Below are 72,089 nucleotides of genomic sequence, written 5' to 3'. Positions count from 1 at the left end.
TCAAGGTCAAGGTCACAGCTAAAATCAAAGGTTTACCCTTTCACTAGCCATAGCAGTGGCGGGGGATTTAGCTGTCTTTCAGACTGCCTTGTTACTTGATGGATTTAATTAAAACTTAAAATATTGTTCTTCATCATTACCCACATTATACGGCACAAGGGTCATAACTTTAGCACCAATATTTCATGAATTATTATGGCTTTTTACTTAGAATCCCAGGTTAAAGTTTTAGTGCACTTTCACTTTATCTCAGTTATTACTAAATGGAATTGATTCAAGCTTAAAATGGTTGTTCAAGATCATCACCCACATCATATTGCACACAGGTCATAACTCTGGCACCAATATTTCATGAATTATTCCCCTTTTTACTAGGAATTCAGGTTAAAGGTTTGGTGCACTTTCACTTTATCTCAGTTATAACTGAATGAATTTGATTCAAACATAAAATAGTTGTTCCACACCATCGCCCACATCATATGACACAAGGGTCATTACTCTTGCACTAGTATTTTATGAATTATTCCACCTTTTTACTTAGAATTTCTAGTTAGTTTTGGAGCACTTTCACTCTATCTCAGTTAATATTAAATGGATTTGATTCAAACTTAAAATAGTTGTTCCACCTTACCACCCACATCATATGACACAAGGTCAATAACTCTGGCACCAAAAGTTTATGAATTATGCTCCTTTTACTTGGAATTAAAGGTTAATTTTGATGCATAATTTTGATGCATTTTCACTATATCTCAGGTTATTACTAAATCGATTTGATACAACATGACACAAGGGGCATCACTCTTGCTCCAATATTTCATGAATTTTGTCCTCTTTTTATACTTAATATTTAATGTTTTGATACACTTGATCCTTATCTCTCTCATTACTTAAAACTTTTGACACAAACTCAAGCTATTATTCAATATTTCCTCCATGTTAGAGTCACTGAACACTCCAGTGACAACTCCAGCATTCTAGCTTTGTCAAATGTGCCCAGTTTCACTATCCAGCATCGAAATAGTTGAGCGCGCTGTCTCTTGTGACAGCTGTTGTTATACAAATTTTAATCAAAGTGTTTTGTTATAACATATAGTATATACAGTACAATATTGTTTATACATCATTGACAGATATCAGTTCATCATGTTATACTGCAGCAGAGGAAATTAAGTGCCTACCAGTCGGGGACTTTGTATTGCCTCCATTCACTTGTTTACTCAGTAAAACCAGGGTGGTGACATTTGTTAGTCAAAGTATGCATAAAGGGCCTAAAAATTCGTGTCGCATGTAAATCAAAAGTATTTGGCCTGCAGTCATGAAACTAAATACCTAGTATTTGACCTAGAATCATGAAACGGTAGAGATTCGTTACCCTACATGTAAAGCTGTTCTCCTGAAGTTTGTCTGGGATTTCACCTTACAAGAGTTATGGCCCTTGACGTCGTAAAGATATGCATAAAGTTTGTGTGGTATATATTAAAAAATATATGACCTGCAGTCATGAAACCATATAGGAATATTATTCAGCGTGTGAAGTTGTGCACCCGGGGTTTACTTTGGGATGTTTTTTCTGCAAGACCAAAGTTATGGTCATCGATTTAGACAAAAATTTGCATTAAAGACCTATAAGTTTGTCTCGCATGTATCTCGAAAAGTAGCAGACTGAGTCGGTTCAGAGATTTACACCCCCACTCTACTCCACTCCTCCTCCGCTCCCTCGACAAAAATACTCTTTCAGGTCCTTTTAAGCTTGTGTTTATTGATGATATTCGGAGTATTTATAACTCCCCCACCCCCTCACCCATGGAGGACTTGCATCCTCAACCTAAAGTAATATGAAAGTTAATCAACCATTGCATTGTCAGAAACATATAACCGTATAGAGACACCACTGCCTAATGGACATAAATTGAGTTGTTTTTAAGCTGGTCACTCATTTAGCGTCATATGAAGTGAAAGTCTTATGGCTTTAACTTACTTTGAAGCAAAATTTACACGTCCCCCTTTGTACATATGTATAGTGTGTATCCATTCATGTATCTTTTGTGTGACAAGGCTTTTGAATAGGTGAGCGTTGCTGTCCTTCGACAGCTCTTGTTTACAAAAAGAAGTTTTGAAGTATGAAATTTATTTTTTGCTCTAAAGCTGGACTATTCGAAGAATAAGTAGATACATCCTACTCACCACGGTGCCAGCGTTGGCGTCGGCGTCACACCTTAGTTATGTTTTAGCTCACCCGTCACAAAGCGACAAGGTGAGCTTTTGTAATCGCGCAGCGTCCGTCGTCCGTTCATCCGCCCCGTGCGTCCGTCCGTACTTTTGCTTGTGACAACTCTAGAGGTAAAATTTTTCATGGGATCTTTATGAAAGTTAGTCAGAATGTTCATCTAGGTCAAGTTCGAAACTGGGTCACATGCGGTCCAAAACTAGGTCAGTAGGTCTAAAAATAGAAAAAACCTTGTGACCTCTCTAGAGGCCATACATTTCAATGGATATCCATGAAAAGTGGTCAGAATTTTTATCTTGATGATATCTAGTTTGAAACTGGCTCACGTCAAAAACTAGGTCAGTAGATTAAATAATGAAAAAAACCTTGTGACCTCTTAAGAGGCCATATTTTTTATTGGGTCTATACGAAAATTATTCTGAATGTTCATCTGTCTATGTCAAGTATGAAACTTAGTCAATTGCGGTCAAACACTAGGTCAGTAGGTCTAAAATTAGAAAATCCTTGTAACCTCTCTAGAGGCCATACATGAATCTTCATGAAAAAAAATATTCAGATGATATCTAGGTCAAGTTTGAAACTGGGTTAAGTGCCTTGTGACCTCTCCAGAGGCCATATTTTTCATGGGATCTGTATGTAAATTGGTCTGAATGTTCATCTTGATGATATTTAGGTCCAGTTCAAAACTGGGTCAACTACGAAGAATGTTTACCTTGATCATATCTAGGTCAAGTTTAAAAGAAGGTTAACTGCGGTCAAAAACTAGGTCATTAGGTCAAATAATAGAAAAATCTCTTGGCCTCTCTAGAGGCCATATTTTTCTGTGGATCTGCATGAAAATTGGTCAGATTTTTATCTTGATGATATCTAGGTTCAAAACTGGATTACATGAGCTCAAAACTAGGTCACTATGTCAATTAATAGAAAAAACGACATCATACTCAGTCCAAAACTGGGTCACGTGGGGCACAGGTGAGCGATTCAGGACCATCATGGTCCTCTTGTTCGTATCAGTCAACATTTTGAGAAAACCTCTGAGATAAAGCTTTTAAACTTTCAAGACTTATGTACTCTAAAACTAGATATGATGATGGAACATAACTTTATAAAAGATGTTGTCTGAATTATGACTCCTTTTAACGTACAAATCTTTGTTAAGTTTTTAAGGATTTTCATGAAACTTGGGTCAAATGATCACTCGATCAAGACAATTAATACGCAGAACACAGGAGTCACACACGTTGGCTCAAGGTCTTTCAACTCACAATTTTTAGCTCGACTATTCATAGAATAGTGAGCTATTGCACTCGCCCATGCGTCGGCGTCCGCGTTGGCGTCGGCGTCCGCGTCCCGATTTTGGTTAAGGTTTTGTATGTAAGCTTGTATCTCAGTAACCACTTGTGGGAATGGATTGAAACTTCACACACTTATTCACTGTGACAAACTGACTTACATTGCGCAGGTTCCATAACTCTATTTTGCTTTTTTACAAAATTATGCCCCTTTTTCGACTTAGAAATTTTTGGTTAAGGTTTTGTATGTAAGCTGGTAACTCAGTAACCACTTGTGGGAATGGATGAAACTTACACACTTATTTACTGTGATGAACTGATCTACATTGCACAGGTTCCATAACTCTATTTTGCTTTTTTACAAAATTATGCCCCTTTTTCGACTTAGAAATTTTGGTTAAGGTTTTGTATGTAAGCGGTATCTCAGTACTTACTTATGGGAATGGATTGAAACTTCACATACTTGTTCACTATCATGACTGACATGCACTAAGCAAGTCCCATAACTCTGCTCTCTTTTTTTTCAAAATTATGCCCTTTTTCGACTTAGCAGTTTTTGGTTAAATTTTGTATGTAATCTGATAACTCAGTATCCACTAATTGGAATGGATTGAAACTTCACACACTTGTTCACTGTCATGATCTAACATGCACTGTGAAGGTCCCATACTCTACTTGGCATTTTTACAAAATTATGCCCCTTTGACTTAGCAGTTTTTTGTTTAAGTTTTGTATGTAAAGCTGGTAATCTCAGTATCCACAAATTGAAGATTGAAACTTCACACACTTGTCACTGTCATGATATGACATGCAGTACAGAGGTTCAATACCTCTACTTTGCATTTACAAAATTATGCCCTTTTCACTTTTGTATTCATTCAATTGACAAGGCTGTTGAATAGTCGAGCGTTGCTGTCCTCCGACAGCTCTTGTTAACCTTCCATTTCATGTCCACTCTGTATCTCCTAAACCCCTTTAAGGAATTTAAAAACCTGGGTCAAATGATCACCTCATCAAGAGAATGTGCAGAACTTATGAGTCAGCTATGTCGGCTCAAGGTCAAGGTCACAACTCTAGGTCAAAAGTCCGCTCTGTTTTTTTCTTAACCCCTTGAAGGAATTATGTAAAACTTTCTTCAAATACCATCTCATCAAACTTTTACGTCGGCTCAAGGTCAAGGTCACATGATACTTTGGTCAAATGATCACCTCGATAAGACAATATGCAGAATTTGTGAGTCACACATGTTGGCTCAAGGTCAAGGTCACAACTCTAGGTCAAAAGTCCGCTCTGTTTTTTTTTATAAACCCCTTGAAGGAATTATGTAAAACTTGGGTCAAATATCATTTCATCAAATTTTTACGTAGGCTCAAGGTCAAGGTCACATGATACTTTGGTCAAATGATCACCTCGATAAGACAATATGCAGAATTTGTGAGTAACACATGTTGGCTCAAGGTCAAGGTCAACAACTTAAGGGGGTGAGTCCGCTCTGTATATCACCTAAAAGACCCGGGTCAAATGATCACCTCATCAAGACGATATGCCGGCTCAAGGTCACAAAGGTTTCCACTCTGTATGTCTTAAACACCTTGAACGATTTTTTATTAAAAGGGTCAAAGGTCACAATGACAAGGACTTGGGAACGCTAAGGCCGAAGATCATGAAAAGAAGGTTGATCATGACCAACTAAGGTCAGTAGGTCAAGCAAGTTTGGCTTTGGCATTAGCTTACTTTTGTGGGGGTATGATTCGTCATTTTGATTTTAAAACGCCACATGACGCTCAAATATGACACATACTATTCAAACTGAAAATAGTCGAGCGCATTGTTTATGTTATCAAATAAACAGATAAAAAATATGTGTTTTTAAATTTTGAATTAAGTTTAGATGCGAAAATTAGGATATAAATAGGTGTAAAAAATAGATATAAGTAAGTGCGAAAATTAGGTATAGGTTTAAGTAGGTGCGAAAATTAGGTTATGGATAAGTTTAGGTAGGTGTGAAAATTAGGTTATGGGTATATTTAAGTAGCTGTGAAAATAAGGCTATGGGTAAGCTTGAGCAGGTGTGAAAATTAGGTTATGGATCAGTTTAAGTAGATGAAAAAATTAGGTTATAGGTAAGTTTAAGTAGGTGTCAAAATTAGGTTATGGGTAAGTTTAAGTAGGTGTGAAATTAGGTTATGGGTAATAGGTTTAAGTAGGTGTGACAATAAGGTTATGAGAAAATTAGGTTATGGGTAAGTTTAAGTAGGTGTGAAAATTTAGTTTAGGTAAGTGTGAAAATTAGGTTATGGGTAATAGGTTTAAGTACGTGTGAAAATTAGGTTATGGGTAATAGGTTTAAGTACGTGTGAAAAATAGGTTATGAGAAAATTAGGTTATGGGTAAGTTTAAGTAGGTGTGAAAATTAGGTTATGGGTAAGCAGGTGTGAAAATTAGGTTATGGGTAAGCCGGCGTGAAAATTAGGTTATGGGTAAGTTTAAGTAGGTGTGAAAATTAGGTTATGGGTAATAGGTATACCTAATTTTCACACCTACTTAAACTTACCCATAAGCTAATTTTCACACCTACTTAAACCTATACCTAATTTTCACACCTACTTAAACTTACCCATAACCTAATTTTCACACCTGCTTAAACCCACACCTAATTTTCACACCTACTTAAGCTTACCCATAACCTAATTTTCACACCTACTTAAACTTGAGCCTAATTTTTGCACCTGCTTTAACTTACGTTTACTTAGTTACTTACGTAGGTGTGAAAATTAGGTATAAGCTGAAGTAGAAATTCAAAAATGCTACAGTCCAAGTTTGGTAATGTTCCTGAAAAGATGGCCCCTAAATGGCGGAACTATTTTTGTTTGGTAACATCTAACGGACAACAGACACTTTTTATATTACAGACATTTAACAAAAAAAAATTCCACAAAACTTTCAAAATTAAAGAGATTAAATATTTTTAAATTGTCGGCTAATTAGCTCATAACATTTTTATTTTTTCTTTATCTGGTGTGTTGTGGGTGTGGGGAGGTCATTCATTCAGGTTGCTGCCAAACTTGCTGCCAAACCCATTTTTGTTTGTATTATTTGCGCAGTGTGTATGTTTTATTTCATAATTATTGATAGTGTAAAGCTGTGTCGGGTTTAGCGTTGTTTTCAACATTGTTTTAATGCTCCTAGATTCTGCACCAGTATTAACATGTTCCCCGCAAGTAACTCAACATCCTCCATCCAGCTTGCTTACGGGAGGCCGGTGGTTCTTCCCAACTGCCCACTCGTTATGAAATATTGCACGGAGGGGTCACCCGAGGTCTTCCTCCATTAAAGCTAGAAAGTCGCCACATGACCTATCATGTATCGGTGCGACGTTAAATGGACAAATGGTTTCAGACGCAACTTCTTATAGAACTGTCACGGATAACATTACCTTGACCCAAATGAAAGACCCCGCGGTCCGAAGATATGCATTTTCCCTATTGAGTTTAGCACCAATGCTGCGAGTTGTGAAAGGAGGCGATGTCACAAATGTCAAACATGAGCTGTCGGATGACAGCGCGCTCGACTATTTGAAGAACTGATTTAAGAATGGGGTCAAAATATTACAGTCAACTGATATTCAGACAAAAACAATTTAGACGAACCATGTTCCTTTATTTGTGGATTTCAATTAGTCTTGTACTTAATGGCAATGTTTTGGATGATGGTTATGAAATGTTTAAAGTTTCAAAGTCAAAAAGTTTAAACAAAATATGGAATGGTATGGAAAATTTAACTGATTTCCAAGATGTTTTCCAAAAATTCAATTTTTTTTTGTTTGTTTTGGGTTCAACGCCATTTTTCAACAGTATTTCAGTCATGTAACGGCAGGCAGTTAACCTAACCAGTGTTCCTGGATTCTGTACCAGTACAAAACCTGTTCTCCGCAAGTAACTGCCAACTTCCCCACATGAATTATCAGAGGTGGAGGACTAATGATTTCAGACACAATGTCGTTTATCAAATAGTCACGGAGTACATACGCCCCGCCCGAGGATCGAACTCGCGACCCCACGATCCGTAGACCAACGCTCTTACCTACTGAGCTAAGTTCAAAAAGGTCCATAAATCAGCCAAAATAGTAGTCAGAATTACGTACTCTTGCCTACAGATGGAAATCATGATGATAAACAAGTGTTTAAAAGTTTGGAAGCCATATGTCAAATAATATTGACAAAACATGGACTAGTATGAAAACAAAACAAATTTTCAAGTCCAAAAAGGGCCAAAATTCAGCCAAAATTGATGACAGAGTTATGTACTCTTGCCTGCAGATACAAGTTTCAAAGCCATATGTTAAATACTAAATACAAAATATGAACTAGTACGAAAAACTTAACCAAGATTTCTAAGTCAAAAGGGGCAACAATTCAGCCCAAATCCTTGATGGAGTTATGTACTCTTGCCTATAACTTGACATGGTCAGCCTATAACTTGACATGGTGATTGTAAACAAGTGTTGAAAGTTTCAATGCTTTACCTCAAAAGACTTTGTCAAAATATGAACTGATACGAAAAATTTAACCATGATTTCTAAGTCAGAAGGGACCATAATTTAGCCAAACTCCTTCATTGAGTTGACTGTGATTGTAAACAAGTGTTGAAAGTTTCAATGCTTTATCTCAAAAGACTTTGTCAAAATATGAACTGATACGAAAAACTTAACCATGATTTCTAAGTCAAAAGGGACCATAATTTAGCCAAACTCCTTCATTGAGTTATGTGCTCTTGTCTATAGCTGGACATGGTGATGGTAAACAAGAGTTGAAAGTTTCAAAGCTTTATCTCAAAAGTCGAAAAGTCGAGCTAAAAACAAGTCGATATTGTAAATCAGTGGGTGATTGCCGTTGATAAATGCAAAATGCTCATGGTACGACATCAAATGTGTGTTATGCAAAATCAAATACCAATGAAGTTTTGCTATTCGTTTCACCATTCAGTTACCATTGTGTTAAAAGTCATGTCAATATTATTAATTCCAAAATTACTTTAAACAAGATGTGATATGCAAACTTCTAGGCTAACATGATCAAGTCTATTTAAATGCCAAAAAAGCAAAGACAAAATGTAGCCCGGCAACTAAACTGACAAATTATAAAACTTAAATTCATGCTTACGGGAGGCCGTTGGAGAATTTTCAGAAACCGAAGAACGTCATGAACTTAACCTAATAACGACTAGTTTCGTCGAATTATTATGAAAGTTATTTAGAATAATGCACCGCACCAGGACGATTGAACAATGGATAGCAAAACCTCGAGAATAATTCTTAATGATTTATCGCAATTAAAGGTATTGACCTACAGATTTGGCTAAAATAATCTGTTTTTTTCAATTCAAATTCAAGTTTGGGCATATCATGAACATTAGAATATGAGTTTTTGTTTCTAAAATAATTAAGAAAAAAATGGCCACATTGGGAATCGAATCTTGGACAACCGCGGAAATAAACCGTCGTCGTAACCAATACAGCTATAGCTAAAATAGTGAATTATGATCTAAGATATAATACATTTATAACAGATAGTTTACCTTGGGCAAAGAGTTACAAACGCTTTTCGTTAAAAGTAGTAAAAAAGCAAATTATCATGTGCTTCCAAAACATATGGTTTGTCAGTAATTAAGTTTTAAAGCCTTCTGAAGAAATATAGCAGTTATTTCCAGATATCTGATTTTTTTTCAGAAAATTTGTTGTCAAACAATCTAAAGGCCAAGGCCTATTTAAATTGATGTTTTATAAGAAAATAAACACGGAAATATATGAATGCACGAAAATATCAAAGTTTTACAAAAGATAAATATAATCAGATTATAATTTAATGTTTTTCCGAGAAAATACCAGTGTCAGTATGAAGAAACTAATATTATTACAGGTTATTTGATCTCAACAGACTTTGTAAGTCTGCCAGTCTAACTGCAAGTACCAATACTGAGAAAGATCAAATTTCAACTCAGCTGACTCCTGCAGTTGTAAATCCCAGCTACCAGATGGTCTCAATAAATTGCATAAACATGTGGCAATAAACCACTGATCTCTACCAGTTACGCTGTGGTCAGTTCTTGACATTGATCGATAACAAACCTAAAAAGAGGTTTGTGAATTTTTGGATTGTACTAGACTATGATATTGGACATAGAATATAGACTGACACAGTTCACTACATTCAATCATAAAAATGTAAAAAGATATATCATAGTCTAAGAGCTAGTCTACTAATGTTACTATACGCTGCATTTGATATAGAAATGGCATTACAAGAATGTTTTAATATCCGGCTGCTGTGGCTTTTCTGTTTCCCCCGCTCTACCATTGAACATATGTCTTTGAAGTGCATGGTCCGATCTACATTTTGAGGGGTCACACTGCCGATTCGGTTCACTGGTCAGGCCAGGGTGACGGTATCAATCTGGAGAAAATTTAAGATTTACAGAGCTAATGTTACTATACCCTGCATTTGATATAGAAATAGCATTACAAGCGTGTTTTAATATCCGGCTGCTGTGGCTTTTCTGTTTGCCCGTCTCTACCATTGAATATATGTCTTTGAAGTGTATGGTCTGATCTATATGTTGAGGGGTCACACTGCCGATTCCGTTCACTTGTCAGACCTGGGTGACGGTATCAATCTGGAGAAAATTTAAGATTTACAGAGCTTATGTTATTATACGCTGCATTTGATATAGAAATGGCATTACAAGCATGTTTTAATATCTGGCAGCTGTGGCTTTTTTGTTTGCCCCTCTCTACCATTGAAGATATGTCTTTGAAGTGTATGGTATGATCTATATTTTGAGGGTTCACACTGCCGATTCCGTTCACTAGTCAGGCCAGGGTGACGGTATCAATCTAGAGAAAATGTAAGATTTACAGAGCTAATGTTACTATACGCTGCATTTGCTTTAGAAATCGCATTACAAGCATATCTTAATATCCGGCTACTGTGGCTTTTCTGTTCGCTCCTATATTTAGAGGGTTCACACTGCCGATTCGGTTCACTAGTCAGGCCAGGGTGACGGTATCAATCTAGAGAAAATTTAAGATTTACAGAGCTAATGTTACTATACGCTGCATTTGATATAGAAATCGCATTATAAGCATGTTTTAATATCCGGCTACTGTGGCTTTTATGTTTGCTCTTCTCTACCATTGAATATATGTCTTTGAAGTGTATGGTCTGATCTACATTTTGAGGGGTCACACTGCAGATTAGGTTCACTGGTCAGGCCAGGGTGACGGTATCAATCTGGAGAAAATTTAAGATTTACAGAGCTAATGTAACTATACCCTGCATTTGATAGAGAAATCGCATAACAAGCATGTTTTAATATCCGGCTACTGTGGCTTTTCTGTTTGCCCCTCTCTACCATAGAATATATGTCTTTAAAGTGTATGGGCAGATCTACATTTTGAGTGGTCACATAGCGGATTCGGTTCACTGGTCAGGCCAGGGTGACGTTATCAATCTGGAGAAAATTTAAGATTTACAAAGTTAATGTTCCTATACGCTGCATTTGAAATATGAATCGCAAGATAAGCATGCTTTAATATCCGGCTGCTGTAGCATTTTTGTTTGCCCCTCTCTGCCATTGAAGATATGTTTTTGAAGTGTATGGTCTGATCTACATTTTCAGGGGTCACACTGTCGATCCGGTTGACTGGTCAGGCCAGGGTGACGGTATCAATCTGGAGAAAATTTAACATTTACAGAGCTAATGTTACTATATGCTACATTTGATATAGAAATCGCATTACAAGCATGTTTTAATATCCGGCTGCTGTGGCTTTTCTGTATGCCCCTCTCTACCATTGGAGATATGTCTTTGAAGTGTATGGTCTGATTCACATTTTGAGGGGTCACACTGCCGATCCGGTTCACTGGTTAGGCCAGGGTGGCGGCATCAATCTGGAGAAAATTTAAGATTTACAGAGCTAATGTTACTATACGCTGCATTTGATATAGAAGTCGCATTACAAGAATGTTTAAATATCCGGCTGCTGTGGCATTTCTGTCTGCCCCTCTCTACCATTGAAGATATGTCTTTAAAGTGTATGGTCTTATGTACATTTTCAGGGGTCAAACTGCCGATTCGGTTCACTGGTCAGGCCAGGGTGACGGTATTAATGTGGAGAAAATTTAAGATTTAAAGAGCTAATGTTACTATACACTGCATTTGATAAAGAAATCGGATTACAAGCATGTTTTAATATCAGGCTGCTGTGGCTTTTCTGTTTTTCCCTCTCAACCATTGAAGATATGTCTTTGAAGTGTATGGTCTGATCCACATTTTGAGGGGTCACACTGCAGATTAGGTTCACTGGTCAGGCCAGGATAACGGTATCAATCTGGAGAAAATTTAAGATTTACAGAGCTAATGTTACTATACCCTGCATCTGATATAGAAATCGCATTACAAGAATGTTTAAATATCCGGATGCTGTGGCTTTCCTGTTTGCCCCTCTCTACCCATGGAGATATGTCTTTGAAGTGTATGGTCAGATCTACAATTTCAGGGGTCACACTGCCGATTCGGTTCACTTGTCAGGCCAGGGTGGAGGAATCAATCTGGAGGAAATTTAAGATTTACAGATCTAATGTTACAATACGCTGCATTTGATATTGAAATCGCATTACAAGCTTGTTTTAAGATCCGACTCCTGCGGATTTCCTGTTAGCCCTTGGTCTCATCTACATTTTTAGGGTTATACTGCCGATTCGGTTCACTGGTCAGGCCAGGGTGACGATATCAATCTGGAGAAAATTTAATATTTACAGACCTAATGTTACTATACGCTGCATTTGATAGAGAAATCACATTACAAGCATGTTTTAATATCCGGCGGTTGTGGCTTTTCTGTTTTCCTTTCTCTACTATTGAATGAGATATGTCTTTGAAGTGTATGGTCAGATCTACAATTTCAGGGGTCACACTGCCGATTCGGTTCACTGGTCAGGCCAGGGTGGAGGTATCAATCTGGAGGAAATTTAAGATTTACATATCTAATGTTACAATACGCTGCATTTGCTAGAGAAATTGCATTACAAACATGTTTTAATATCTGGTTGCTGTGGCTTTTCTCTCTGACCCACTCTACCATTGAAGATATCTCTTTGAAGAGTATGGTCTGATCTACATTTTGAGGGGTCACACTGCCGATTCGGTTCACTGGTCCGGCCAGGGCGACGGTATCAATCTGGAGAAAATTTAAGATTTACAGAGCTAATGTTACTATACGCTGCATTTGATATAGAAATCGCATTACAAGCATGTTTTAATATCCGGCTGCTGCGGCTTTTCTGTTTGCCCCGCTCTACCATTGAAGATAAGTTTTTAAAGTGTATGGTCAGATCTACATTTTAAGGGGTGACACTGCCGATTCGGTTCACTGGTCAGGCCAGGGTGATAGTATCAATCTGGAGAAAATTTAAGATTTACAGAGCTAATGTTACTATACGTTGCATTTGATATAGAAATCACATTACAAGCATGTTTTAATATCCGGCTGCTGTGGCTGTTCTGTTTGCCCCTCTCTACCATTGAAGATATGTCTTTGAAGTGTATCGTCTGATCTACATTTTGAGGGGTCACACTGCCGATCCGGTTCACTGGTCAGGCCAGGGTGACGGTATCAATCTGGAGAAAATTTAAGATTTACAGAGCTAATGTTACTATACCCTGCATTTGATATAGAAATCGCATTACAAGCATGTTAAAATATCCGGCTGCTGTGGCTTTTCTGTTTGCTCTTCTCTACCATTGAAGATATGTCTTTGAAGCGTATGGTCTGATCTACATTTTTAGGGGTCACACTGCCGATTCTGTTCACTGGTCAGGCCAGGATGACAGTATCAATCTGGAGAATATTTAAGATTTACAGAGCTAATGTTACTATACGCTGCATTTGATATAGAAATCGCATTACAAGCATGTTTTAATATCCGGCTGCTGTGGCTTATTTGCTTGCCCCTCTCTACCATTGAAGATATGTCTTTGAAGTGTATGGTCCGGTGTACATTTTGAGGGGTTACACTGCCGATTCGGTTGACTGGTCAGGCCAGGATGACGGTAGCCTGGGAATCCAGTCTGACAATTTCTATCTTTTTTAATACCTGCTAATTGACAGCCTGGGGAAACCTGTTTTCCGACCGCAGCGCCACCTATATTACACCCGAAATATGCGGGTGTTTGATAAAGAACGATAACCTCTGAAAGCAATATACCATGGCTAAAAATAGAAACGGAATTCTCACGGGAATGACAGATCGGAATCGTGTACTTCCGACGGTTTCCGAACATTTCCGGGACATAGACAAATACCAGTTTGTACCTCCCATAGCTTTTCCAGCAAGTTGTAACAACTTTTAAATGTATCAGTATAAACTTAAATTTTGCGTCATAGCTATCAAGAAGTTATATTAATGCAGACCTAGTGATCTACGGAAATTGCCGAATTTTCGGCATCATTGCCTCGTTTCCGTTTCAAACAAGAGCAAATCTGATCACATGTTAATTAGGCTAATTATAGAAAATCGATAATCAGTAGTAACATGGAAACTCCTTCAGATTTCCCCAGGCGTTGATAATATCAGAAACTCGATGAATGCCAATTAACACTAATTAGCGCAAATTAAGTGATCTTTAATGCATAGGTATTAGGTATAATTTCTTCTGACAAAGCACAAATATTATCAACGGCTTTCCAGGCTAGGGTGACGGTATCAATCTGGAGAAAATTTAAGATTTACAGAGCTAATGTTACTATACGCTGCATTTGATATAGAAATCGCATTACAAGCATGTTTTAATATCCGGCTGCTGCGGCTTTTCTGTTTGCCCCGCTCTACCATTGAAGACAAGTTTTTAAAGTGTATGGTCAGATCTATATTTTGAGGGGTCACACTGCAGATTCAGTTCACTGGTCAGGCCAGGGTGACGGTATCAATCTGGAGAAAATTTAAGATTTACAGAGCTAATGTTACTATACGCTGCATTTGATATAGATATCGCATTACAAGTATGTTTCAATATCCGTCTGCTGTGGCTTTTCTGTTTGCCCCTGTCTACCATTGAAGATTTTTCTTTAAAGCGTATGGTCTTATCTACATTTTGAGGGGTCACACTGCAGATTCAGTTCACTGGCCAGGCCAGGGTGACGGTATCAATCTGGAGAAAATTTAAGATTTACAGAGCTAATGTTACTATACGCTGCATTTGATATAGATATCGCCTTACAAGCATGTTTTAATATCCGGCTGCTGTGGATTTTCTGTTTGCCCCTCTCTAATATTGAAGATATGTCTTTGAAGTGTATCGTCCATTCTATATTTTGAGTGGTCACACTGCCGATTCTGTTCACTGGTCAGGCCAGGGTGACGGTATCAGTCTGGAAAAAAATTAAGATTTACAGAGCTAATGTTACTATACGCTGCATTTGATATAAGAATCGCCGTACAAGCATGTTTTAATATCCGGCTGCTGTGGCTTTTCTTTTTGCCCCTCTCTACCATTGAAGATATGTCTTTGAAGTGTATGGTCTGATCTACATTTTGAGGGGTCACAGTGCCGATTCGGTTCACTGGTCAGGCCAGGGTGACGGTATCAATCTGGAGAAAATTTAAGATTTACAGAGCTATGGTACGATGGTGAAACCACGATGGTACGATGATGATAACGCGATGGCACGATGGTGAAAACGCGATGGTACGATGGTAAAAACGCGATGGCACGATGGTACCATGATGAAAACGCGATGGCACGATGGTGCGATGTTGAAACGCGATAGTATTATGATGAAAACGCGATATTACATCGATTTTTTACCATCGTACCATCACACCATCCCTATTTCATCATCGTGGCATCGCGTTTTCACCATCCTGTCATCGTTGTTTCATCATCGTGCCATCGCGCCATTGCGTTTTCGTCATCGTACCATCGTGCATCGCGGTTTAGTAAAAAATAAAAAGTCACGATTGTCCAAACGGAACACAGTAGATTAATCTATTTTTAATCAGACAGATATTGTTCTGGGACTTGGATCAACTCAGTGACTAAACGAGAGATGCGCCTTTACTCTTTTATTTCTCTAGTTATAGCGATTCTCTGCAAATATAAACATACAAACAACATTCATATAACGCTCACCAATTATACATATACTCATATAAACAACAGATGTACTTTTAAACATACTTCACATCAACAAAGCTTGCACTATCCAATCATGCAGAAAATTAAACTTAGTCTATATATTAATTTTATGTTATTTAACAAATTCGATATCATAACTTCGAGTTCAATAATTACGCTTTGAATAAATGAACAGTATTTAGTTACCGAATTTGGTCTCTTACTCATCAAGTCTCGTCAGAATAATTTATGTCCACAGTTAACGTTCAGTTCAGTTAACGTTTCAAAGTCTGGGCGGAAGTATAAACAACTATGACGTTGACGTCAATGAACGCCGCAAATTATCACGTGGCTGAAGACGCCAAACAGACGTCAAATAAATAGCGTCAGATACAACAAATATTAGAAACTACATTTATGTTTCTAACAGATATAGTTCCATGTGCTTAATTTTCATCAATTCTCTAAACATTGTTTGAAGTCTTTACATTAGTGCTTATTTTATGTAATCATTTTGAATTTATTAACATTAAAATCTATTTTCAAAATCTGTTTTACTCTTAATACACGGGATATATCAGATTCCCGGCAACACTTGTGCTACCCTTATAACGGCTACCAGACATTATTCTAGGTTTTCCGGGTAAATGATGTTAAACCTTCACTTCCAGTTAATCATACGTGCAAAACTACCTTGACTTTAAAAAACAATGGTACAAGAGGTATAAGTTCCAAAACAACATACACTTGACAAGAGCTAACAATCACATGACGTATTAATACAACAAAATATATAACAACATTATTCATATGAAAAAAATAAAACATAGTGTGTCGTCTGTATTAAGTAATATATGACAATGTCATTTAAACAGTAGAAAATATTTTACAAATTTATTACAAAATAGTATACGAAACACGGACAAATGAATTCATTCCCATAGCATTTTTCTTAAAATACTGAACATTGTTTTTTTTCTTTTCAAATCAACCCCACATGCGCATCCTTATAGCTTACCATATTCGCTGTGGCGAATCACATGACCAAAATAATCTCTAAACCAAAATAAATTTATGAATAATATTGACTAATATTGAAGCAACTTTTGCTGTAAATCTCAAATATAGCCTATCATATGGCAACATAGATGTATCCTAAAACTACAAAGATTTCAGTCACAATCACATTCTGTTTATCAGGAACACTTCAAAAAACCGAGACTTCTTAATTTCCTTAGTGTTTGTAATTGCAGGATATGTATCATTATTGCCAACTACATAATAATTTAACAATTTTTGTTAGTCATATGTTAGGCTATGTTTAAAGTTCATATCTTATGATGGTAGGAAATTTATTCATGTTCTTTAAAACATAACTTTGGATTAGAGATTATTTTGATCATGTGATTCCCCACAGTGATATTACAGATAAATCATATATAAAGGCATTACTGTAGTAATAACAATGTATGTATTATATCTTTGAAATGCATTGATAAATATTTATCACCAATGCACGTTTTAAGATTTTTGTGCAAATGTGTTATTGTAACGTCTTTCATACAGACGGTAATTGTCTGCTATTACATTGTATATAGTCAGCGTGATGTCCTCTTGAGGTCATTGTTAGACATGTCTGAATGTACTGAAGAATAGAAAACAATATTGTCCGCAAAAGCCAGCTGTCCTGTAAGACTGGTACTGAAATTATTTGTTCAAATATGAGATTGTGGCTAAACGTTATTAAAGCATACTATTAATGCATAAGTTAAACACCATCGTAGTGAAATCTGTGTACTATAAAAAACGCTTTCTGGAAAGATCAATTATTGGTTTTAATGTGAAAATTTGGTAACTTAGTCTTCATGGCTCGAACACGTTAGCAGTTGGATGAGTAATTTCAACCGTATACCTTGTTAATATAAGGTCGTTGATAAAGAACCGCTTGCTTCTCAACTGTAAGCGTTTGTGCCATTTTTTTTTGTCATGTGAGGAAGCCATCCTACTGCCTTGCAGTAGGTCGGTTATTCTACTTGGTGGGCCCACCCGAGTCTCATATAATGCCTGGTTCTGGGTCATCCCTATAAAGTCACCATTTGGTATGAATTTTTTGCAGGTACGACTTAAAACTTAAGAGTGAAATTAAAAAAAAATTCACACCTCTGGATATTTTCACGTATTGCACTTTGCTCGAATATCGAGATTTCAAAGCAAAGGTTGGGTTAGCTAATGGTATGTCTTAGTGGCAGGTTCCAATATTGCACGATTATTAATAGCGAATATATACATTTGTCGCAAAGAAATCCTTTTTTCAAAGTGTTTTCTTGTTTTGTTTGTGTGCTGGACTTCAAGTCATATCCACACCACATCTAGGGCGTTTTAGCAATATACTAGCCTGACAGTAGAGGAAGACCCAAATTTCTTCTCTGAAAATTATGTCAGACATAAACGAGGTTTTATCTTTTATACAAAGATCCTCTGCAAGTCTACACAGGCAAAGTCCGGATGTCTTTTAAACATAAAAACTTCGTTCGAACAAATAGTGGATATCAAAAATTGGAGTTTTGGCACTTTTATTATTTTCTCCGTTCTCGCTAAATATTGTCTCTAAGATAACAATAAATTTTGGGTAAATATCCAATCTCAAATTTGATGCTATTTCAGTCTTAGTATTGTAATACGCTGATAGAACTAAATACATAAAAATGAACTTGAAATAATAGGTGCATAAATATCGATAAAGCACGTAAATTGTAAACAATTTAGATTAATTTTCAGTTTTGTTTCGTTATCATAAATAGCTCAGCTTTCATATTTTATGAGTTTTGTACTAAGTCTTGAAACTGTTTATTTTTCTCAGTCAGTTATCATAATTATACTTGAGTCTTATGAATTATTGTACATTGTGCACTTGGCTTACTACGATAAAAGTACATTAAGAAATTTATTTGCTACAACAAAAAAAAACGAAAAAAAAAACAAAAAAAAAAACTATTCATATTCATGTTTACCCACCAAAACGAAATTCGACCGGCTGATTTCCACGAATTGAAATAGCAGAATTGTTTTCTTTGAGAATTTTATTCTACTGGACATAAAATCATCTAGAAGTAATTCTGATAGGGGAGATAATAACTAGACATAAATTCAGGAGTACAAAACACAAGTACGCCACCTTTTTGTGAGTAGTTTTCTGATCTATTTTGCTGTCGCCTACTTGCTCCATTTCAGTCAGCCCAATTTGGCTTCACACAGAAAATAAAAGTAAATATTTCAATATAATCCCAGTCTAACTTAATTATGATATAATTGAAGTACTGAGAAAACATTACAGGTATGAGGAGCCACACACCGCACACATTAATACATTCTGGTAAACAGATACCAAAGCTGTGCTTGAAATGTCGCCCAATTAACAAAAATGTAGTATACAATGCGTGATGATAAAACAAATATACTTGTAGATTTTTCTTTCCAAGTAGACCCCTTTATATTTCAAAATTTTACTACGTTATATGCCCAGATTATTGATTATACGGTTTGGTACTGACCCTCTACGGAAATATGTAGGGTCAGTATGCTTTATGGATGGCGAGGCCAAGCATACTGACCCTACACGCAATGGTCAAGTGGGCTAAGAAGCTTTCCTACGGAGGCGAAGGCCCCTGGTTCGAATCCTGGCTACTCCCATTGCGCTGTGTCCTTGGGCAAGGCACTTTATCACGATTGCCTCAGTCGACCCAACTGTAAATGGGTACCAGCAAATTGCTGGAGGTAAGGTATAATTGGTTTTAATTGTTCTTAAAATAGGGTGGCTCAAAAGCTCTACAGAGCTTATGTTAATTGTTTCACAAAGCGACGGTAAATAAAATTTACCTTTACCTTTTTACCTTTTACATATTTCCGTAGAGGGTTAGTAACAAACCCAATAATTGATTTGTTTTATCGGCCACTTGATTACTTCTCGAAAGGTCTCTTAAGGTGGTAGTATGATCCTTTTGAATTTTTTAAATAATAATGTTAATTTTATGGTCAACATCACGAAATTTTGAATTGCAATTCTCATGTAGGGTCACCCACTGACCCTCTATAGAAATATAGAGGGCAACCACGTGACAATACTCAACCAATGAAAGGGCTAGAATCTGGTGGGAGGTAAAACAAATTATAGTGACATCCCAAACCTGTGTTTAAAACTAACCATTTGTTATGTACAAATGCTCCCCACACATCTTTTATAGTGACAGACTGCACATGCGAAATAAATTAATCTGTAAATATTCTCACATGTTGTAATGTTTATGTACTAAAAACATCCTTTGTATCGGCATCATGAGCTGACCGCACAGGACAAGTAACCTGAATCTGGCTTATGTTTTTTTTTTCTCAAATACTACCCCATTTAACATCTACGCATCGCTTGTGAGCAGGTTTCTCGTAAATTGATTGACTAAATGCTTTCAAACTCATCACAAGTCTATGACATAGACCTAACTCAGGCTTATTTTTTGTCAAAACTATGTCTTTTCAACAAAGAAATTTTATGAAAGTTTTACATATTAAGTATGTTCTTTAGGGACGACTGTATTGGATGCTTTCACGCTCGTTATAGGTGTTCAGCATTCTGAGATGACCATTCTGAACAAGTTTCTATGTTTCTGGTTTACAGCATACAAAATTGTGCCCCTTTTCAAGAACACTTCGGTAAAACCTTTGTATGTATGTTGAAGGGTCTCGAGTGCTGCCACTAGACAGCTTATTGTATACCTTGTTGAAAAGTTTACTATTTAAAGCCGAACTAACAAAGATCTTATTTGTTTTCCTTTTACATGGATAGACAGTTTTAGAATTTTAGTCTAAATGAATATCAGTTAAAATTAGTTTAAATGTAAGTGTCAAATTTTAAAATGTCTTTTATAATTCTGAAGAGAGTGATTATAATGTGTTGTTTTATGTATGTTTTGAACTGTATATTGAACAATTTCTTTCACTGTGTGTTGTTTGTATATGTATATGGATGAACACTAATAAAACTAACAGTAATTGTTAGCAACTGTGAATGATGACTGATAACTATCTTCCAGTATATCAGTAAAATACATGTTTTCTTTTGCCTTTCGCAATCAACTATATACATTATTATCAAAGAATAATAATTTCTTGGTTCGTTTCAAAATTATCCTCATTATTCAAGGTACTATATTAGGTACTATTAGCAAATATAGTATGTTTAGGGCAAAAAGTTAAAAAAATGTTCAAATCAAAGAGAAAAAAAATATCAGCAAGAGATATTTCAAAATTGACAGAGAAGGTCGAACTCTTTACTTACAAAATAAAAGTGTGTTAACAACTGACAGGTATTCGTTCTAAACACATTTTTGACATATCTGACAACTGGTCGAGTGAAGGTCGGAAGCTTAGGTGCTAAGTAATCAAGCACTGTGTATTGCTTGAATTATGTTCTTCGCACATATTTAAAGGAAATGCACAGTATGTCTATAAAATGTTGCAAGTTTGTCATTATATATTGTGTGAAAAAAAAATTTGGTCAGAGTGGACAAAGTACGAAACTGTCAGTTGTGGCATGTAACACTGTTGATAAATTATTTTTGTTTAGAGTTACAGAGTGAAATGATAATCACAGCGTATTGTTTTTATTTATTGTGAACATGTTTATAGTATGAATGCGTACAGAACGGTCACAGGAATGAATTGAAATTTGAATATAATATACTGTCAGTACAACTTTTGCAATCTTATTAACTTAAATGATATCATAAATTTTCCAGTACGGTATAATATTCAGATGAAAGTCGATATTTTAATAAATTCTGAACAAGAACAATTTTGTCATGTCCACAAAATACAAGCAGGTATGTTTTAACAACCGATCCTGTATATACAGTGTCACGAAAAATGGTAAGGGTGGCTTTCCCAGAAGCACGAAGTGCCCCAAACACAGTCATAGAGCCATGCATCGCCGAGTAGGTACGAACAAAAAGAAACTGTAACAGAAAAAAATAGAGTGGACGGTTACAACAAGTACTTTTTATCTATATGCAAAATACAAAAATGGACAAGGGTTAGATAAAAGGATAGGGCTGTTGGGGAAAGTGGGAAAATTTGTATACAAGCTATGCCTCTGATTTAAGGTGGTATCCAGCTGTGGTTCTTTAAGAGTTTGTTTTATTCGTCTAACCTACTTCATTTCATTTGTTGACACGATAAACAATTTTATTTTGGAGAAACTGCGTCTCCATTACAGCATGCATACTCCTTTTAGATTCTGTCATTGTTTGTATGGTAAGTAGTACTACAAAATCTAAATTTTGGTATGCAAATGCCATAACTATTTACATTTAGTAATCTACAATTCTAAATGAAGTTTAATTGAGCTGACTGAGATAAGAACAATGCGAATGACATTTTTCCCGAGACATGCATTTTCGAAAACATCCACGAGTGCACAGGTAGTTAAATAATCAGCAGTATATGTGTAAAACTTTAGCGAGCAGAAAGGCTTGCAACAAACAATTAAATGCTTTGAAAAGCAAACATATTTTTTAGACATAAGGAATAAAACAACTAAAAGCTTTCATGAGAAATGCACTCAAACACCTGGTAAACTTTGTACGAAAATAAAGCGTACGATATTAAATTAACAAAATTGCGTTATTCTACCATACACCACAAGATATCTGCGCAATCATTTGCTGCTTTGAAAGGTTGTGTTCACATACCAGTGTCAGGCTTGATTTGCTTTGGCAAGAGATGTTAGCGATATAGTAGAGACTTACCCTAAGCCCTCCTTATACAAGGGAAACAATCTGTTTATAAAGTGAAATTGCTGAGTGAACACCGTTTGTCAATCCTTAACATGTCCATGTTATATAAATGCAATGGAAAAGTAAGCTATCTATGTTAAATGCTATGCAGGAAAACACAGTCATGCATCTAACTGTCCTGAAGTTGTTTCCTTTTATTTTCTTATATTTATAGATACTTTTCCCATACTTTGACGCATATATATGGGTAGCAGAGATTGTTCTTTTTCCAGCAGTAGCTTTTTCAATATATTGTACCTTGTGAAATTCAGTGGGTTTTGACTTTTTCAAAAAGAATAATCTGTTTGTTGACAAATTTCACCACAAAAATGTCACAATTTCCCCAGGGCAGTAATTTACTTGATCTTTACATAGTTTTCTTTTCAGACCTGCTTTTTTTCCTGTCTATAGAGGTAAAAGGTGCATGGTTTGCATGAGGTACAAGGTCAATAGTCACCTAAGCCTATAATGAAGTCATAGCGGAGTTGTCTCCATTTTTCCCCCAAATATTTTACACAGGGTCCTTTTATTTCCAGAACAAATAACTCTTTTTCAGAAAATGATATTTTAATCGTGTTTTTTTTTCAGACTGTATACTTTGACGCAGTTAACTACAAATATATCTAAAATAGACAGTGCCTACTTGAAGTTTGTATTTTTAGTTCCACTGCCTAGATATAGCTATTAGCTGTATGTGTCAGTTTGTTTAAAGTACTAGAAGGTTGTGAGAGATACACGGTACAACATGATAGATATTTTTGCTTGCTGAAAAGGTTTATTTTCTGAAAACATTTTTTTAAAAATGTCACCATAGGACAGGTTATCAGTTACCAGATATTAAATATAAAGTATAAAATATCTTTCGTTTCTGAGATTTATTTACTACTCGTTGGTATACTGTATTTTTTCCCGGTTGGCTAACAGCAAACGAAAAAAAAATATTATCCTTCTCGTGCACAAGAGTTGTCATTTGATTATCATCGTATTAAGTAAATGCGTTTTCAAAGTGATACCTTTAACACTGATTTTCCGTCATCGTTAATATCATATGGCGATTGTCAATTGAAAGGTCAGTCTAATCGTTCATATGTCATTTAAAGCTTGCTAAACCGCTTGAAAATATGTCATGTTATTTATTTCTCGTCATTTCATGATATGAGCATAAATTTTTAAATGTTTTGTACTCCACAACCCAAGCCTTTGACAAATGGACATCATGAACTCGTATAAAGTACGCGCAGTGTGATAGGGGAAAAGCTAACACTGGACGACAATTAGCCCTTTGGGTTAAAATTCATTTCTCTTTTTTTGCTTTAACCACAGTCATTAGTATAAAAGTATAAATGTATACTTGTTTTGCTGCGACGAGACATTCGCATCTACTTAACTTACACGGAACTATTTTAAAAACGCAACACTCAGATAAACAGCAATGCAGTATTAAGTTCTTCTTCGACTGAAAGCAATATTTTATAACATAACATCTTTCTACTATTCCTGGAATTTTTCCATTGAATTCTGTCGTGATTTGAAACATATAAACCCATTACTTACACTCACAAAATCAGTACAAACGTAACTTGTTTAGCCTCATTGCGCATTGATGCACATATGATAACAACTTGAATAAATGGATAATATTTGAAATCCGGGCATATAATGTTCTTACGGTGTTCCGTTAGGGCCAGCGCCTGCTCTCTGTGAACGCGAAGCGCGAAGGTAGGACGGTACGATGGCGAAGCGGGACAGTTCGATGGTGACAACACGATAGTGCGATGGCGAAGCGCGACAGTACGACGGCGAAGCGCGAAAGTATGATGGTAACAGTCCGTCGTACTGTCGCACTTCGCCATCGTACTGTCGCGATTCACAAACGTGTGTCGCGCTTCGCCATCGCACTGTCGCGTTTCACCATCGTAGTGTCACCATCGTACTGTTGCGCTTCACCATCGTACTGTCGCGCTTCGCCATCGCACTGTCGTGCTTCACCATCGTAGTGTCACCATCGTACTGTCGCACTTCGCCATCGTACTGTCGCGCTTCACCAGCTTTTCTCCGTTTACTTAAGGCCCGACTTTAATGTATAGAACTGTACGGTCAGACGGAGGGACGTGCTTTGGGTTTACTTACTAATAATCTTGTTTAACATAAATCTACATTTTGATCTAATACGTTTCTTCAATTAAAACTTTAGGATCAGTGGTAAAAAGACAGGGTCTGTCGGTTAAGCGGAAACGAATAACTGCATTCTAGACCTAATTAACACTTTTGCATAAAAATTACCCAAAAGCTTTATAAGCAAAATTTATACAACAGTGTATTTTTATTATTTTTAGCTGACAATATATATTAACGTTTCATGGCTTGAAATATATGAGCTGATTAAACAAACTTTTCTCACAAAACAACTGATTATATGTAAATACATTATCCTTTATTTTTCCAAAGAGAGAGGTTAATTTTGAATGCAATGTTATTTTGTTCATAAATAACACTCGGTTGGGTGATATTCGTTTTTATTATTCCGCGAGTAAACAATGTAAAATAGCCATAGACCAATGGAGCCTATTTTGGAATAATACATTTCAAACAATATTAAGGTATGATAATTTTTTAGTATCATCATGCCAGATGATATTCATTTGAGTGACACTCTGCCGGGGAATTTTCATTTGAATAACATCAGGTCTGGTGATATTCATTTCAATAATACCCGTGCCGAAAAGCGTTCCAATTATTTTGATCATTGGACAAAGTTAACAATACTGTACAATACAGAGTTTAATTAAAGTCGGCCCTTAAGTAAACAGAGAAAAGATAGTGAAACGCGACAGTACGATGGCGAAGCGCGACAGTATGATGGTAACACTATAATGGTGATGTGCGACAGTGCGATGGCGAAGCACGACAGTACGATGGCGAAGCGCGACAGTACGATGGTGACAGTACGATGGTGAAGCGCGACAGTGCGATGGCGAAGCGCGACAGTACGATGGTGACACTACGATGGTGAAGCGCGACAGTGCGATGGCAAAGCGCGACACTACGATGGTGAAGCGCGATAGTACGATGGCGAACCGCGAAGTACGATGGTGAAGCGCGACAGTACGATGGCGAAGCGCGACACGACGACGGACTGTCACCATAGTACTGTCGCGTTTCGCTATCGCACTGTCGTGTTGTCACCATCGTACTGTCGCGCTTCGCCATCGTACCGTCCTACCTTCGCGCTTCGCGTTCATAGGGAGCAAGCGCTGTGGCCCTAATGGAACACCGTATGTTCCAGTCTCAAACAACGCTTGAATAAGTTAGGTGGCGGTTAGCGTGGTGTTAACAAAATCAGAGTATAGAAATACAGATAAGTAAGAAAGTTGCTGCAAGATTTGCAAAAAGAAACTCCTCACCAAAACAAAGCAGTGTATGTAGTACTGATAGAACAGGAGGTGATATAACGATGCTGGTTTCTTGGTTGTATACCCTAGGCAAACAGACAGTCTGATGGGGTTTCTTGAATGTTGGCGAAAAAAACATTGCTTTTGTAATGTAAGCAGGATTTTTATGGTTGTATGCAGTGACCCATGTATTGACTGATCATGACCCATATGCGAAAATGACCTTGATAAATTATTCTAAGTTTCGGTATATGGAATTAAATGTACATATATTGTGTACACAAGATTGTTCCAAAATTCAGTATTGTGACATAGTTGTTCATCCGAAATGACTGAGTTTCAAACTAAGCTAAAATGATATCAAAACCATTATTTACCAATCATTGAGCTAATTGCAAATTAGTTATTTGCGCTGTGCAATTTATAAAACGCGCAAAAAATGGTTATTTGCGCGTAACATTTGCGAAGATAGTGAGAATGTTATTACGCAAACGGTAATTATTATAACACACCGAACAAAATATTGTGATATGCTTACATTTAAAATAATATTGGTAAGCCATCAGTATGTGCTTGAGAAATGCACATTCACATGTTTTAGACTTTATGGAAAATACGCTCATCAAAACTATTTCGTTCTGGCGCATTCTTGAAACTAGAAAGGAAAGGAATTTTGCACGAGACATCCGACAAAAATTGCTTTATTTTCTGCATTTTGATTTCTTTCCTGCTTCTTTTCTTCTTATGAAACTTAATTTTCTCGCTTGTGTTTTTAAATCTGATGCCATCATTATGGGCCAGGTCAGACATTAAGAATAAAAATTTGAAATTTTGCAAATCGAAAGGACAAAATCGTCATTTACAACATATGTTGAACTCACAAAAAGCCATCACAAATACTCCGCGCCGGCGCGGAGAATTATATAAAACGCGTTGCTGTGCGTGAATTTAGCAACGATGTTTTTACCTTTCAAATCAATTAAAAGGAGTGATAGTCGCGATAGATTTTGATTTTCAGTGATAGTAGAAAGGTGTTATATTAGCAAACAAATAAATTGAAAATAAACACCGAGCTTTCTTGCTGATTACCACAGTATTGCTTGTTTGAAGTATTTCGGTGTAGTTAACGGAGTCTTAGAGTAAAATCAGATTTACCATCGTAGGATTAACTTAAGCCTGTGCTAGGGGCATGAAGGTGTTGAACGTCGCATGAACAGACTCAATCAAACCGAGTCTGCTATATTATATTACTTGGTTGCGTTATGTTCTTCTTAAGTATTATCAATATATACCGGTTTTATTAGTCGTAAACCCTCCTTAACTGTAAAGACTGAAAACAAGAACTGTAGTAGGGAAGTTAAAGATCAAACAAAGTCTTTAAGCACAGTAAACACACAGACAACAAACAAGCAACAGCAACCACAAAAAAAGACCTCGTTGGAATGCAAACGTTCATATAACTTTTAATGAAACACCCTGGCGGTTTACGCGGAATTCTATTATACAGATGCAATAGACTGCATGATTCGGCTCAGACAAGATAACAACCAAAATGCATACTACATTTCTTTAAAGTACAGACTTGTACACATAGCACATTATAAATGAGGAATATCAGCATTGAGAATGACATTATTTCAAAATTTGTATTGTTACGAAATTTAATTAGTCTACTCAAAAATAGCAAAAAAAAAGGAAAATATTGCATTTTAGGTTGTTAACTTAATACGTAACACAAGATAATTGCTCACACAGATGAAAAAAATAACGTTAAAGAGTACAGTCATGTAGACCATTAACGTCACTTTAACGCTTGTCAGAAGTTTAATCAGGTAGTTTGTCACACTAAAACCTGGCATTAAAGGCTCATAATGCCTTTGCTTAAAACGTGGCTGTCACATTTTTCGTTATGAGCATAAAATACTTTCTTGCCGATAATTGTTTTTTTTTTTCTAATATTTGTTAAAGGTTTGAATATTAATGAATACTGTAGAAAGTTATATTGAATAAGTTGTTTTTATTACCCCCCTTCGCAGCCGTAAGCATTTCCTCACCATGCAGTTATGCATAACATCTATTTAGACATCTGCTTCCTCTCCTTTTAACATAAAATTTAAAGCCTTATGGACCATTAATGTATATACACAGAGAAGTGGTAAAGTCGTCATCCATTATCATGATTATTCTTAAATTTTGAATCGTAGTCGCTATTCTTTAAACAGTTTAGTTTAAGTCTAGGACTGACTTATAAAATTATGAAAATGTATATACTCCGTCAAAGAATTGGTCGGAGAAGTAAAATTACTAAATACCTTTATGCTCGTTTAAATTAAAAGACTAATCAGAGATATTTCGTACTTTTCTTGTACATGGCCAGATAATGTACTGATACAAAATATATTTAACAATTGCATAAAAGCATCCAAAACGAAATGAAATTTCTGTGTCGCATTACCCTGTAATGTTGATCTTTACCTAAAAACACGTTTATATCTCACTGCTTGTCAGTATACATTTCATAAACTGACACATTACTTATGACTTTCTCGCGAGTATCTCGTGCGCCGAACCGCGGCACTTCACCTTCTTTGCTATATTTGCCAATATATATATGGGTGTAGAACATTATTAATTTATAGACATGCAAAAGAAGATTTTGGATTACAAAGATATCTTGATGTTTTGTCGCATAAATATAGATATGTTGTATCAACATCAAGGTTATCATCATATGTATGCATTAGCTATTGAACCTGGATATCGTACTGGAATTGTTAGAGAAGAGCGCTTTTGTACATTATGCCACAGTAGAGATATTGAGGACGAGTATCATTTTGTATTAATATGTCCCGTATACAATAACCTTCGGCATATTTATATCAAACCTTATTAGTATCGTAGACCAAGTGTTCAAAAATGTGTTGAACTCCTTAAATGTGATAAGAATAAAATAATGCAAAACTTAGCAAAGTTTATTTACTATCCATCATCCTCAAGATCAAGTTTATTGTAATACTTGACATCATACATTCTCCATGTATTAATGAACACTCGGAAACATTTTGAAGAACACATGTCTTATAAACATTATGTCATTTGTTCACCCTCCATCTATTTACTTATTGTTAAAACTGTCCGCATTTGTTGACAAATATTTATATGTATATATGCATCACAAAAAAAACTATAATCTACGTGAATAAAAATGTCTGTCTGTCTGTCTATCAAAAGTTCTTTAAAGTAGGAAAACTATAACAGATATCTTGATACATTGTATATCGATATGGCGGCATTATGCTATACGCATGCTTCATGTTGTCTATATAACTTATGCCAAGAATCAGTCAGGTATCCGAGCGCATTTCTATCAATATTTTTCACTTCTTCTGGTTAATGTATAACATATTTTTCTTCGAATCAATGGGTTTTTATTGTATCATTTGCAGACACCAAGCATCTTTGTCATACTGCTTGATGATTATTTTACTGTTTTCAAGTCATTGGGAGTTAGTTTTCATTACAGGTGCCCAAGTGCTTTCCAATAAAATAAATTACAGGTGCCATCCATACTGATCTTTAATCAATTTACCTCAACTCAATTGTTTTCGAAATAATGGATTCTCAATATGAATAACGAAAAATCTCAATATGGCTCAGCTTGTACACATTGGCCCAGTTGTTCAAAACTTTCGTTAAATATTTAACGATGATGTTTTCGTTAAATAGCTGAAGGCTCGTTAATTATTTTGTTAAATTTTGCTGTTAAACTGTTCGGTTGTTCAGAATTTTTAACAATAAAAATTTTGTTAAATTAGCGCAGCTTCGTTAAATATTTCGTTAAATTTTTTCGTTAAAAAAATCTGTTGTTGGTGAAATGTTAGTACAATAATTCTGTTAAACTATGCACTTTAACGATAAATTTAACGCAAATTTTAATTCACCTCAGCAGGTACTTTAAAATGTTCGTTAAGACTTAACGAAGAAATTCAAGATGGCTACCATGTCAAGATATTTCCCAGTTATTTTCAAAACTTGTGTATTTCACAACATTTCTTTGAAACACAGGCCTGAAACTTGTTTTGAGAGATTTTATCAACAGTTCTGATGATTTCATGTCATTTCATTTAGTTTTGACTTAGGACTGACAACATCAAATTCATCAAGCATGCTATGTATAGCTAGTACAGTATAGTAGGCCTGTGTAAAATAAAACTGATATAAGATAAGAGAAATTTTACTACGAGTATAGCATTTATAAAACAATATTCAATAAATAAATATTTCATCGTTATACTTCCTGACCTCGCTGAATATGGTAGAAATGCCAAATATAGTTTATTGGAAAAGCCAGTAATGCAGAATAAGAGAAAAGCAGGAGATACCCCTTCTCATTAGTTCAGAAATACATGTTGATTTCCACTTCATTTGCATTTATTTGCAATCCTAAACACAACCTCAAAAAATAACAACAAATTTTGAAGTTGCTTACAACAATGAGAATATGACAAAGGAAAATCGATAGGTAATACACAATCAACTGTCCTAATTATTTTTATAGAAATCTCTACTAAAATTCAAGTGCATACTTTTCTTTATTTACTAAATTATTTGGATTTTTTCTGCTTACAACATATAAAAATAAAAAAAGTGAATGAGGCCCTGACAAGAGTAACGAAAAAAACTTTGATCCTGTGCAATTTCCCACCATCTAAAATGTTCTTTACTCTGTATAAAACTAACCCAGGTGTGTACTATGTACCTTTATTTCTCTTGCATAAACTGTTAATACTAATGAAAAACATATATCTAAGTAAGAAACATGCTTGATTCATGTGCTGTATTTATAAAAGGGAGGTAATAAAAATTGTTACTTATTGCAATTAGATACCAACATTTAGAAGTATTAAAATATTTAAAGTGCCAATAAGTTTGGTAAAGTATATATTTTGAACATGTACCTAGAGTATTTATTTAAATTTGTATTAAAAACTCTTTGAATTGCCAAAATAGATACAGTATATTAAAAAAATTGGACAGGTACACTGTAAGATTGACATTCATGATATCATGCAAAATAAATGATTTTATAATTATTATCTAAGTAGCATGGTTATGATAAACTATAACATGAGTGTGACCAAAAGCTTATAAAATCATCTGAAACAACCCCTCAAGTTAAATGTTGAGTGTCAAGCAAGGGAGTTACCAGTACTTTTCCAACACAACGGTATAACACAACAGAGACATACAAAACCATGGTGTTCCATTAGGGCCAGCACCTACTCCGAATGAGCATGAAGCCAGAAGGTACGACGGAAAGATAGCGAAGCGTGACAGTACAATTGCAAAGCGCAACTGTACAATTGTGATAACATGACAGTAGGAAGGCGAAGCGCAACAGTGTGATGACAAAGTGCAACAGTACGATGGTGACAGCCCGTCATATTGTACGTTGTGCTTTGCCATCGTACTATCATGATCAGTGTCATGCTTTGCCATCGCACTGTCGCGTTTCACCATTGTAGTATCACCATTGTACTGTCGCACTTCACCATCGTACTGTCATACATAGCCATTGTATTGCCGTGCTTCACCATCGTAATACTGCACTTTGCCATAATGATTGTACTGTACTTATCAATCGTACTGTTACGCTTCACCATCATACTGTCATACTTCGCCATTGTACAATTTTGTCTTTGCACTCACAGGGAGCAGGCGCTTGCCCTAACGGAACACCTTACATATTCCATTGAGCCATTGGGGCAGTATATCTCCTGTGACTGTTTATTTAATATTCTTTATTTTGATGCCTATTTGGAAGTATTAAGTGGCTGTTTAAAGCAGGTGACTGCTTCAGACAAGTTGAAATAAGAATATGAAGTCAGTTTGGGAAGTTAGCTGATTGGCTGCTTAAAAGAAAAGTGGCTGCTTAAAAGGTGGCCATTTAGGCCAGTTCAACTGTAGTCACTTTCAAAATAAATGTTTAGTATCTGTACCTACTTAGTGGTAAGTGTTAGGAAGGGAGTTAGAGGTTATAACACACTAAATAGATTTTGTTCTTTATTCTATATAAAATTGACCTATTTCCAATGTCCACATCACACATCAGGACCCATTTTAAATGTCTGTAAACTACATTTTCTTGAAGAATATTGTCAGTACTAAATCAAAATCAAAAGAAAAGTGGGGGTCATGTTTGATGCAAGAAAAATATTTTCAGTCAAACACACAAACTGCAAAATCAGCTAAAATATGAGACCCCAAATTGGTGGTGTATGATCTAAGTTTCCATGAAAAATTTTGTCATGTTGTTTGATATTTCATTATGAAAATGCTACCTACATGTCCAGCATAGATCTGTCATGTGATTTTAGCAAAAAAAAATGCAAAGAAAATAAGGAAAAATGGTTCTGCAGAGCAAAAAAACTGAGGACTATATGAATCTGCTATTATGCGACTACCATTTTTTCCCCCGCAATTTTTCTATTTAGTGTCTGTCACATAATGCCTAGAGGTAGGCTAGCCACTAGACTGATAGTAAAGAATTTGTCACAAAATTTCAGATTTTTGTGATTTTCTTTTGTTTTCCATAATAGTGATATAATTAGTGCCAGTCTATTTTACAGAATCTGATATTGTCTCAGAGAAGTGCTGGTAATGTTGCACCTAGGATAATACTGACTGGCTATATTCAAAACTTTAAAAACAATAATTAAATGAAAAATATCATAGTCAGGAGCTAGTCAATGTTAGATGTTGCAGGAAATTTTAAGAGAGGACCATGGATATGCATGACCTTAAGATGTTAATAATATGGTTACTTTATTCATTTAGAATATTTATTAACTCAAATGCTGCCTCCAGAAATACTGCATAAGCATAACCATGATAACTATGGTTATTATTACATTTTAACCACCAACTCCCCACATCTGCAAATCAAAGCTTGTGTTTTTTAAATTTAAGTCATGATTTGAAATTAAAATTGCTGTTATATGTCTCCTTAAAGATACATATATAAAATAGTACTTTTTAATGACTGCCATGTGAATTAAATTATGGTATCACACCCAATACCTGATAATCATTCTAACAAATGGTTACTTTTTTTTCAGTCTAAATGTCAGTACTTCCTTTGACATTTCTTTGCGGATGTAACCTAATGTAGTTTTAACTTTTACATAAAATTGGAAGAATAACAAAAGTGCTTGGATAATAACCTTGATATAACTAGCAGAATTATACCTGAATGTGGATGTATTGCAAATAACTAGGAAATATTGGGATATGAAGTGGATAAACTTCGGAGAATAACAAAAGAGAAAGTAGCGAAAACGTGTGACAAAATATGAAAGATTACTGGCACTTTACATGGTGTTGACTTGTTGTTTTGTATTTTGAACTAGAACAACAATCAACTAAATTTGCTGACGTCAGTAAAGTCTACAAAAACAAGTGTCAGTGACATTACTAGTTAAAAGAAAGAGGGACTGCTTACAAATTATATGCAAGAAAAAACAGGAATATGGACAACATGAAAAGCTACACAAAAGGTATATAACACAATTTTTGGTATTGAAGCATTTTTTCAATGTTATAAGAGGAAATGTAAAAAGTGGTGTATTATGGGATATAATGTCCTTGTTAAATTTTTAATGATTCGTTAAAATTTTTAACGTTCCGTCAGATGATTTAACGCTTCGTTAGCTAACAAAAAATTTAACAGCACTTTCAACAACTGAAAATTTAACATTTCGTTAGCTAACGTAATAATCAAAATTTAACGACCGTTAACTTAACGATTCGTTAAATTTAACGAAAGTTTTGAACAACTGGGCCATCGTGGCAATAGTGCGATGTGAATGGTTTATTTTGCTTGAACCAATGTCAGTTACAGGTATTTGATAACTGCCAAAAGGTCTACACAACGTCTCGTTTCATTTATAAATTTTGTGTGAACTGTCACGTTTTTTTTTCTGCCAAGATGGTGATTGCTATCATCATCATGAGATTCTTATCTATATTCTCACAAATATGGTTGCTTAGATACATGTTCAAATATATTACAGTAATAATAACGATGTCAACAGCTTTTAAACTTAATAGGACATTTGTCGAATTCTTGTCCGCTCATTAAACAAAATAATTGGGTGTTGAACGATAACAGATCTCTCTTGAACATCTCCCTCTGTCCTCTCCTAGAGTCATGTCGAGACTTTTCTATTTCTAACGTTTCACAATATTTAATGAACTTCTGTCCCGAAAATCATATTTGACTGCAAAACAGACTTGATCAGCGTCGTTATAGTTATGCTATATACGCTTTGGAATGAAAAATGCATTTCTTTAGATTTTTGAAAAATGCTCTTTGTTGACTGTAAAAAATATGTATCTGCACGTTGCATTATGTCCATAAAATGTGCCTTCAGTTAAAAGATAGAATTGGATAAATAGAAAATACCGAAATTTCATCTTAAAAAAGGCGATCGGTAACACCGATGGATACTCCCCGAAATTGCTGTCGCATTAGGGGCTTTTCAGTTATGATGGTTGTGTTAAGGAGAAATATGGTCAGCAAGATTTGTCATTCTTTTACACTGCACTCCCTTAGACTGATCTCTAAGAATAAATGAAATATGAAGTCAATACTTTACCTACTATTTGAGTTATGCCTCGGACAAGGTTTTCAAAAAAAGGGAGATAATTAAAACATTTGACCACCTAAAGTTATTGTTCCTTGTCAAAGCACTTCCTCTCAATGAGCTCTATCATTGTATAAAGTTACAACTTGGTATCTTCAATACATAGAAGTTATCCCCCGGAAAAGAAACTCTAAAAGATGGAGATAATTAAGAAAACGGACCACCATTGTCCAAGAGTTATAGTTCCTTGTCACTGCGCTTCCTCTCACCGAACGCTATAAATAGTAAAGTATGAAGTCAATACCTTACATAGTATTCAAGTTATGCCCAGTACAAGGGAGATAATTTAACAATGGGACCACAAAGAATTAAGGTTTCTTGTCACTGCACCTTTCACTGACCTCTATCAATGTGTAAAGTATGAAGTGAATACCTTACATAGTATTCAAGTTATACCACAGATAAGGTTTTCAAAAAGGGGAGAAAATTAAAGAATGGGACTATCTAGAGTTATGGTTCCTTGTCACTGCACTCCCTCTCACTGACCTCTATCAATATTTATAAAGTCAATACTAGTACCCTTGATAGTATTCGAGTTATGCCTCGGATAAGGTTTTTTAAAAAAGGTAGATAATTCATTCGAAAATGGGACCACTTAGAGTTATAGTTCATTGTTACTGCGCCCCCCCCCCCCCCCCCCCCCCCCCACTGACCTCTATCAAATTGTAAGGTATCAAGTGAACAGTGTACATAGTATTCGAGTTATGCCCCAGACGATGTTTAAAAAAGGAAGTTAATTCAAAACTGGGACCACCTAGAGTTATGGTTCATTGTCACGTTGATATGCACCTTACGATTACAATACGCTGGTATTATGTACCACTGATATATTTTTTATTAATTGAAAATAGCAATTTATGACTGACCTAATTAGAAACAGCCAATGAGGGTTTTCAGTACTTGTCTTCCTTTTTTCATATGACTCAAAAGCTACTATCTAATATTACGCAAGAAAAGTAAAATTGCCATTCATATTGATACAATTTCTTCCTTTACATCAATTACTTAAAGGAAGAATCTTACACTAGCAAATTAAGCGAAGAATTTGTCTCTACGATCTGCTCTCACACGCATTTAAATTAATACGTAATGTTCTCTTAAGGTTGACTCCATTTAGTCTGTAAAATGGTCTTTGATTACCTCAGTCTGGACTTCCGTAACAATTTGACACTTAATTGTCATTACTGGTCAATATTGTTCAAAGCAATGTATAACGCATCTTATATATTTTGATTTCAAGATCAGAAAACAAGGGTATTTACCCCAACAGTGAAAGCCACGTTCCAAAAACGCAGCCTCGCCAAACCGCATCCCAGTACGTGCACGTGCATACGAAAAGCACACGCACTCGCACACCACGCAAACAAGCGAGGACAAAACAAACAAATTAAGGAACACAGTTGGCACAATTTTGGAACGATCAGTGGGGAAAACACCACAGGGGAGCTTAAACCGATTAATGGTGCGCCTGATCTCACATTTACCCCACCATGTCCCAAAGTCACGGGACAGTGTAAATATATGTTATCCCTACCAGGTGAATCCCGATCTGTAAATGATTATAACAGAGATATTAAACAAGACTTCTGAATTTAACCTGCTACTGGTAGAATAGGAGGAGCTATCTCTAGGCCTTCCACAAGAACATTTTTCGAGACAGATCCAACAAAGTACCGATCTAAGTACAGAGGCTTGTATATATCGAGAATAGTGCGACGTTATCATACTGAAGTTGTAATCTGCAAGATATTGTAGTTGGTTTATTTTTCCATTTCATTTCTTTTCTTTTTTCTTTTTTTTGCACACTTTGCTTTCCTCAGAAGTCATACTCGTCATTCTCTATCTCTGAAAGTGAAACATCTTGATATACCGGGTCATCTGTTTGAATTTTGCTTTTCATATCCCGGAGCCAGTTCAAACAGAGCATGTATGTGTTTAGATATATAATAGGATACTATATTGCAAAGTAGTGCGTGTTTCTCGAATAAGCTTTTAATATTTCAACGCAGGGCGTACATTTGATGACAGATATTAGACTAGAATGACAGTATTTTGGATCAAAAGAATAATGTGGGTTTGATCTTTAACTTTTTAGGAATCTGGTAGCTTTACTTGGGAGACAATTTTGTATGTTGAATTTTTTAACGCAGTCAATGTAGCAAGTTGAAGTACAAAAAATCATTAATTATATAGAAGAACTGCAACATGGTAACTATGAACGAAATCCATGGCACTTTATAAAAGCAGTAATGACCTCAAAAAACCTACGAGTTGCTACGTAACATCCACACGACCAGAGACCGACAGATGCATATGTTTCAAACAGTTCTATTTCCCTTCATCTGTAATATGTTCGGATAAAATATAGTAAAATTCTCAAGGTAAATACGATATAGCCTATTTCGGCATTGACCTTCGATCGTTCATGCCGTTCTATGTATTGGAATAGCCTATGTCGCCTTCTCTATCTTTGTTTGCAATGCAAGTATTTCCAAAGTTTTGAAAAATTTGGGACCTACCGTTTCAAATAAATTCGAGACAAGTAGGGTAGTCACGTGATAAATCATGGCGGTGAAATTTGTTTATAGTTTATACATAATCTATTTTAGGTCAATTGTGAACCAAGTTCTACAACTTATATTAATCACTCCCGACACCTCATTCCTGATGGAATCCATCGCCACGAGGGTATTAGAGAAGAGAAGCCAGTTTCCCTTCTAATGCTGAGCGTCAAGCAAGGGAGCTACTGGTACCATTTTTCACGTCTTTGGTATGACGCGGCCGGGGATCGAACCCACGACCTCCTGCATTTGATGTGGACGCTCTACCACTAGACTATCGAATTATCTGGAACTATCAAGATCAGCTAAGAACAATGTTCTATTTTGTTCTAATCACGCCAGTTTTACAATATCATGCTCCGGGCCTTCAAAGAAATAACACCATAGATAAAAATAACAACAACACGGAACTTATTTTTGAGAAAACAAGATCTCTTTTGTTGCAATTTTAGACAAGCAACGGATGTGTGATTGGTTAAATATCAATTAAACTAGATTAAGTGAGGTAGATATAATTAAATGAAAAATAATAGCATTAAATGATCAAATGTTTAACAATTTTACAAAATTATATTCAAAACTTTACAAACATAGATTCAATAAAGTATTACTGATACTTTCCTTAGTCTACTGCTTAGCAAAATTTCGAAACATTCGTTAAAATAATCAGAAAAGGGTGTTTTTATCTAATTTCGATCTTTTTATAGCAACAAGAGGGTCATGATGACGCTGAATCGCTCACCTGAGTAATATAAGCCACATGTTTAAAATGGCAAACTGATGCTAAAATATTAGAAAGTAGGTCAGTAGGTCACATTCATGGTCAGTGAAAATCAGTTTTAAGATCGGTGTGCAAAACTGTACATGTCATCCAAACTTCAATGCTGTGAAGATTGGTGTGCAAAACTGTATTTGTCATCCAAATTTCAAGGCTTTATCTTAAAAAAAAAGTAGGTCAGTAGGTCAAGGTCAAAGTCAAGTGACCCCTAATTACTTGGGGTCATCAGGTAATTATAATAAAACAGTCTAGGAAATATGATCAGAAAATTTTTAAAGTATTTTTTCCTATATAACTCATATAACATGTGACCCCTTGGACAAGGCCTCTTATCTCCCCAGGGGCATAATTTGAACACTCTTGTTAGAAAACCACTAGGCAATGCTACATACCAAGTATCAAAGGCCTAGGCCTTGAACGTTCAGTCAAGATTTTTTTTTTAAATTCCTATATAAGTCAATGTAAAACCTGGGACCCCCGGGTGGGGCCATTTTCCACCCCAGGGTAATAATTTGAACAATCACGGTAGAGGACAATAAGGCAATGCTACATACCAAATATCAAAGGTCTAGGTCTTGTGGTTTCAAACAAGAAGATTTTTAAAGTTTTTTTTCCTATATAAGTCTATGTAAAATTGGGACCACGGGGCGGGGCCTCTTTTTACCCCTGGGTAATAATTTGAACAATCTTGGTAGAGGGCCACCAGACAATACTACATACCAAATATCAAAAGCCTAGGTCTTGTGGTTTACGACAAGAAGATTTTTAAAGCTTTTTTCTATACAAATCCGTGTAAAACTTGGGACCCCCGGGGCGGGGCCTCTTTTCATCCCCGTTGACATAATTTGAACACTTGGTAGAGGACCACTAGATAATGTCACACACCAAATATCAAAGCCCTAGGCCCTGCGATTTTTGACAAGATTTTCGAAGTTTTTCCCTATATAAGTCAATGTAAACCATGTGCCCCCAGGGCAGGGCCATATTTGACCCTAGGGGATAATTTGAACAGTTTTGGTAGATGACCACTAGATGATGCTACAAACCAAATATCATAGCCCTAGGATCTGTGGTTTTGGACAAGAAGATTTTCAAAGTTTTCCTATATACGTCTATGTAAACCATGTGACCCCCCAGGGCAGGGCCATTTTTGACCTTAGGAGGATAATTTGAACAATCTTAGTAAAGGACTACTAGATGATGCTACATGCCAAATATTAAAGCCCTATGACCTGTGGTTTTGACCAAGAAGATTTTCAAAGTTTAGAGTTCTGTATGGAATTCAATTTTTTGAACAACTTATAATAAAGAAGACCATCCAAGGAACATACCTGTGAAGTTTCATCAAAATGGCCTGGTGGTTTAAGAGGAGATGTTGTTTAAAGGGAAGTGTGGACGGACGGACGGACGCCGGACGGTGAGCGATCATAAAAGCTCACCCTGAGCCTTTGGATCAGGTGAGCTAATAAAAATCAAGAATCCCATGCCAATGAAACGTCGCAGAGTGAACGTATAAAAATTGTTTAGACAGTAATTCAATAATTACAACCCATCTGTAAAGTGGAAATGAATTGAAAGTTTTACAAAGATTTTTTTTTTTTGGGAAATGATCTGAAATGATTATATTATCCAGTTGCATCCATATAACAGCACGGCAAGGTCTGTGAAACATTATAGTAGATACTCCAGTTTCTAGATTCTACAGTGTTCGAATCACATATATATATATACAAGATGAAATGATAAGTTTCATTAAATTTGAAAATTCTATATCAAATTATTTATATATGTTTATAATTAATTTAGATATTTACTGAAATGACGGCCCACAAATAGTTGGTGAACAATCGTCGACGTTGCAGTCTCCGTGTACAACGAAAATATTTTTTTCTGTCCTTGTAATCTAGAGAACTTCATAACCTGTCATGTTTTCAAACGGAATTTTAAAGAATATACAATATAAAAAAATTGCTTAAATTCCATCAAAACATCTATCATGTTATTTTTTTTCTTTTAATATCTCTCTGTTAATATGTATATGCTAGTGATTAACCATAGTATTATTCGTCTCTAAATTACCTGACTATTTTGGTTATGTATAGGTTACAGGCCCATCTTTATTGTCAAGTGCGTAACGCTGTGCAATAAAAAGAACTGTAACCTATGTGTTAATATACCACTTTCAGCTATAGATTATCCAGATTAGACTTTTTCTCATGCTTTTTATCTTTTATTTTGTTCCCTTATAGGTTAGAAAGCAAAAACAAATATTATGCTATATTAAAAAGATACTCATTACATCATTTGTATGTATTTGGTTCTTTGTCTTAAGTACGTTCCTTGCTTTAGTTGGAGCATATAAATTGCATATGGGTCTATTGAAGTTAATTTTAAACCAATTAAAGGTATCCACACAATTAAAATTGAACTTAAATATACGTTTTAGAAATGCCTTCCCTCAGCATAAAACATAGACAAAGTATCTTTTAACCAGCTTTGCAAAATACTTTTATTTGGTTTGGCCAAGAATGAGGGCAGTATAATTATGTATGAAAAGATGGCATATTAGATGGCATATTACGTCATTGTGCTTGCTTTTAGTTTTGTCGGTTTATAGTGTAATGGTAGTGAAAAATATACCAAAATATTTCGAATGCCATTTTTGTTAATAAATCTGCTACGAAAGTTATAGCTTTTTGTAAAACCAAGTTTAAAAAATATCTGTATTGTTATATTTCAAAGAATTTGTTCAGTAATGTGGAACATACGAGTAAACTTTGGTTTAGTTAACCTATCACAATCTAAACATATACCTATATACCCAAGACTATATTTTGCAAGGCGTTTGGTAATATTTTGTGAGCCGGCGCTACCGTCTATTATCTTAGTGGCAGAACAGCAATATCTGTCAAAAACCTACCTTACTTAGGTAGAATGGTCAAGGAGGAACAAAAATAATCCAAAATAAAAATTTACCTTACGGGCGGTAACAAATCACTGAACATGAACCGTAAATCGTCATAACAATATCAACAAAACATACAATATTACAACAAAGTTACTCCAAATATAAAAACATAGTGCGTCATTTGTGTAAAGTTATACACAACAATGTGCTTTAAACTGTAGAAAATATTTTACAAATTTGTAACGAAAAAATAAACGAAACAATATCAAATTTCTAAACTTGAACTCTTTCAAATACAGCTTTCTTCCTGAAATAGTTTTTCAACTTTGACCTGAAATCAGCATCATCATAACTTACCATATGACAGATAATTATATTGTGTATAAAGGCATTAGTATCATTATTATAACAATTGTCTTATACATTTGAAATGCATTGATATACATTTATAATCATTGCACGTTCCAAGATTTCTCTACAACTGTCATGTTTTGCGGCAATAACTTTCATACAGGCCGTTCTGGTCTGTTCTTTATATACTCGGCGAGGTGTTTATCTGTCATTATTCTTTGTCTGTGTTCTTGCAGTTCGAGGTGATCGTCAAAAATGTCAGGATGTATTGAAAGCGGGAAGGTGAAGGTCTCGAAAACACTGAGGTCCGCCAAAGTAAGCTGAAATATAATGCTAACACTAAATTATCTGTCAAAATATGTTACTTAATTTTGGAATAACTTTTAACTCCATCGTAACGGTACCTTTATACACTAAAAATTATTCTTCTGTACAGTCAGTACTGGACTGAATTTTAAATGTACGTTTTGTGCTGTAGTCTTCTCGTCTAGAGCACGTTATCAACTTAGCGTGGGTAGTCGGCGAAAGTCTCCCACATGGAATAGATGGGACGCATCATGACCCGCCAACCACTTCGAAACTGACTGCTTAATATATGTTACATGTACATTTGACAAAACGTGTAAAATACGTACATGATCACCAACAAAGTAGCCGCTTCTATTATTATTTTCTTCGTTCTCCCTGAGAATAGTCTCCAAGATACCAAAAAACTTTGGATAGATTTCTGATCTTAAATTTGATGCTATTTCATCCTGAAAAAATACGGAATAAGAATAAAAGGTACAACTGAATATAAATTAAGTTATGCACTGATAACAATTAATAATATTTCCTTTGGATTGAATTTCATATTCTGTAGGTCTATGTTTTATCATGCATTTTGTCCCTTTTTTATCGGCACTTTGTTCTTTACGATGAGAACACCTATTACTTTACACTTATTTGCCCTGGAATCTGAAAATATTCTCACAATTGCCATTAACCCATAGAACTAGAAATGTGTCCATGGGACACAGATGCCCCCACAACATGACAAAGGACACAGATCAAATAACTAAGTCAGGGGCCATAATTCCTACACGACTGAATGAATCCGGACGCGAAACCCCAGGTGCATAACTTCACATGCTGACCAACATTCCTGTAAAGTTTTGTGACTCTACGTCAAATACTTTTGGAGCTACGCGCGACACAAAACTAAAATGACTAATTTTTACAAAGTCAGGGGCCATAACTCCTACACGACTGAATGAATCCGGACGCGAAACCAAGGTGCACAACTACACATGCTGACAAACATTCCTGTAAAGTTTTGTGACTCTACGTCAAATACTTTTGGAGCTAGGCGCGACACAACATTCTCGGAAGGTCGGACGGGCGGACGGGCGGATGGACTGAAGGACGGACGGACGGACGGACAAGGGCAAATCTATATCAACTCCCCCCCCCACAAAGTGGGGACATAAAAATATACTTTTTGGCACGTCTTTTATCCTCTAACGCAATTAAATGACTATGTACGTTCTGAACTATTCCAGTACTTCAATGAAAACAACTTTATCATCAAGAGTTTTGTAATGAACCATCAAGATTTGAAATCATATATTAGATTGTTTAATGTGTGCAGATACTAATGATAATCCTGAGCGATAAATTACTGAAAACATGCCTTGTATATTCAAGGAGAACTATAGTCAGGTTTTATTTTAATTTGGGTTTAGAGTACATCGAATAAATATGACAACTTCTTTTATCTGGTGGAGGAAAACCCAATATTCCACCTTGGGCATTTTTTCAGGAAAGGGCGGGGACCTGGGTAGAACCATATATCTTAACCGTAATCAGAATATCACACATTTTAGTTTATCCTTTTCTTTTCTTCTTTTTTTCAGTTCCCTTACCTTTGCTATGGGAATGGGAAATAAGTTCAAAACATGAATTTACTAGTGCTTCACCCTTTATTCTCTGGGATACATTTTGGTTGTGTTAAAACCAATTACCTTCTTTACTGTGTCTTTCTCATAGATCCATTTTGCTACCTCCGCCCTCAAGTCGTCCATAGTATCAACAACCTGTTCTACTTGAGCTTGTTCCCAGTTAGTTTTGCCACATAAACCTGTCAAGGCAAATAAAAGTTTATATATTGCATTCTGTTCCAGTAAACCTCATAAAGATCAAACGAATTAAGTAGAATCTTTCGAACAAATGAGATCAACAAAGGAAACATAGCTACATACTTCACGTTTTGACAAGGTATTGGAAAGACATAACATATACCAGTTCACAAGGAACATCGGTATCATAATGAAACCAGTTTAAAATTAGGGTAATTCCACGAACATCAGAAGCAACAGACTTAACATGGACGGCAGTACGCACACAAGCATTACATTTCAATGATCAGCGCCCTTGGTATTGTGGAATGGTGGAATGAATGCCTTTGTGGCTCATGAACAGAGTCTGCTATTATTCTTCTTCGTTGCATTCTTTGCTTCCAAAGGATCTTTTTACAAAATCTATTAGCATGCCATAAACTTGTATTGAATTGATTGCACTGACTACTAAGAAGGAGTTGGACACATCTAGATATTTTTTCACAATTGTAAATAAAATACGTTAAAAGATGCTTTGGAAGCATACAATGCAACCAAGCAGAGTAACAGCAGACTCGGTTTGATTGAGTCCGGCTGAAGCGGAACTATATTACAAAGATATAGCAGAAAACTATTACACAGATAATGAATGGACTCCAGGATTCCAAAGTACCAGACAACATAACAAAACTGTAAGTCGAAATATGGTGTTAACTCAACAAAAATGGCGGATTGACTTGGTCTGCATTTTATAATCTACCTGTCTACCAAAAATGAATACAATTTTCTTCTTTTCAAGAGCTATCTAACGGACTTTAACGTTTCACTGATTTTTAAGTAAAAAAGGCATAACCTCTAGCAACTATGTATGGATTGTAAAGAAAATAAACCTCTACCTGGATCTTGTATTTGTATACCTGGATACCAAATGTGAATTCAGTGCACCAATCCTTTCAGAAATTAACACAGGTGCACGTATGTAAGAACTCAAAAACATAGTGTCTACCCAATGCTTTACTTCGTTTATAATAATAAACAAGAGGGCCAAGATGGCCCTAGGTCGTTCACCTGAGAAACACACTATAACACACCATAACAGTGTAAATATGTTTGACCTAGTGATTTCATGGAAAAAAAATATTCTGACGAATTATCATTAAAATTGGAGCAAAAATCTTGAGTATAAATAAGTATTATCTTTGATTCGACCTGTGACCTAATTTTTGACTCCAGAGTACGAGACCCATATTCGAACTTGACCTAGATTTCATAAAGCCAATCATTCTGACCAAAATTCATGAAGATTAATTGAAAAATACAGCCTCTATCGCATACACAATGTTTTTCTTTGATTTGACCTAGTGACCTAGTTTTTGACCCCACATGACCCGTTTTCGCACTCGGCTTAGATGTCATCAAGGTAATCATTCTGACCAAAATTCATGAAGATTAATTGAAAAATACAGCCTCTATCGCATACACAAGGTTTTTCTTTGATTTGACCTAGTGACCTAGTTTTTGACCCCAGATGACCCATTTTCGAACTCGGCCTAGATTTCATCAAGGTTATCATTTTGACCAATTTTCATGAAGATCAGTTGAAAAATACAGTCTCTATCGCATACACAAGCTAAATGTTGACAGACAGACAGACGACAGACAGACGACGGGCGCCGGACATCGAGCGATCAGCATTGCTCAGGTGAGCTAAAAAGATATGAGGTCTCTATTTACGTTATCGATATAAGCCTTCCGAGTCTGTGACCAACAAAATAGTCAGTCATAACCATGGTATATTAGCGTTAAATGCCATTTCAGGAGATTGCAGACGATCGCATGCAGACAATGACTACGAGTGAAACAGAGGCTGGTGGTTTAATTTCAGACAATCGGAATGTCTCTGATCTCACCAAACTTACGAAACAGTTTCGTTTGCGAACGTTTCATAATGCTTTCATCTACAAAAGCTGCCTATCGTTTAACAAAATCAGTAAACACATTTTAAATATTTGCTGATGCAGGTAACATCAATGGAAGACTTAAAGTATTCGGTCAAGAATTTTATCAGAATAAGTATTAATAACGCAAAACGTTTAGTGATGTTATATGTATGTTAAGAACGGACAAAATCATTTCAGTAAACATTTAACGCAATACGGAAAATATGGTGTCTAAAAACTGTATCAATAGAAAAAAAACAACATTGTTTCAATTTTAAATTGTATACTGTTATTTATTACGAGTGTTATTTTACAAGTGGATTTTATAAATCAATAGTAATGTTAGAAGCATATTTCGGGTATTAACTTATAGATAAAAAGATTTTTGATATCCTTTTATCTCATCGTACAGATAATCACTTAGCTTACCGAATTCTCGTGCCAGATATCTGCAAATTGTAAGACTCTGTGAGAGCTGTTTTCCATCAACTTCCAGTACAGGCAAGACTTTTTGTGGCATTTCTGAAAGATAAACAGTTCTGATTAAAGTAGTTCAATAATAAGATATCCGAGGAACGCAGTTTTTTTTTCTCAATATATTACTTAATACTTTTTTAAAAAAAAAATATGTTGGGAATATATGAAACAACCAAGCGGAATAAAAGCAGACTCGGTTTTATTGATTGTAATGAAAATTTAATGTTCAACACCATTCACGTCATCTGAAATCAGATGGCATACATAAACTTGACTGAACTCAGTGAACTCAGTGATACCAAAGGACAATAAATGACAAGAAATGATGATAATGCGGAGGACAACTGAATGACAAACTGTTAAGGGGACTGTTATAGAATAGTTTGTAACATTGCACTCCTTTCTTGTGTTGTTTCTGTCATCTGCAACTTTCTTCTTGATTTAGTAAAAACGCATAAATATATTTTACTATAATTCAACACTTTTTACAAGTACTTTAAGGAATTAAGAACATATATTATATATATTACTTTGTACTTTGTACTTTTCACTTTTTCTGTTTAACAACGTTTTAATGTACATGAGCAATTTGATGAAGATTTGTAATCAAATAAGAAACCAATACAGTTACATGATCAAATGTTATGTATAAAAATGTTTCACTCGGTAAAATTAAATTTACGCGATGATTTACAACCACAAACAATTATTAACTACACTGAGCTGTTGAATGTTATTGCAATTGTAACAACCAAACTAATTTCACGGCTTGTAAATTTTGAAAGAACATACAAAAACTGTATTACGTTTTTAATGATTACAAACATTTACTCACTGCTCTGTATAATTAGAAAATATATAAAGATGACACTTAAAAAAATGAGAGACAAATTTCCGGCTACATACATACATGTCTGAAGGCCTTCTTTAATATGAATAGCAAATGAATGTTGTAAAATAAACTCAATGGCAACAACTGGTAAATAGCTTTTAATTAAATCTAAGGAGTTGCTGCGTTATCAGCAAGAGCTCAAACCGCTCAGCGGAAAAGACTCCTTCTTGTGGTGTCCATCATGTTTCCTAAAAATTCACTGTATAACTAGGTTTTCCAGAGTATTTCAAATCAACTAAATACATTTTAATTTGAATACTGTATCTGTTATATTTTACGAAGGAAACATATTTTGTTGCATTTCTTTTTATTTTGTTTTCATTTTATACAATGTTACAATTTAATAATTAAATTGTTATTTGGTGATAATTGATGGATTTATGTAACTCATGATGAAACCATTAACATTTTCTAGTCAATATGAATTCCGATTTTTTTTTATGTTTTAGTGCTTAGAATAATACTTTTATGTCAATACTCATTCAACCCATTTAAATGACTATGATAATAATGGGTAATATTTTTGTTTTATGCCATTTTCGTAATAATTATTATTTATACATTCCTTTGTCAGAACATTTTGTTCTATCTATATATTATATTACCCTCATTATAAGAGGCGTAACCACATACTATCTATGTAGCTTATACATGTTTTATGCTTGAAAAAAAAACTGTATATTGTTTATTTTGACCTTGACATTAGTTTATATGTTCATGTTATGGATGAGGAACTGTAAAGTTCAAATCCTAAAATAAAATATATGTTCTGTTCTGTCCTATAAAAGGACCACTATGGAAATAAAAGATTATTATAATCCCCTTTTTGTGTTAATATAATTATAATAATTTGGTCAGAATAGACCAAACAAGAAATACCAGAACCGGTGACACTATAAATGATTTAAAAAGTTAATGTTTATAAGACGGACGACGTGAAATGATATTCGCATGTTTTTCCTTTTTGTAATTAACTTTCTAATTAAACGATAACGTTTAATAGTATTATTCACGCGTACAAAAGATATATAAAAACACAAACAAAGGCCAAAGAATGGATAACTTGTAAGTTGATAAAATATTGTCAACACGATATTTGCAAAATGATATTATAACTTCTCAAATTTGAAATACTCTCCGAATTTTCAGTATCGCTCAATATTTAGAAGACAGTCCGTAATTTATTTCTTAAATTCTGGATACAAACTTTTTACCATGTCCACTAAATATATGTAACCTCTTTTTTAACAATGATGTAAAGTTATGTTTCAGGGAGTCTGAGTTCTTGTAACCTGACTATCCCTCGTATATGTGACATTAGCTATAAAAGTGGTCAAAGTACTTTTTAAAACAATCATTTGAGTACGCCCATCTTTTGTATTTAAATATGTAGTATTTAAATATGAAGTCATTGAGCGGATTGAGTTAAGATTAATACCAACTACCTTTTTGTCACAAGACCTGCACTCAGGCACAGTATATCAAATATAAACTGCCAATGATGCGAAAGCAGTAACGTTCGAAACATTAATCTATGTGCATTAGTTTATGTGAGAAGAAAAACATGCAGCAAAAACAATAAAATGCTGTTGTTTTGGTAAACAAATAATATTTTTTAGACACATTAGACATAGATAATAAAATAACTGAAAGCGTTCATGGAAAAATGCACTCAGATACCTAACAGAAGCTATAGGTAACATGGCATTCAGTCTAAAATTAACAAATGTAAGGCATACAGCTGGCATTATTCTGCCATAAATCTCGATATATCAGGCCATCTGTTAAACTGTTGATGCTTAGAGAGTTTTTGTTCACATACCAGTGTCAGTAAAGAGAGAAGCTTGTCTTGCTGAGACAGGAGATGTTTGTGATATAGTTATAAGCTACGTGTCGGTTCATTTAAAGCTCTGACAGGTTGTGCGATAAACTCAGGTGTTTAGGTACGGTAAGGCACCACAACGCAATGCAACACGATCAGTTTTCATAAAATGAATTGCTTCTGATCAAATTTTACTGAAATCTTTTAGATATTTTAACGTAGGACATATTATTATCTGGTGCCAAACATTAGATAATTAAGATTTATTTTTGGTTCCTATATTTATTTATACCTCTGTGGTATATATCATACTTTTATTTTCTCTAGTCTGGCCGAGTGCTTTTTGAGAATGAATCAAGTCAGACAAAATCTAAAGAGAATCCTGTGCAATAACTTGGCAGTAACGCACAGATGTCCATTATTTAAACACACGTTGTCGTTCAATAGCGGCTTTGGATTGGTTAGGAAATTCATAAGAGTCAATGAGACATAAGCTGACTGGATAAAGAGATGTGTTTAAAAACATACAATGTGTGCCATAATCAAGCAGAACAATGTTTTCTGTGAATACTGAAATATTTTACAAGTATCTGGCTGACAACATGACTTTTTTTCTGTCTCTTCAGAATAATAGGTGTCAGTTGGTATTTTTGCCTCTAAATGCCATTCAACAATTGGGATAGGTGTGTTTGACGAAAAAATGTGAAGAAAAAATAGATCGGATAAGCCTATATAAAATTACTGTTGTCCTGTGATATGCTACCTTAATAAAAGAATCACATTTTCATTTTCGGTATGTAACATGGTCGTTTCTCATAATGGAAGCCTATGAAAAATCAGTAGCAATGCCTTACCTATTTCCATTTTTTTGTTAACTGCAAATGTGTTATTATAAACTTCCTACATTATTTCATGAATTTTTAATAGTATATCTGTGTCTCAAATGACCACTTGGTAAAAGGTAAAAAAAACCCTAAAAATCAATGCACAACCATTTACAAATTAAGTATAGGAGACACAATAGATATTACTAAAAACGTCTCACTAAAAACAAGTTTTATCATAGAAAATGTTAAGTATTCGTAGAACATATATGCACAAAGAACAATCAGGCGCTCCAAAATCCAAACTTTGAAAATAAAAGCTGTGAAGCATTTATTACTATACTGTAGATGGTAAATAATGGTATTGAAATAGAAACGGTCTACCTTAGGAGTGACTAAAAAGGAAATTATAATGTTTATATCCCACAGTGGCAAAGATCTTATGGAGTTATAATCATGAAGAGCCGAGATACTACTGCAGGATGATATACAGTCCTTCGTGTTACACAATATACAATAGAATTACATATCTGTATATGCTAAATATTAGAATATTCCTTATAAAGTACAGCCTAAAAATGATCACGGCTATTACCAACTTAGTAAATAGTATATTCAAACAAACTTTCAGCATACCTAAAAAGGTTTTTGTGGTTAATTTAGCTTTTACATAATTAAAAAGTACACGTGTACACCTGTGTACATTGTCCATGTCACTAAATCTCACACTGATATCTTTAACTTTAATTCTAAGAGGTTGGTTAAGTAGAACATGCGATTAATACATGAACTGCTGATTTTCAAATAGAACATAGCCAGCTTTATATACCTTACAGCTGTACTACTCTACGTCAAAATCTAGCCAATGCTGATGCGATAAGATTCGGGTTTTTAAAATTGTGTTTAACATAATTCGTACTCCTCTGCGACAAAGCTCGGCCCAGTCACACTCATTATGCAACTTTTTTTCCGACCAAGAACAAACAAATCCATTTTGCTTTTCTAAACATAAACATCCCCCACCCCACCGCCCCCACCAAAAAAAAAAAACAAAAAAAAAAAAAAACACCTAAAATACCTAAAATTCGGACAAAGACAAAAACAAAAAATGGGATACTAACTTTGATAATATAATGATTTTCATATCTATATACTTGCGAAATTTGACTTGCTGGCTCAAAAATAACAAAAAATTATACAAAATTTTGGTGGCAAACAAATGTATAATTTATGTTTACATGTGATTAAGAAACATTCTCAAACAGATGTAACTCGTTAAGTTTAAAGATTGCAATTATACACGTCATTAACGTCAGATAAACGCCTGTCGAAACTTTTAATCGGTCGGTTTACCGCACTAAAAGTGAAATAAATATTTCACATATGGGAAAGTCAACTGTTCTAAATTTGATACTATCTCTAAAAAGTCAGTGTATCCTTGAGATCCAGTAAACTTTTAGAGAGAGAAGTTACAACTTTTCTAGTCCGAATCAGTTAAAAAAAAACTAAAATGTCACTGCTGATTTGTGAGACATGATAACAGAGATTTGGATATATATGCAAATGTTGAACCAGTACGAATGTGTAGTACAATACGGGATAAAGCAGCATCGAAAGAAATCTTATTGGGTTAGTGGACTTGTTGCGAAATGTGCGGGCTCGCTTAATTGGTCTGGTGGTTTCGTTTATACTCATCAGGGCAAGTTATAAAATATTTTATTATTTGCCCTGATGAGTATAAACGAAACCGGTAGGCAAATATAATGTTACTCATGTAATGTTGTTTACTTTTTCTTTATAATATACTTGATCCGGTACAGACTTTTACATTTTTATGTGTGTGTGTGTGTGTGTGTGTGTGTGTGTGTGTGTGTGTTTGTGTGTGTGTTATCCATTCCAATAAAGTTATTCATTCTAATTTGAATCTTTGCTTGATTAATTTTCTGTAAACCAAATGCCTTAAAAGCGAAATATCAAATCGTTTTTGTTTTTTCAAATTAAACTAACAATAAGGCCAGACTTACAAGAGATAACTCGTTCAGTGTACTCGTATACATAGAACTATTTGAAAGTTTTAAAACACATTTGTAGTGTAAGGAAATGTTTATGTCCCATTACGCTTAAATGGAGTACTGTACCTAAACATCCGAGTGTATCTCACAGTCTGTCAGTGACTTTAAATGAACCGGCACATAGCTTACAGCTACACAGATAGCATCTCCTATCTAAGCGCGTTAATCTATACAGTTTTTACTCTGGTACGTAAGTCAACACAAATCATTTTTAAAGTGCAAAACTCTGACAGATGGCCTGATATAAAATGATTAACGGTGGACTTATGCAATGTGTTTGCATTGCGATTGTTAATTTTAGATGGAATTGCGTTTTTTTTTTTCGAGAATCAGTGAGGCATCAGAGTGTATTTCCATCAATATTTTCCTTCTCATCTGGTTAATGTCTAAAATATTTTTTTATTTGCAAATCAATGGTCTTTTTGTGCTATTTGCTTGATTTACCTTCATCGAGCATCTTTGTCATACTGCTTGATGATTTATTTTACTGCTTTCAAGTCATTGGGGGTTAGCTTTTAATACTGGTGCGCAAGTGCATTCCTATAAAACAAGTTCAGATGTCATCGGCATTGATCTTTACTCAACTCACCTCAGTCCAACTGGTTTCTGAATTAATGGATTCTAAATATGTATACACTGGTCCCGATTAGCTTTTTTTCTTTCGTTAGCGTTTCGTGTCTTACTGTGTCACTCCACCCATCTTACTGTCAGTGGTATTTGAACATTTTTTAAAGTAGAAAAAAAAATGTAAAGTGCCAGATACAATGTATACTAGTATCAATAATGATGGTGAAACTGTGATATATTTCTTAAGTGTGTTTCGTTTTTACCGAGAATCCATTAGGTATCGGAGTGCATTTCCATCAATATATTAGGGGTTTTTTTTGCCAGTTAATGCCTAAAAATATTTTTGTTTCTACAATCAATGAGCTGAGGAACTTTTTTGTGTCATTTGCAGGTTATACATCTACCAAGAATCATTCTCATACAGCTTCATGATTATTTTACTATTCAAGTCACTAGGGATACTTGTAACCAAGTGCATTACAGTAAAATGATAAAAACAGGATGTCGTTTACATTGGTCTTTACTCACATCTACTCCCATTTTGAAGAAATAGATCCTGAAGTTAAAACTGGTCTCGTTTATGTTTAATTCATTTAAAAAAAATAGCATGTATATAAGTAATCATAAATGAAAGAAAACTGGTTATGAAAATAATTATTTCAGCTAAAAAGGAAAAAAAACACAAATCATAACACAATTAGACTCCCAATTTTGTCGTAGAAAAAAGAACAACACATTAAACATATAAACGTATGAGATGTCCTCACTTCACATTTTGTAGATTTATTGATGGTTGTTGAATATTTGTAACTGACGTTGATTAAAGCAAAATAAACTATTTACGTCATACTCTCGCCGTGATGTCCACACCTCTTACCCTTCATCGGTCATTTGTCGCATTAAACAAAAATAATTATGTGTCGAAGACAAACAAACGTCTCCTACTATTCAGACAGCAACACGTTTAGTTGTCAGATCCAGTCTGATTTGTTTATAACTTTGAAATTCGTGTTCGAAAACTGTATGTGACTTCAAAAGATTTAAACTGTATCGATCAAAGTACACGATATTTGAAAAAATAAAAATAATTAGGACGTAACGTATACATGCGTGGCCTCATATAACGTGTGGAAACACGAGGACATACTTAAAACGCATATATCATATTATCCAATATCTTCATTTCGACAGAAACTGAGGTCCATTCTAAAACAGCCGTAATTTGAATTGATTTGAAGACATCAAAATTGTTTTCTGCTTTAACAAAAATGTAGGTGTAAAGATATATAAAATAGAAACATATTCTGATTTTTGCAAAAAGCCTAAAACATGTGATTTTAAGCTGCAGTGCTCTTTGATATAAAATAAGACATTACACTTTAACGAAATTAATACGTGTTATTTGCATCTAGAGATAAATTTTGTATAAAACTGCCAACCCGAGTAATAAACGTTTCATTTTTTTTTAGGAATGTTGACTTTTTATTTATGAAAAAATCGAGAAAATCGTACACTAACTATTCTTATCATCTCAATTTCTTTGCATATTCAACTTTGCTATTTATAGTTAATCGCGTAGCAACTACTTAGTTTTGTTGTACACGAGGGGTGTTCTGAAAGTTATGACAATACCCTGACCACACTTTTTATGCAAGGAATATTAATTTCAACCTTTAAAATAACATCAAGTGCAGTTATGCATTTGCATGTTGTACAAATTAAAAGAGATACAGTCATGGAACAGTCGAATGCATTGCCCTTTATTGCACAGAATACTGTAGTGAATAAATCAACGTGATATGTGGCTTGAAAACAATTGTTTACATATATTACAAAGTCAATGAAATTTAATACAAAATTTCAGACTTTTGTTGATTTTTTTTAAATATTATCAGGGTTTCAAAAGTTAATCTTTTTTTTTTATGACGTCATTTTATACATAACACGACATCTTTAAAGAAAGATTTTATTATTTCAGTGATAAACGACAACATAAACACGAAACAACTTAAAATAATTATTAATTCTTTTTCAGCCAAAATTGTATTTTAAGATTCTACTTAAGAGTTTTGCAAACTTTCAAATTAAAGTGCCACCACTGAATTATGTCCAATCAAAATAGTTTGTTTTATCTGAGATTTAAGTGAATGCTGACAATTATACTATGCACCCAAAGTATGTACTCAATTAGTTCTGCCTTGTAATTTTAGATGCAATTAATATATCACTCTTGAAACAAATGTGTTAAAATCAAATATAAACTGTTTAGTCAGGTGTATAGAACTACCGCGATAAAATATTAGAAACGGCCAAATCAAAAGTATTAATTTTATATATATTTGTGTTATCTGAATATTGCAGGAGACCATTGACAAAATCCAGCGATATGCAATTATGCGAACAGCAAGGAATTTTTACCAGGAGGTGTGTATTTTGGTATACCACACAGTTTTAATGTGGGACATTGTGGTAATCATGCTTATATTGTTTGTATTTTTCTCATGGTGCGCTCGCATGAATTTGCTGAAGTATAACAAGAATATTATTTAAATCAATTTAATTTTTAAGATGTATAATTGTTACGACACTTGCCTATAAACGCCGATAACATTGGCCAGTTTTCAAAAATTGCTAGAGCATTTTATTGATGAATCATCGCTGCGTCAAGTTGCTTACATGTTTGCTAAATATGAAGATTACACATTAAGCACATAAGCAATATGAGTTGTTTGAAACATTCTTCAGCTTCATTCGACGACTTGTCGGATTGCTCCAGTATCAAATTCGTGTTTGTCAAGAATTACGAATCAATGTGTATCTAATTACATAATATATCTGCATAGAATATCAAGTACATTTGGAATAAGATTAATCAGTGCAGCATGTATTTGATAAAACTACATATTTGATTAAATGAACTTGCCGGTGCACATGCAACATAGGAATGATTTTAAGTGAATGTTCTTTTATTTTTTTTCATCTTATGCATGCAGTTTTATATATTATGTTCTAGAAATGGCAATTAACGTTATTCAAAAACGTTACTGTATCGCCGTTCAAAATCATTACCACAACATTTGCGTATTCTGTTAATATGGCAGTTCATGGCACAGGATAATTCCAGTATTCAATTTGATATATGTCGCTTTTCTAAAATAGCCTAATCAACAAGCGGAAATCGTTATGTTGCGTGTTTGAAACATAAACGAGACAATGCAGTCGAAAATTCAGTAAAATCTTTATATACACTACCATTAAATAATACTTACATTGATACGATTGATCGAAATTACTTTAGTTGTTGCTTCTGACATATTAAAAGTATTACACTAGCTTATGGTAAACGCTATTAAAGTTCGACAACTGTATATCATGGCGAAGATGTCTGAAATCTTTACGTTGAATTCTTTGGTTTTCAGCCACATTTTATATAACTTTAAAGCATTTATGATTTTTATCAAATAAAGCCTTATATTTCGGTACTGAACGAGGAACTTTCTATTAGGAAATTATTTTGAACTTCATTGATTCCGGTAAAGTACTATTTTCTTTATTGTCTTTTATACGTTATTAACATACGTTGGCCTATCGGGCAAAGTATATGAATAGCTATCATATTATCAGTGAAAATTACAGAAATTGAACGAATGAGTGTCATGTTTCAATATTACTAAACATAAAATTTGAAATATTCTTTTTTAATGCCGTTAGTATTTGTATTAATTTAAAAGTTGACCGCAGTTTGTATGATTAGCATGTGAATGTTTTACATTAAAATCGGTATAAATAAATATTGTATATTACAAAATTTCATGCGTTATGTAGATAATATGTTAATAAAATTGAAATTTTTGGTTGTGTATGTTAATTTTTATCCTAAAGAATGACAAGATTATTCATACGATAATCTTTTTTTACATGGTGGACTGAAGCACCAAATCGACGAAATTTTTGCTTAAGGAAAACGATTATTGTAACACTTCTAAAAAGTTCATTATGAAATTTCAAAGACTGCAATTAGATTTTACCTTTATTTTTTTCAAAAGTAATTCCGATGTGAAACGTTACTTTTTGGTGCTTAGATTTATGACGTCATTTGTAAATTGACCACGACATCTTAATTTTAAAAGAATGACCAATATAAAATAGTTCCCAGATGTTTCTTCACGTAAACATGACAGAATTTAAAGCATTAATTGATTAAGCGTTTCGATTGCTATGGAAATCACAGCACAATAAAATTGTTTATTTTATTTTTAAGTGAATTTAAAACTTAAGGAGATTTAATACATTTTTAAATAAAACACGTCGTGTCATGCGACATGAATTAGACATACACAAAAGTTGATACACTTTTTCCTTTAACTTTAAAGGCGTCAGTGTGAATGTAAATAGACTTTACAGTAAGTTGTATTAATATTTGTAATGCATTGTTAAATTTATATTAAAGGAATAGATTCATATCGAATATTTTTGAAACAAATTAGTTACAAAATATAATATATACTGTTGTATATTAAGTTTGCAAAATGTTTTCTACCATGACAAAAAATATTTGTGCAAAGCCTATTCTTTCAGTAAATGTAAGTATACTTTGTGCTTAAAACAAATGTACGCATTCACGTTGACACGCGTTAACACTCTTGCGCAAGAATCCAAGCGATACGAATTGTATAAACGGCTTTTTTAGTTTTTTTTTTTTGTATACACACTTTCTATTGACTAGTTCCGTTCAACGTTTAAGTGTATATCAGCCATGAAAAATATGTCTTTGCGACGTGCCATTCATCTCGATCTTAGGGATCCTGCTGTCCTGACGGTTTCCAATTCTAACAGGTATAAAAGCAAAGCATATTTGTAATCAATGGCGTATGCAGCTGATCTATATGCTAGGCACGCACTATTATTTTCAAGTGCGCGATATAAAAACTGCACCGAATAAACTTTCGACCCAGATGGTGCACCATATGTTGCCTTATAGCCGCATTTTTTACTCTGATGAAACTCTAATAACTGCTGTGCAAAGGATGCTAGCATGTTATGCTAATATTTGAAGATTCTATCATTTCATCTAAAGCCAATATAAAGACAAATATTGATGTTTTGTTTGATAGCATTGGCTTTGTCAAGACTTTCATAATCCGACTTGACTTATGTCGGATAAATAAGGCTCCAGTATCAAAGTTATGTAGATATTGTCAAAGAAACGAATCAATTGCATCTAATTAACATCTAATATATCTGCACTAAGAAGAAATATCAAGTATATTAATGGAATAAGATAAACAGGGCAGCCATTGGTATTTGATAAATATTTCATTATTTTGTTATTAAATAGAATCTATATGTACCCCGTAGGAGAGTCCGATATCATAGGTAACTGCATTTTAAGTTTAAAGTTTCGTTTTATTTTATTTTCATGTTAATGCATGGCCAGTTTATTATTAAATGATTTCAAGAAATGGCCCAATTAAGGTCATTCAAACACGTACATTACTGTAGCGCCGCCGTAAAAACTGCAATTGACAACACGAGGACATTTAATCGCGAGTTCCTGGTATAGTATGGCCTAGTCCTATGTTTTGGTCACAGGAGATAATTCCTGAGGCTATTCAAATTTTGTATAATTATGTCCCTTTTCTTCTCAAAACGTACGGTCCCAGATAATGAGAGCCGAGAAAGATCGGTTGGAATGTATAAGAGTAAGGTTTGAAACCAATTAAAAAAGATGATCTAGCTGATGGCCAGATAAGAAAGTGTCGTATCTTAATCAAGTATTAAATGCTTTACATAATACACTACCACTTCAAAATACGGTTGAACGGTTGAAATTCAACGATTTGTAATTGGAATATTTACTATAATACGGTTCGTTGCTTTCCTGTATGCATATAATAATTTCAGCCACTTGAAGGTACTTTTAGTGCGGTAAACCCCGTGATTAAAGTTCTGACAAGCGTTAAACTGGCGTTAATGACCTGTGTGATTGCAATCTTTAAAGTTGATGAGTTTCTTTGGTTTGTGAAACCAGCTTACCACTTCTAAATATAACTTTAAGCATCTTTATGAAGTATTTTTATTCAATACACCCATTTTATTTAGCGTACTAACGAGGAAGCTTTACCTATATCTGGAAAGGAAATGTATTTGCCCTGCTACCATTTCATTTCGGTTAAAAAGTACATATTTTTCGTTTATTTTTTTTCTGTTTATACTGTCTACTCGTAAACATTTACGTTCTGGCTATCAGGCCAATACGATTTTTGAATTTTATCGTATTCATAATATCAATGTTGAAAGAATTAACTGTAAAATTTTGGAACGAATTGCCCGTTCGTACATAGGTTTTCAAACGAAATAATGATTACTAAACATGTTTTGTTAAAATCACTATTGTATAAGAATATTTCATTTTTTTAAGATGCGGTTAAGTAATATCTCAGAAATATTATTCGTGTAGAAAGCTGCCTGATAAAACGCGCATTACATAGCGATACTGAGATCTGCAATGTGAGATGGTTTTTATATGTATAAATCCGGTCACAATAAAAATAAGTTGTAAAATATTACGGGAATAATTTAATTGCGTAAATTGATAAATATGTTAATAATATATTGCAAATGTTGTGTTGTGTACATGTTAACATTTTTATTCTTCTAAATGAAGGAAAGAAATACTACATTACATTTGGACCAATACATCTTGATTTCAATTTGATCTTCTTGGACTGAATGAACCTGATAGTTCGATGCAAATTTTTTCATAAAGGGCAAAACGATTATTTTAACGACTTCTAAAAGTTACATATATATATTCAAGAAGACTGAATTATTTTTGCCCTTTTTAACCCTATTGATGGTTTATGGTTTTGAACCCAAGGGGCTAATTGTCCGATGTGAAATTCATTTCCGCGCCGCCGTGCTCTGAGTTCATGATGTCCATTTGTCAAAGGTTGCTCGGTACGAATCATTTTAAATTTATGCTTATAAAATGAAATGACCAGATATAAAAATGATGCACTCAGATGTTTCTGTTCACCGATTACACATGACAGAATTTTAAGCGGCTGTTTTAATGGGTGATTAATAGGGCGTTCTGGTGCGATTGACCTTCCAATGGACACTCGCAAAGCGAGCTAACAGGAAATAAAATCTGGTTTTAATTTTTTCATCCGTTTAAGGATGAATTTACAATAGATGATGACAGAGAATTAATATCATTTATCGTAAATGATAATACCGGTCGTTGATCATAGAAGAAGAGAGACAACACACGCGAAAGACGAGTCACGATTTTTTCCTTTAACTTTAATAGCGCGGTCAGTGGGAATGTAAACTAAGGACGTTTACAGTAAATGTTTCTGTTATTACAATATTTGCTCATTACATTTCGACTTAACATTTTTCCAAGCACATCTCAGCTATTGTGAATAGAATTCAATGCGAATATTAGTTGACATTGTAAACAAAAATTAAGTTACCACTTTGTGAACGGTTAATACCCGCTATCCTGTACTCCAGCTTTTAAAGCTTCTGGTAGGACTAAAAATGTTGTTTTAACAATGAAAAAAAAAATGATTAGTGCCAAATGATATTCTTTACGGTAAAAATGTAAGATTTCTTTGAGCCATAAGTAGCAAATGTATGGCTATTTTATGAAGACACCCGCCCGCTTCAACACTCTCTGGTCACAATCTGCAAGCCGCATACGTATATGTTAAGGGTTTTTTTTTGTATAAATCAACTTTCTATTGATTCTGCGTTTCCGCGATTCAAGGTTAAGTGATATATGAGCCGCGCCATGGGAAAACCAACATAGTGTCTTTGCGACCAGCATGGATCCAGACCAGCCTGCGCATCTGCGCAGTCTGGTAGGGATCCATGCTGTTCGCTAACGGGTTCTCCAATTCTAATAGGCTATAAAAGCGAACAGCATGGATTCTGACCAGACTGCGCGGATACGCAGGCTGGTCTGGATCCATGCTGGTCGCAAACCCACTATGTTGGTTTTCTCATGGCACGGCTCAATTATAAGGTATTGTATTATTGTAGTCCTTGCAGTACAAGCATTTCACGCTCCAGATGTTGCACTCCTGGGAGCCGAGCCGTCAAATCCAATTACATCTTGAATTATATTATGTTTGTAGTAAAACCAGCACGTGCAAAAGCTACTACAGTAGTGATATTTATTTTGTCCCCGTTGACCTATGTCATATTTTCTATAAAGCATCGAAAAATCCATTTTTATGTCCCTTTTATTGCTTAACAACAAATTAATATTCTTTCTTTATAGCAGAGATGGGGGGTTCTCTTCTCTTAAAACACAGTTTTATTAAGACTGTAATGCTATTGGGTTTGTAAATAGTAAAGTAATTAATTATTTTATTGACGAAATGCAACTTTAATTGAATTCGTTTGGAGTAATTAAGTACATTTTCAGTATATTTCAACTTATTTTACTTATTTTAAAATTGGATGATTGTTCTCAAAGAAAGCGGGTGTCACAGGAGGGAAAAAAACGACCCCTAGTGTTTGCGCCATTATTTTTTTCCTCTCTTTTCTCCGATACTGACATTATTTTCTTTAAAGGACGACAAAGTAAGTTTAAAATAAGAAACATTTTAAAAAAGATTCTAAAACACTTCTTTTATTTCTCGTTTGCCTAAGATATTGTTGAATTGTGGAAAAAGGTGAACATGCACGATAGAGTTACTTAAAATATATGGAAAATGAAAATATAATTGCATGTACTATAAAAGTATTTGAATATCTATGATGGAGGAAGACCCCAGGTGCCCCTCCGTGCATTAATTTATCTCGAGCGGGCACCTGGGTAGAACCACCGACCTTCCGTAAGCCAGCTGGATGGCTTCCTCACATGAAGAATTCAACGCCCCGAGTAAGGCTCGAACCCTCATCGGTGAGTGACAAGTGGTTTCAAGTCAGTGACCTTAACCACTCGGCCACGGAGGCTCCATAAAATACATTGTATCTTCCGTATATAAAGCTCTGCATTTTCTAACAAATTAAACTGAAATGAAGTTTAAAATATGCCTAATTAATAAAAATGGTCAGTGCGTGATACGATACAGAAATTTAAAAAAAAATGTTAAATATTTTATAATTAAGAGAATGGCTTGTTTCAAATTGTATTGTTCTTATAGTTTTGAACGTTATATATCACAATAAAATGAATTATTCAGAGATTTATTATATCTCTTTATTTAAACATTACTGATAGATGATCAATTTTGTTTAATTTCACAGGTGTTTTTTCATTACACGTTCGTTCATATGTAATACTATTGAAATATTAATTTCATTTAAGGAATAATAAAGATTTAACTGTTTAATCCCCGGTAGTTGATGATCTATTCGGATGGTCATAGTACCGGTTGAAATTGAAATTGCAAAAATAATGTATGTTTGAAAGACACCAGTTTCACAATTTAGAAAGATAACGTTTCACTGGAGCAAATAAACACGGTAATTTAATTATTTTAGAATTACGTTAGCAGCCAAATTACAGATGTCATGTTCCGTAGAATTAAAAAAAAGATAAAATTTACAAGTTTAAATCATGCGGAGTTGGCGATTTTATAATACGTCTCCCTAAAGTTATGCAGCATTACAAAAAGGTACTTGTCTGATATTGGTGATTTATGTAAAACAAATGTCACATAAAATCATTCTGAAATACAATTTCACAATGTCTATAAATTTAAGGAGAATCCTTCCGTTTATAATTAGGATTTACCACCTAAAACTGAAATTGATGTAAATTTCGATATTTAAATATACGTTTACTAGACATTTATGCGAGCTCCTCTAAAGCGACATAAATCGTGTATCAACTTATAAAGTTCACCCAACACCACCACAAAATTCCGCCTTAAAGTTGAAAGATATCCTACCGAGTTTTTGGACTAATATTAAACCGCTGTAGGAATTATTGATAAATTTTCTCACCATTAAGTAAACTTTAGCGAATTTTATCGTCCTCTATTCTCCTATGTCCCAAGGCTATGCTGACTTTATTTAATTAAACGGAGAGTTTTACGGTTGCTTGAAAACATCTTTGGAGTTATCAAAATGATTTTGTACCTTAAAGAGATACTGTCCATAAAACGGCAATAACTTTTTGCAAGTAACTGATTTTAGACGAGTGCAAAGGAAAACGCCACGGCGACAGTAGATTTGAACGCAACGTAAAACATAACGTTATCGACACAATACTATCGACATTAAATGCAGAATCCGACACAGGTCAATCATATTTCTACTGCAGAAAATAGAAAATATCAAAATCAAATAACTCTTGCAACTATTTGCTATGTAATCAGTTTACATGTTTGATATTGAAGTCAAATTATAGTCATAGGTACTAATAGTCCCCCTGCCACCAGTGGTATTTGAAAGGCTCTTTTGAATCTTAACAACATATTTGATCTCATATCTTCCGTATTACCTCAAAATCAAATCACTTGTTTCAGACTTATGTATTTACCATATTAAATAAGCCGAAAATCTTCCACAATAATATGGACCTTTTAAGGATGTTTATATATCTAGGCATTAAACGCTAGAATAAATTTAACGAATGCCAAAATGCTTCAAAAATGTGGAATTATTAAGGAATCTGCTAATTTTTCTTGATATTAGACACGTCCGTAGTTAATAAATGCAGCTGCTTTTTCTTTGCATATAATTTGTATTTTCCCTGCATAGTGAGGATGATAAATAAATCTAATTAGACACGTGCTAATGTTGTATCAATTTCGTGTTTTGTGTAATAAAAAAAATTGGAGGTTTCGTTAGCAAAACATCAGGATTTATTTATTCACACGGTGTGTCAAATTTCGTATTTTAGTTAAAAGGAATAACTGGTAAGTAAACAAGAAAAAAATTTATTAACAGTGAAATAGAAGTTAAATTTCGTTTCAGAATATATGAATGATGCAAATAATGTAGTGCAAAAATTAGGAAAGTCAACGTATATCATGAAAAAGATAGCATTGGCATCTCTGTAACTTTAGCAGCTAATTATTTTTTAAGAATATCCTTTAAAGGGATATGCCGTCAGATTAACATTAACATTTCACAAAAAAAAATAAACAGATAGCAGTTGATATTAGATATTGAAAATTACAAGTACAGTATTGTTTATGTTGCCTTCATAGCAACATTTTCTTCTACATGTATTTTACATCGAATTTCACGCTTTTGAGTTTTCTAAACATATTTTGTTGATGAAAAACGTGTTTCTATAATAGTTCCTAACATGCGCAGAATCACTTTATGCAGTTACCTACTAACGAAAGCATTTTCTAAATTTAAAAAAAAATGGCATTAATTGTGAGGCTTGCAACGTCAAAAATCCTACTTTAAGCATGTTAACATTTTAATTGTTTACATTCCTTAGATATATTAGAAATCACTATCACTATTTACACTCTGCTCTTGAACCTCACTTGTACTCATTCTCTCTCTATTTGCATATACACACTGGCTCTCTTTATTTGTATATACTCACTGGCTCTCTTTATTGCATATACTCACTGGCTTTCAAAGAGTTGTACCACTTCTCCTCGCTATCTACACGGTCGTCGGTGAAATCCACTTTCGCTGCATGAAACAACAACCTCGGTATTTCTCCACGTCCACGCACGTCAAAATAAATCAACCTGTACTTAGTACTACTACTCTCTTTAACACTTCCATTCATTTTGCTTCCTGTTTAAGTTGAACTTTAAAGTCCAGGTAACTCTATCAAGTTTTTGCACTTTGCTAGCTTTTAACGCTATTTTTTCGTACAGTCTGGCCGGCTGCAAATGTTTTTATAACTGGTAAATACCACTAAAACGTAGATTTCTTCTTGTCCTAAATTTCTTACTGTTTATTTTAAGATAAAAATTAGATATAAATATTACAGTTTTTCTCTCGTCTGATAAAGTAATTGTATATCTAACTCCAATTTTCATAAGGTCTGATCTCGTTTCAGATTTTATCAGATAAACAGTTTGAAAATAAAATTGGAATACTTCTTCAAAGTTTCTGAGATATTTTTTTTTTCTTAATTTGTTAGCAAATACAGAATACTTTACAAGAATTACCTTATCACCATTTCACAAATTATCACCTTTTAACTTTTTCATTAAATAAATAAATAAATTTGAAAATCCGCAATCGTGAACTTCTATCATTTTAAGTTTGCGTCTGCGCAAAAACGTATTTTAATCATTCTTCGAAAGAGGCTTGAAATAGTACTGAAATTTACATGAAAATCCGCTTTTATTTAACTCCTTCAGATTCTTCCAATTTTAAAAATAGCAACCAATCCAGGTCCTAAACCTCCGTCCGTGAAAAGGAAAAGAAACTTTGCAATGAAACAGTGAACTCGCGTTGAGTGCAAACATCAGGTTGAGAGGTTACTACGTGAAAGTTCGACATTATAAATGTAGCATAAAATAATTCGCACCGACAGCAAGCTGTATCGTATCTGATACTTTAAAAATTAAACAGATCGTCTCAAAGAGACATTGCTCTTAAGAAAAACTACCGGTAATTGGTCTTAACCTTACACTCGGTTTAAATTTAAATTTCGGTCCATTCATTTAGGAATATTTTTTTTTTCATATTTATGATAAAAGGAGCATAATGTGCTTTTTGTGATAGATCTTAATTAGTCGCGGTTATGTTGCTTAGAAGACAACATAATTATCAATAAAATAAGCATAATATTTCCCAACCCAAACAAATAATTAAACCCACCTGTTAGAATAAACGAAGATCAAAAACTTAAGGCATTTTATAAGATCAAAACTTCTTTGTTATTATGTACCTCGACGGTATGACCATTGTATAGACCTTTCTTGTTCATTGTACCAACAGTGTTATTATAATCGGAGCTATTTGTAAGCAAGTGAAAAGTATTCTCGCAAAGCAGTGTTTTAAGAATTAGAAAAAAATAGCTGATAGGAAAAACGTCGTCAGTTTAAAAAACGAAATATGCCTGAAAGTAAATTCTTAGTGATGAAAGTAATATCTTTATACCTAACCGACTGAAATATAAATACCCCTGCACACAGAGAGAAAAATATATATTTTGATTCTTATATATAATCATAAAAAGACACATTCATTCGTTTGAAACACTATAGTTCAAATACCACTATTTTGCGGCGGAAGTCTATTTTATTCCATTTGAAAAGTTCTTGTTCATATGCAGCAATATTATGATGGAAGTACATTTTATATCAGCTTTTATAGTCATTAACTGCTAAATCTGTCACTTTATAAAGAATAGTAAAAAGGAGCTTTTATCAATTAAACTTAAATAAAAGAAAATATTTTCGTATGAAACTACTATTTTTCTTCGTTATTTTGTCTGTGCATCAACTTGTACTGCGCGACTGACGCGGTATAATTAAACATTCTACATATTAAATTCAATGTATGTTTTTATAAGTGAATATGCCTGATCATATGCACTTACAAAAAGTACTTTCTCAGTCGAGAACATGAATATAGTAACGTGGATTGTGAGATAAGTTAATACATTTAAACCTTAGCCTGCTAAATTTCTAAAATGGACTGGTCCTTCATTCAATTAAGGCAGTACCATTTATTATTCGAAGGGGTGTTCACTGAAAACTTTTTGACTGAATAGCGAACAGTGCAGATCTTGGTCTGCACTGTTCGCAAAGGCAAGAATCACTTGCCGCTATCAGGCTAAAGGTTAATCTTAATTCAAGATGATGCTGATACTTATTATTTTGTAGTTGCTACAAAGTACTTGTGTTAAATAATGTTGTTGAAATTCACTGGCTACATGTGTTATTTCTTCAGGTTGAGCTATCTTAAATCTCTCAAATCCCAGCATGTAAAATTTGGCTAAAAAGAAACAGCACGGCTATATGTACTTAACCGACTGGATAAACATTAATTAACCAAAACGATTTGAAGTGTCTTGCTGTCAAAAAGGTGCAAGCCGACGTCGTATTCAGTCAGTTTATTACAGAAAAAAAGCAGGTGAAATGATGGCTAAATACCTCATGGTCGATCAACCCTGTTCACTTGAGTTGAAATGGTACACTAGTATCTTTTACCTACGGGGAAAAATCCATTTCAAAGATAATTAAGAAAGAATTAATTACACACACAAACGCATAAATTTTCTCAACGTTTATTTTGTTCCCCAACATTTTTTTTGGCAAGAATAATTTTAAAGCGAGGACAACCGTACGCTGTTATACTTTCTGTCCAATTGCCTAACTAATGTTTTGTAAATGTTTCATGAATTTCTGAAATAAAATTTGTTTGAACTAAGAATAATTTTATCTGATGTATATTTTTTTTGTTTACCGCAGATATATATATTCGATTATCTTTAAAAAATGTTTGGTATGCTATAACGAAAACTGTCTACTTGATTTAACGCCAATCACGTGCACGCGCGAAAGCACGAGTATATAAATAATTAGGACACGCTCATTTCTGAAACTACACAATCACACGTATCAGATATAGAGGACATTTGTTTGTTATAGTGTAAGATTGAAATATCTTTCACGAGTGAACACCAGATACAATATTTCCACGAGTGGGAAAATATAAATGATGTTCATGAGTGAAAGATATTTTGATCTTAAATGTGAAACAAACACATTTTCTTTTCTTTTTTCATGTTTTGACTAATTTTACATAATTATGTATCTAGTTTCTTACCAGTGAAAACTCAGTATATTTGAAAATTTCTTTCAGTTGTCACTGGGAACTTGACATACATAACAACAGCGAATTGGTGTATCTTTTGCGATAGAGTTACTTTTGCACTACACCGAACTTCTTCTAAACCACTCTGAAGCACTATTTTACTCTTTTCTTTGCACACATCACGAACATTTCTTAAAAGTTTTAAAAACCTAGTGACACCATTTGCGCAAAGCTGTGTACAGTAACATTATTTAAAAGGCCAATTTATTGAAATGTTATTGTGAAAAAAATACGACCTTCTTTCGGCCTTAAATGTAAACTGATAAATTATCTAGTTAAGATAGTGTGCCGAAATTGAATATAGCGTGCTATTACCAAGCTACAAGTCCGTCCGATTACATCATTTAGTATAGAGCACAGTACTTCTACTATCGGAATTCCTGGTTCAAATCCCATGCTAGGCGGGTCTTTTCCTTGACAAAGGATAATGTGACTAATTTAATTCGTCCTTCACCTCTGTGGCAAAACTGTTACTTACTTCTAGATAACAGGTTAGCATTGATAGGAGTTAAGACACGCTGGTTCGATTCTTTGACTGCCGTATGTAACCAAATACAGATGAAAAACTAAACAAATCCACAAAGTCACCGAATAACATATGTGTAAATGCTATAAGTTTTGCAGGGTCTATTAGTTATAATTATTTCCTGAAACCGGTCATATGGGAAACGTGCACTGACCTTTTTATTTCTGTGCTAAAACATCACAAAAACCTCCAAGCTTAATGTTAATATTGACGTACAATATTTCACTCTTATTATACCATATGACAGAACAATATACCTCTCGCCGGCAGGAGGTTTTATGGGAACGTTTTGGCGACGATTTGTATATTGTTTTAATGGCTACTTTCATTTTTATAAGCGACACATTTCTATCCCGATACGTTCTTATATTTTCGTTTTTGCGGTTGACCATATTTGTTATTAATGTCATATTTACCATAAATTACAAAACAGACAAGGTGAAACGATTTAATATCAATGGCAAACAAAACAACGATTTGGTGAATTTTACTGATTACAAAAATATGCACATCATAATTAAAACTGCCATTTTTGTCTAAATCGCAGTAAAAAGTAACGCAAAAACATGAGAATAAACATAAATGTCATGATATATCTTAAAACTTTTCAAAGATTTCTGTCTCAAAATATGAGGTTTTTTTTTCTTCTTAACAAATATAATATAATAGATCTACGTTTCCTTGTCTCGCATTCAAAATGTAGCAAATGAATGTTTACATTGGTTCTAGGTTGCGTAAACGTTCTAGTGCCAATGTACATGTGTATGCACTAAAAACGTGTACTATTACAAGTAGATATCTGACAAATCCTTTAAAGATATCACCCATTCTTTAATAACGATTGTTTACCTTAAATACTGGTTCAGTAAGTGTACGATAAAACATATGTAGAATTACAAAATGCACTGCGGAAGATATAACTCTATCCGCATTCCTTTTCGGTGTTTTGTGTCATAATAATTACTTATCATTAACTAGATCTGTTAATTTCATGTTAAAAGCACCACATCAAACGTATCGGGTTTAAAACCGAAAGTGCAGTTTTACAAAAAAAGTTGGAAACATTTCATTTGAAACTGCAGCCTTTTTGATACGTTTTAATTTGCTCTGGCCATCGCTTATCGGGTATGAGTAGAAAAAGTGAACCTGTCCAAAGATAAAACTGAAAATGTACCGACTGAATGTAAACATCTGGATCCAGATACAAAAATACCCAGTGAACCGCGAGAGAATATTCTGAAAATATGCTTTGGTAGCGCTATTGTTAGGGAATAACTATTGGTATTTTTTGGCAAACAATTTATAAACAATTTGAACGATTTACTTATCTAAGAACTGGATGCCCCCCTTGTCGGTAATTATTAGGAGCAAATGATATAAACAATTACGTGAAAATGCCATAAATAATACGCTTCCAATCGGCTTGTTTATGTTCCTACAAATGCTTTTCGTTTTCTTTGTGGGTCACCTTAGTGTATAAACCTACACCCGTATAGGAGTTCAATAAATCGAGTGTACTTTGGCTCCTCCTCTTTGGGTTTAAGCCAGGCCAGGCAGCAAGCTGTAGCCTTTTAATCGCCAAAAATGTTTTAGGTACAAAGTTTAATCAGTTATATACTAATAGCTACAAATTTGAAATAAAATACTATAACAAAATCGTTCAAATATCTTTGTAAATGTTGGTTTGTCTACAGACTGCATTCTTTGAATTTTTCGGCATGAATGTAATGATAATCGAAAAAAAAATGCTGCTCTAGAACTTTATAATGATATTTTAATAGTAATTACGATAGCAACGAAATTAACTTAAATTGCATATTTTTGTTGGATTTAACTTCACACCAATAAAACTATAGATCATATGGCGACTTTCCAGGATTTGACGGGGTAGGTAGAACCCAGGGGCCCATCAAAGAATTATTTCTGGTACGGGCGGGCACCTAGGTAGAACTACTGACCTTCCGTAGGGCACAGGGAATAACTGTACACTACAAGCTAGGTTTCAAACACACAGCTGTGAGAGACAAGCGACCTTAACCAAAGAAATATCATCCCCATACAATTATTAACGATCTTGTGGAATTGATTTTATAAATTGAATTCTATTTTGATGAAGTTAAACTTTTAACATTATAGGGTTTATCGTAATGGACACAAATGACATTATACCTCTGTTCAGCTAGTAATAACTTTATAAAACACCGTCGAAAAAAAATCTGTGGATTTTCACCAAAACTTTTAAATGCAGGTGTTTATCAGCAGGTTAGATTTCAGCTGATAAAGGCAAAGATAAATATACATTTGTATTTGAACTGTAAGCAAACTTCAAAACTGTAGGCGTCAAAATTTTCAGATGAAGAAAACGAAACTTTTTTCTATTTTTGTTTTATTTTCTTAAGTGCATACTAACATTGATTTTGTTTAAATAAAAGAATATTGAAATATTTATACGATACATGTAGAAGAGTGTTCAGAAGTCACTTTCATAAATGCTAGTTTATGGACATTCAAAACGACAGGAATGATAAAATTATACGAATGTTAAATGACTATAAAGCGAAATTGTATATTACATATATGATATTAACCAGCCTCGATGAAATTTTAATGTTCGACAGGTCATCAACCCAAACAAAAAGCATAAATTATTTACAAAAACGAGCTGGTGTAGTATTACCTGCATTGTAATAGATACTTTATCACCTGGTATAGTAAAAACTACTATATTTAAAATATGCAAATTCATTGTCAAAGAAGTTTTAAATCGTCGTTTACTTAAACTTTATTACCCTTATAAGTTACCTGAGGTCGCTTTAATCGAATGGAGCGCAGGGGAGTACAAAAATCGCGAACTGAAAAGTAGGTATTGCACTATCATAAGAACATTGCAGCTGACAGCTAATGAAACCATCTTAAACCTTTCATATCAGATAAACTCGGCTAAATCAGCTTTGGCATATTGGTATCAACTATGTATATTGTCTTACAGAACTGTATTTTCCCATATTTTTTACATAACCTCATAGCACTTGGTTTCTTAAAGCCGATCACATTTGATAATGGTCACCTTTTTCAGATATGACCTTGATGGGGTCAACTGCAATATCGTATCATGTATGTGTTAATAGAATTTTATAGATACATAATAAAAACGTAATATAAAGTTAAAATGATTGCATAAGTTAAAAGTAGCTCTGAGTGCTTTGACGTACTTTAAAATGTGATTAAGTATACGCAAAATAATTTTAGCATGCATTGCTAAACATCAAACAAGATTTACTAAGATATAGCCCAAAAAGTGAGTAAACTTTCCACTTACTTGATTTAAGTTCAATCCATTCGTTGCAATGTCCATTTGATTCAATTCTTAATCGCTTGTCCTCAAACTTGATTCCAGTATAGGTCAGCAAAAGTCTAGGGATCTCGGCTCTACCCCGAATATCAAAGTAGATCAGTTTGTACTTCGGCATGGTGGCTTTATAACCCAAATAAAACAAAAAATAAATCCCACAATTAATTTCAGATGCAGAAGAAATATTTCACCGTTTTCAGACCTTGTAAGCCTATTCGTCCAACTGTTATGTTAATAATATAATGAATTCACTGATTGTAAATACAGGCTAGTCTCATGAAGAAGATTTGAATAAAATGAAATACTATATCTTCTGTCCCATATTTATAAAATAGCGCTACAATACTAAATTTTCGTATCGGAAAAAACCTATGTACCGCGCTACGAATAATGCGTGACTTGTCGTCAGAAGATTGTGTTATAACTCTGTGTGAAGGGTGGATAAAATGCAGTGTTTCGTGTCATTTTAAAATAGCATCCTCTCAAATTTAGGAAGAAATAAATATAAAATGAATAAATCATACAACTATATGAGCAAATTATCTTTCGCTGTAAAAAGAAATACGAGTTATTATTTAAGGAACAGAAAATGTTAGTTTATGCAGAGAAACCATAGTGGTATGTTTAGGACCCACACTTATTTATTTAAGATTGAATTATCTAAGATACTTTGCACCCGAAAGAAGATATTGCGAGATTAAGATGCCGTGCGCCCGAAGTAAGATGTTGTGCGCCGGAGATAAGCTGTTGTGCGTTCGAAATAAGCCGTTGTGCGCTCGAAATAAGATGCCGTACGCTCGAGATAATATGTCGTGCACCGAGATAATATGTCGTGCGCCGATATTATGTCGAGCGCTCGAAAAAAAAAACGTCTTTCAACATGAAGATTATAACGGTCCAAGATCGATCACCTGAGTTTTACAGCTCGCATACTAGCGACCATGCTTTTTTATACATCAAAAAGTGTGATGTTCATAGCACATTTGCTTTTAACTATCAACACTGCTTAAGAAATTTCAACCAATTAAATATTGAGGTGAAAATATTCTGAAATTGAACAAGATATTTATACACATAGAAAAAAGCATAAATCTGCTCAGTGGAGTCGACTCAAACTATTTTGAAAGAAAGTCATCACGACTGTTAGTTGTCGTGACTTGTTTTAGCATGTGTATGTTTATATTTGTCTGAGCCGTGATAATAACTTTATTTTGAGAAGGTTACATGTTTAGAGTAGTACATATTAAACATACGACTTATGAAACACAGGTGATCGCTCTAAAACCATAATGACCCTTTTGCTTAAAGAAAACAAATATTTCGAGCTCTTGAATTAACACATCTTAAGAATTTTTTCGAGCGCACGACATCTTATATCGACCGTAAAACAAACGACATCTTATTTCGATCTCACGACACCTTATCTCGGGCGATCGACATATTACATTGAGTGGTTAAAAATGTAAATATTTTTCCTGAACAGACAACCGTAAAAAAAGAGCCATGCATTGAAAATTATAAATTGAATTCA

General features: G+C 34.3%; 1 protein-coding gene across 2 annotated transcripts; it reads right to left on the bottom strand.

The window, feature by feature from the left end:
* Positions 1–37,589: 37,589 nt before the first annotated feature.
* LOC123529620 (probable glutathione S-transferase 9) lies at positions 37,590–70,965 on the bottom strand. Of its 2 annotated transcripts, none has more exons than XM_045310017.2 (5): positions 70,526–70,965; positions 45,681–45,773; positions 43,219–43,334; positions 41,851–41,970; positions 37,590–41,535 (listed from the first exon to the last, which is right to left on the bottom strand). In XM_045310017.2, the coding sequence occupies exons 1-5, from the start codon at positions 70,674–70,676 to the stop codon at positions 41,371–41,373; spliced, it is 645 nt and encodes a 214-aa protein (XP_045165952.2). In that variant the 5' UTR covers positions 70,677–70,965; the 3' UTR covers positions 37,590–41,370. The 2 variants fall into 2 exon arrangements, with proteins under 2 accessions (XP_045165952.2, XP_045165951.2); XM_045310016.2 differs by lacking the exon at positions 70,526–70,965 and adding an exon at positions 63,465–64,291.
* Positions 70,966–72,089: the final 1,124 nt, after the last annotated feature.

The sequence above is a fragment of the Mercenaria mercenaria genome, chromosome 13 (genome assembly GCF_021730395.1).
Source record: "Mercenaria mercenaria strain notata chromosome 13, MADL_Memer_1, whole genome shotgun sequence".
Classification (NCBI taxonomy): domain Eukaryota; kingdom Metazoa; phylum Mollusca; class Bivalvia; order Venerida; family Veneridae; genus Mercenaria; species Mercenaria mercenaria.
Note: the sequence above shows the minus strand (reverse complement) of the source record. Positions and strands in the feature narration are given on the sequence as shown.

What these genes read in the sequence shown, in the direction of transcription:
- LOC123529620 (XM_045310016.2), bottom strand. Translation starts at nt 63,630, where the DNA reads ATGAATGGAAGTGTTAAAGAGAGTAGTAGTACTAAGTACAGGTTGATT. An exon ending in GTACAACTCTTTGAAAGCCA is followed by an intron (nt 45,774 to 63,464) that starts GTGAGTATATGC and finishes TTTATCTTTCAG; the next exon opens with AAATGCCACAAAAAGTCTTG. An exon ending in ATATCTGGCACGAGAATTCG is followed by an intron (nt 43,335 to 45,680) that starts GTAAGCTAAGTG and finishes TTGCCTTGACAG; the next exon opens with GTTTATGTGGCAAAACTAAC.